Here is a 70,826-nt window from a genome sequence, read left to right on the forward strand (position 1 = left end):
TTACTTGTGGAGCATAAGGAATAACATGGAGGACATGGGAGATGGAGAGGAGAAGGGAGTTGGGGGAAATCGGAGGGGGAGATGAACCATAAGAGACTGTGAACTTGAGAAACAAATTGAAGGTTTTGGAGGGGAGGGGGTCGGGAGGGTTGGATGAGCCTGGTGGTATTAAGGAGGGCATATATTGCATGGAGCACTGGGTGAGGTGCATAAACAATGAATTTTGGAACACTGAAAAAAAATAAAATAAAATAAAGTGGAGAAAATATTAATTTACAATTTCTGCAGGATATTTTCTCAATTCTGCAAAGAATTTATCAAATTTTTCCATATTGGAGTTTTTCTTAAAAAATAATTTCACATACTGCACTCTCTATATGCTAGTCATATTGGACCTTCAGTTCCTGCAATGCCCTCTACTCCTTCTTGCTTCAACACATATGCACTTGCATGTTCCCCACCCCAAATCTCTCCCGCTCTGCCCACCTTACTCTTAGGCATTATTCAGATCTCAAAAACAGAAACAAAAGCATTTCAACTTCAATGGCACCTTCTCTTTTCTCAGGACCAAGTCAGATCATTTATTTAGTATCCTTCAGTTTTTCTTTCACAACTCCACAAATAAAATTGTCTAAGTTATTATTTGCTATTTATTTGCTTTTCTACTAGAATATCTTGTTCCTTATGCTGGCCTCTTGTTCAGTACTATAGCTTCATCCCTTAACAGAGTTAGTGTTCAAAAACTATTTGAATGAATTAAGCACTTATATTTAGAAATCTTCTAGACCTCAGGTCATAGTATAAGATCAATGCACTTCTGCAAGTGACCAAAATAAGTTACGTGGTTCACATTCTGGATTAAGCATAAATATTCCCTTCTAAAATCAGCATTTGAGATACATCTGTGAGTGCAAGTTTGTGTGTATGAACTTAAATACATGTAAGAGCTTGAAGCAGAACATCTCCTAATTCATACTGATTCATCCCGGGTTCAATCTTGTGTCCCTCAGCATAACTCAGGGACCATGTTGAGTCTTTTGTATCTGTACCTCTAGCAGAAGTTTTGCTCAGCTCCAGTTGGTTCGTGATTCTGCTTCATCTCCAGTCAGTGGGTTTGAAATATAAAGACTCCTTCATCAGGGCTCTAATGCCCTGACCCCCATGTAGGCTGTGCTTCCTAGCTCCTTCTTACCGAGCACCTACTACTATCTCTATCCCATCAAACACATCCAGTTCCACACAAATTAAGATTTAAACAGTGAGAGTAAAAGTGATCTTTTAAATAATTAAAATTGCACACTCAAAACAGACACGTCTGTCTCTGACTCTTATATCCATGTTCTAAATATCAAGGCTGATTATGATTCCCTTTGTCTTGCTTTCTGTTTCTACGGATCTTCTTGGTGAAAGGCTCTCAGTGGTTCAGGGAAGTCGGGCAAAGCACAGTGCAAACTCTTGTTTTAGGTGCTTATTCTCACCATCATAAACTTAACAGTGAAAATAGTCTCCAAGCTGGTTTTCCTCCAGGAGGCGTGTGGGAAGAAGACATCACAGGGTCGGAAAGGTGACAAAGCCACCGAATCATCACTTGAAGAGTAAAATTTCCTAGAATGTAGTCAAGATAATTATGGACGATTTTAGCGAGGTTCAATAACACAGTTACGGTCAATGCAAGTGTGTGTGGTGCAAGTAAAACAGGTCTACAGGGGCTTCGTCTCTAGATTATTCTCCTAGAACATCCATTTGCCCCCACGCGGGTCTGTGCAGCTGTGAGCCATGTCCTGGCCTCATAGCACTTGCATCTCTGCAGGGCCCTCAAAGAGGCTCGCTTCAGCTTGCTGTTTCCTAGAATTAGGATAAGGGAGTGACCCCAGGGATAGATGGCTGCGGTCGTCATGCCAAAAATAAACAGTAGTCTGTTTTCTGGCATATTGAAACATACTATCTCTATGACAATGCCTATAAAATACAAGATGAAGAGGAAGATAAAAGATATTAAAACTTTCATTGCTTTCACGTGTGCTTCTGTACTGGGGTCTCGGGGTCCAGTGATCTTCATTTGCATGCGCCTGTTGTGTCTCCAGAGGGAAACGATTAACAAGAAACATGTAACCAGGCAGAGTGTAAAGAGAAGAATGACTCCTAGGTTGACCAAAATCTGCTTAGTAAAGAACATACTTTTTGGCATGTTGAAGTCCCAGGTTGTATTTCCACTCCTCATTCTGTTATCATTAATAATCCTCACAATTTGTGGAAAAGTAAATAACCATGAAATAAACAAGGATCCCATCAGAAGGTGAAGAACCCTATTGATCCTACCCTTCAGCCAGAGAAAAATACGGTGGGAAAAATTTGCTATCTTCAGGAAATAGAAGATACTGAGGCTGGTGGCAAACCAGATACTTGATTGATTGATAATTATCCATGAGTAACTAATAAAATCAATTAGTTTGCCAGAGTAATACATATCTGGAGAGAATAGCTTTATAAGTCCATCTGTAATTATTAACAATATCAGAAAAACTCTGGAAGTAGCTAAGCCAGTGAGAATAAAGCCAATCATCGAAAACTTTTTGTTCTTCACATAGTCTACACAGTTGACAAGTCCAATAAATCCATTCCCTAGAACTCCCAGTACCGCTTCACTAACTGCTATAAAAATGAGAAGGCCTTCCAGTATGCTTATCATATCTGCCAATTCCTAGTATTGCTTCTGTTACATTACATTTATGTTACCTGCTGCAGAATGAGACGAATGTTAGCTGCTTGATGGAAGAATTTTTTTCTTCTATTTCATTACATAAATACTTAAAAATACCCCTAAAATGCCTTGTGATGGAATCGGAAATGTCTTCATGGAGACCACCTCAGTTTCATTGATAACTTAGCGAGTCTGAGGAACATGTGTTCAGACTGAATGCCTATGTACGATTTGTGAAGATGCAAATGAAAGTTTCTGTTTCATGGATTTCACTTATCCTCCTGTGAGACTATTTTGCATCTGTTAACCTGACTTGTGGAGTAGGAGTGTCAAATGTATACCCACAAGAAACATAACAGAAACAAAAATTTGACTTCGTCCTTTTAAATATCAACTACAACTTCATCATTTGGGTTGTATTTATGACCGTTTAAACATATATACATGAAAAACAGTTTATAGAGGTGGCAAATGAATCTAGCCAATGTAGACACTTACTTTGAATAAGTAGAGGCATAAACACATTTTTGTTATTTTCCTGATAATTCAGGCAAAACACATTTTAAGTTTCAATATAAAGAGGACAATAGATTATGACTCAATTATATAGAAACACTGAGCAATTGCCACTTTGCGATAGAAATGGACTGATCCCAGCGAGCATAAAATCAGTAAGGACATAGCTGGATTCAATAGGATGTAATTGACATCTATAGACTACTTCCTCCAACAACAGCAGATTATACATTCTTCTCACGCTCACCTGGAACATTCTTAAAAATAGACCGCCTTCTGCGCCACACGGTACACCTTAACAAGTTTAAAGAGTAGAAATTATACAGCATCTGCTTTCAGACCAGAATGGAATTAACAATCAATAACAGAAAGGAACAGGAAAATCCCCAAATACAGGGAGAACAAACAACACATTTCTAAAGAATATGTGGGTCAAAGAAATAATCCCAAGAGAAATTTAAAATATTTTGAACTAAAGAAAATGAAAACACAACTTATCAAATCTGGGAGATTCAGGGGAAGCAGAGCTTAGAGGGAAATACATAGCATTGAATGCATATATTAGACAAGAAGAAAGATCTATAATCATCATCTAAGCCTCCACCTTAGGAAACTAGAAAAAGAAAAGCAAATTCAACCCAGTAAGCAGAAGAAAAGAAATAAGAATTTGAGCAGAAAACAATGAAACTGAAAGCAGGAAATCAATGGACAAAATCAATTTTAAAAATGCCACTTCCTTGAAAGGTAAATAAAATTGATAAACTTCTTAGGTTAACAAAGAAAAAAAAGAGAAGACAAATTACTAATACCAGAAATGAAAGGGAACATCACCAGTAATGGCATAAAGATTTTTTGTAAAAATCGAAATGAAATCTGGAGAGTAAAGAATTTGTTTTTGGTTAGCATTACTAAAAGTTATGATTTGACTTTTATATGAATTAGAGTACCTGCAGTTAAGACACATCGACTCAAACTCATTATACACACATTCTGCCACAGATAAAGATTTTTTTAATTGACTTTGAGCTACCAGGAAAATTTCCAAGGCAGTTCATCTTCATTTGACACATTTGATATGAAAACCATTATTCTATTGACAAACATTTATAACTGCTCTGACATTATCAGATGCTATTTGGGGATGCTCTTAGAACTAGGGTGAACTCATTCTGAGAGCAGGTTCAATGTGTGGAGAAAGTTTGTTCCCCATACCACCAACAAGAAACACTCCAGACATCGAGAGTTCTACAATTCAATTCAATTCTCACACTATTTACTAGGAGATGTCGTCAGATTCCAGAAGGTCAGGGCTTGGTCCTATACGACTACCTCCCTCTGCCCCCACTTCAGACACCAGTCACTAGCCCAGGCTGTTACCTGGGGCTCTGAACTAACTCTAAATCAGAGAGATTCCCATAACCTCCTCCTTGGATTTTGATTAACTTACTAGAGCAGCTCACAGAACATGGAGAAACATTTTTCTTACTATATTACTGATTTATTTAAAAAGATATGACCCAGAAACAGCTAGATGGAAGAGATGCATAGGGCAAGGTTTATGGAAAGGGTGCAGGGCTCCTGGGACCTTTCCAAGAGGGCCACTGAACCCCCAGGCGTTTACCAAATGCTGAATCCTATCCTTTGGAACTGGAAAATAGTGATTAACACATGGGAGAGTTTCTTACATTATTAGGAAAGATAATGTTTATTAATAAACACTTTTTTAATAGGTAATTAAGAATATTAATAGATTCAAGTGACCTTGATGATGAGACACTTCTTGGAAGGTAAATAAAAATTCCATTCAAACATTATTTTCAATTATATTATTGATATAATATATTATATATTTAATATATAATATATATTAAATAATATACAAATATATCATTATATATTATTTAATATATATCATATATTATAATTACATATAATATATATGTAATAAATGTAATATATATGTATATATGTAATAATATATATTATAATTACATATAATAATATATAATATATAATAATATAATATAATAATATATGTAATAATATATATTATTTATATATTTATATATTATATATGTAATATATGTAATAATATATATTATTAAATATATCATATATTATAATACATATACATATATTATATGTAATTATAATATATGATATATATTTAATATATATATTATATATAATATATATGTATTTAATATATGATATATATTTAATATATTTAATATTATATATAATATATTATATATTTAATATATTTAATAATATATATAATTTCATATATTATAATTACATATAATTGTATATAATATATTATATAATTTATATATATTTATATAATATAATATATTTTATATTATATAATATAATTTTATATTATATATAATATAATTACATATAATTATAATATATTTCATATATTATAATTATATTATAATTACATATAATTTTATATAAAATTATATAATTTTATGTACTTATAATATATTATATACAACTGTATGTAATTATAATATATGAAATAATATATATTATTAAATATATATCATATATACATATATATTAATATATATATTAAATATATAATATATACATATATAATATATGTAATTATAATATATGATATAATATATTTATTATTTCATATATTATAGTTACATATAATTGTATATAATATATTATATAATATATTATATAATTTATATATTATATATTTTTACATTATATAATATATTTTATATTATATAATATAATTTTATATTATATATAATATAATTACATATAACTATATGTAATTATAATACATATATTATAAAATTATATGTAATTATAATATATAATATATATTAAATAATATATATTATTTTATATAATTTAATATATATTAAATGATACATAATAAATTATATATAAAATATGATACATAATAAATTATATATAAAATATTATATATTATGTATATATAATATAATATAAGTCCTCTGAAATTTTATAATATTAATAATAACAAGAATTCTATGGACTATGTCAGAAATACTTGCTTTGATCAGATGCCCAAATTCTTTGATAAGATGTGAAATGTATCATACTACTATGCCTATATATTTTTTTCTACTAAGTGTGTGGGAGAAGAGGAGCATGTAATTATTTCATTTAGTTTTCTTATTGATATGTTGGAAAATAAAAATACATTTGATTGAGTCTGTATAAGGAAACACTAGATACACAAAACAATTAAAATAATTATTTCTGGAGTTGGGCTTCAGGGGTTTCAGTTTGGGTTTATTTGAATTTACACTGAAGATGGACTTTCAAAAATACAAAAATACTGTAATATTATAATTTAAAATAAACATATATTTTTGTCTCCTACCCATGGTGCCTGGTTCACAGTTCCCAAAACCCTTGGAATTTCCTAAGTGATAATTATGAACAGTGGAAGCATCTTACATTATAATACATAGTTTTTTTCCTCAGTTCACTTCAGAGCCATAAAGGTGAAATGAGTGTCCTGTTTTAATAAGCCCCTTTCAGCTGCAACTGAGTTTATGTTAAGGAACTGACTTTTGGAAAGCTGGTGAGGATAGAAGTTGGTTGCAGGGAAATCAACCAGAATTAGAGGGTGGAAACTTTCAGTCCCCTCCCCTGATTTCTGGGGCAGGGGGATTAGAGATGGAGGTGAAGTCAATCACCAACAACCAATCATTTAATCAATCTTGCCAATATAGTGAAGCCTCCATAAAACACCAAAAAGGATGGGGCTTGGAGAGCTCCAGGCTGGTGAATCACAATGCTTCCAAGTGCCACTGTGCGGGGTCCCACGTTACACAAGGACAGAAGCTCCTTGCTCAGGACCTCATTCTGCCTATCTCCCCCATATGACTTTTGATTTGTAATCCTCTAATGTCTTTTGTAATAAACCGGTAATCTGCTGAGGAAACTGGTTTCCTGAGTTCTGATGAGCCATTCTAGCAGATTAACAGACCCGGAGAAGGGGGTGTGGAAACCCCTGATTTATAACCAGTTGGGTCAAAGCACAAGTAACAACATGAGCCTGGGATTAGCATCTGACTGGCAGTCTGTCTGGTGGTACTGAGCCCTTAGCCTATGGGACCTGATGCTATCTCTGGGTAGAGAGTGACAGAACTGAGTGAAGAGCTGGGTGGTACAGGTGGTATAGGAAACCTCTCTCCCTATTCCCCCCACCCCCCAACACCTGGAACTGGGTGTCAGAATCAGTAAACACATACGCACAAGATTTCTCATAGCAGCATTGTGTGTCATTGCAAAATATTGGAAACAAAATAAACATAAGAACGTTGCTGAATCCATTCTGGTACTATGAAGCCATGAAAAAGAATAAGAAATAATTTTACAAATGGATGAAGCAGTCTCTTACATATTATAGAATAAAAAAAAGAAAGTGCAAACTATCATTCGTATAAGAAATGGGGAAAAGGTAATATGTATGTATCTTTTTTTTTTCTTTAAATTTTTATTTTAAGTAAACTCTTTTCTATACATGGGGCTTGAGCTCACAACCGGGAGATCAAGAGTCACATGATCTATAGACCAAGCCAGTCAGAGGCTCCAAAGTTGTTTACTTTTTCAAAAACACAAATAGGAGGGGCAGTCCCTACAACCCAGCAGCGACCTGAGGAGGTGTCACCTGGTGGTAGGACAGCCCCGTCGCCTCTCCCAGCACCGAAGCCCCAACTGCGCCCCCCACTCCGCTCATCCCAGACGGCGACCCGCCCTCCTCCCCCCACCCCCAACGCCCCCAATCCCCATCTCCCATCACTGCAAGACAACGATACACACATCTCAGACCCCTGCCCTCCATCCCGGGACCACTTCCATTCACCCAAGCAGACAGCCCACACACCCCTGTCCCCTGCTCCTGGCCCTGGCAGAGGTGATGCCCAGGAGAGCCCCCGAGGTTTGCCTGGGGCACGCCTGGGGCAGACAGCTTGAGCTCAGCTCCCTTCCTGTTGATCTTGGGGGCACACTGAAAACCTGTCCACCTCCTTAAAGCCTGGTTTCCTGCCCCTTCTCTCCACTGCTGAAATCACCCCCAAGCCCAGTGATTGTGGACCACCTTGGAAAGATCAGGAATTCTCCAAAGTTGGTGCAACATTTAAATCAATTTATGAGTCACCATGGTCATTCCTGCCATTCATTGGTGAACCGCTGAACTGAGTGAGGATGAAGAAGCAAAAGTTATTCTTTGATTTTCACGCAGTTTGGGGCTCTGTGCTTTTCCAAAGCATTTTAAGCAGCATAATTAAAATAAACAGTGAATTTTGGAACACTGAGAAAAAATTAAATTAAATTTAAAAAAAAAGAAACTGATACCCTCCTATAAACAAAAAGAGTGAGAAAAACAAACAAAATACAAATAGGAAGAAGAAACCAGAAATAAGTGAAATTGATTACCTATAGGGAGTGATTTAAAATGAAATGGAAGTTATGGAAGAGGGATTACACTATTATCAGTATGCCTTTTGTTTAGTTTTGAGTCTTGATGATAATGTTTTAGATAATAAAGCAAGGGATGAAGAAAAAAACCTAAAGCAAAATGCAATTAAAATACAGCCTTTACTTCTTCAAATTAATAGTCAGAAGGGGAAAAAGAAGAGAACCAACCAAAATAACTTTTTTCCAAAATAACCTTTGAACAGATTTTTTTACTGTATGTCCTCATATAGGCATTCATGAACAATAAAGAAGTATTGAGATGTAGTTAGTACTCTTTCTTTCTACAAGTGGTATGTCTTAGCAAATCTGAAACTACTTTCAGTGTATTTTATGATTAAACAAATGAATGTGTAGACTGAAAAAAAAATGAGAGCCATGTTTTTCATTGTGAAAGAGGATATACAACATGGAAAGAATAGTCTGTAATTTTTAATTGGGTTAGAGATACCAGTGTATTTTCATCATATATATATATATATATATATATATATATATATATATATATATGGAGAGAATAATGGATGTGTATGTATGTATGCTACCAAATCCTGATTTTTAAGTACACTTCTACACTAAAAGAAATCAGGACTCCTTGGAGAAATAGTAAATACAGGGCAAAATTAGAAGAAATACAAAATGAGCCTAAAATATTTTGCTGTGCAAGAATGTAAGGAAACACTAAAAGCATTATGGAGACATGTCAAAAGAATACAAAACTCAACTAGAAGTGGTTTTTACTTGACAAATCTAGACCCATGTAGGCATTAAAATAAATCATGATAGTAATAGGTAATAACCCATTGAATAAAATATGAACCTGCATTATACAATATGTCTGCTGAATAAAATATGAATCATCCATATATTTTAAATATAAATATATATTTATTCGTATAAGCAAATGAATAAATAAGTGATTTCAAGTAAGTGTACTTTGTCAGACAAAAGAAGTGTTCTACTTGTTTATTAAGTGTGTGTGACAGGATACCTGGCTGGCTGGCTCAGTCGGCAGAGAACATGACTCTTGGTCTCAGGATCATTAGTTCAAAGCCCCACACTGGGTATAGAGCTTACTTTATTTTTTTTTAAAGATTTTATTTATTTATTTGACAGAGAGAGATCACAAATAGGCAGAGAGGCAGGCAGAGAGAGAGGGGAAAGCAGGCTCCCCACTGAGCAGAGAGTCCAATGCGGGGGCTTGATCCCAGGATGCTGAGATCATGAGGTGAGCCGAAGGCAGAGTCTTAACCCACTGCGCCACCCAGGTGCCCCTAGAGCTTATTTTAAACAATAAAATATACCTTGATTTTTTTTTAAGAGTATAAATCAAAAGACCATTAAATATAATGTCTCCCTTATTCAGGTTAAGAGTATATTTAGAAGACTACTAGTTAACTTGATCCTGGTATATTTTAAGAAATAGAGTCTCTTCTCTTCTCTCTCTCTCTTTTTCATTCTCAAAATCCATAATAAAGTCTTAGCTTTACACAGCCAGCCCTTTGTTTCCCTCTGTGTGGGAAGCCCTTAGCTCTTGAGTGATGTGCAGGCGGCTCCTGGAGAATAAAATCTTCAACATAAAATGAAGATTTCTACTAACTGCTATCTTCTTGACTCTGAGATTTATAGCACCATCTGAAAGTAATCAGAAATCTTACCATTTTGGGGCTCCTGGGTGGCTTAGTCAGTTAAGCGTCTGCCTTCGGCTCAGGTCATAATCCCAGAATCCTGGAACTGAGTCCCACATTGGGCTCCTTGTTCAGCAGGGAGCCCACTCTCCCTCTGCCTGCTCCTCCCCCTGCTTGTGTTCTCTCTCTGTGTCAAATAAATAAAGAAAATCTTTTTTAAAAAGAAAGAAAGAAATCTTACCATTTTTCAATTATGTCCTTATCTTCGGAGGATGGCTTAAGAAAGTGGTGAAGTCTGTATTTTTGTGTATAATGTAGTGGTCTTCTCTGTATTAACAACATTGTTCCATTTTTATTGGAGGATTCCTCCTTAAGGATCAACTATCAGGTAGGATTGTGCATTGTGAATATATAGGTATGGTAAAAAAAAAAAATCGAAACACTTTTTCATACTTTTACCTTTCTAGGCATAACTTATAAAACAAGTATTTCCAAGAAATTGTTTTATTGGCCTCTTACTATATTTTCCCTCTTTCATATCTGTGTTTTATGCCAACAAAAGACTAAGATGTAAACAAAGAGCATTTCTCTTCATTTTCTTTTTTTTTTTATTGTTTAATTTTTTATAAACATATATTTTTATCCCCCGGGGTACAGGTCTGTGAATCGCCAGGTTTACACACTTCACAGCACTCACCAAAGCACATACCCTCCCCAATGTCCATAACCCCACCCCCCTTCTCCCAACCCCCCTACCCCCAGCAGCCCTCAGTTTGTTTTGTGAGATTAAGAGTCATTTATGGTTTGTCTCCCTCCCAATCCCATCTTGTTTCATTTATTCTTCTCCTACCCACTTAAGTCCCCATGTTGCATCACCACTTCCCCATATCAGGAAGATCATATGATAGTTGTCTTTCTCTGCTTGACTTATTTCGCTAAGCATGATACACTCTAGTTCCATCCACGTTGTCGCAAATGGCAAGATTTCATTTCTTTTGATGGCTGCATAGTATTCCATTGTGTATATATACCACATCTTCTTGATCCATTCATCTGTTGATGGACATCTAGGTTCTTTCCATAGTTTGGCTATTGTAGTCATTGCTGCTGTAAACATTTGGGTGCACGTGCCCCTTCGGATCACTACGTTTGTATCTTTAGGGTAAATACCCAGTAGTGCAATTGCTGGGTCATAGGACAGTTCTATTTTCAACATTTTGAGGAACCTCCATGCTGTTTTCCAGAGTGGCTGCACCAGCTTGCATTCCCACCAACAGTGTAGGAGGGTTCCCCTTTCTCCGCATCCTCGCCAGCATCTGTCATTTCCTGACTTGTTTATTTTAGCCATTCTGACTGGTGTGAGGTGATATCTCATTGTGGTTTTGATTTGTATTTCCCTGATCCCGAGTGATATGGAGCACTTTTTCATGAGTCTGTTGGCCATCTGGATGTCTTCTTTGCAGAAATGTCTGTTCATGTCCTCTGCCCATTTCTTGATTGGATTATTTGTTCTTTGGGTGTTGAGTTTGCTAAGTTCTTCATAGATTTTGGACACTAGTCCTTTTTTTTTTCTCTTCATTTTCTATTTAACTTTTTGTTATGAAAAATTTCAAGCATAAACAAAGGCAGAGAGGACGATTCAATAAGTCCTATGTACTAATCATCTGCTTTCAGCAGTTACCAATATATGACCACTCTACCCTTACCTATCCTACTCCCTGTGCATTATTTTGATATGTATTCCAGATAGGATAGCCCCACATCCCTCAGGATGTACAATACACTAGTATAATAACATTTCTGGCATTAGTTACCAGATGATAGGAAAGGAGTTTAACAACCTCAATGAATTTTAAACTATTTGTTTTCTGCAGTTACATCAGTACAGAAATACTCTCAAATACAGTTTATGGCAAAAGATTACCAAAACAGGAATTAAATGGCTAAATCTGGATTATTCCAGAAACCAGGTGGTGATTTAGAGGAATTAAATAGCTTTAGGTAAAAGCACATTAATATGACATTAATATCCCTGAATGACCATTCATATCACAGATCCATACTTGCCTCCTAACATTTGTGAATGACTCAGTGTTAATGACAGCGATTTTCAATTGGCCTTGGAATTTTTTCTTCTATTTAGCTTTGTCTCTCTGCCATATCTTACTATACCCACCTGTTCAATTTTGATTACTTGTGTTTGATTTTTAACAACATCTTTCTTCTCTAGGTCTGCATGAGTGGAAGGTGACTTATACATACATACACAGAAGTTCTAACAGTTCAGAGAGGTGATAGTTCCTATTTATTTATTTATTTATTTATTATTTTTTCATCTGGTTATTGCTTAGAGGTCTGTCCAGATCTAGGAAGAATTTAAATGACACTCAGTGAGATAGCACATATACAAAAGGAAGAATCCAGTGAAACAAGGAAGATTACATAGACTTCTCATTGACTTCTCTCATAAGCCAATGTAGCTGAAAATGCCCTCCCTTTAAGATTTTACTCATTTGGCTGTTTCCAAAAGTCACAACTTATGTGTGACCTGAAAGATAGGGAATTCTTATCATACCACCAAACATCCAAACCAAGCCAGCTTGTTCTGTAGCAAAAAAAATGTCCCCCAAATTTGAAAAAGGCAAACGGATATAGCACAAAGAACACAAGAAAGAGAAAATTAGGTTTGCCTCTCTGAAATGGGCCTTCATACTGGGGTCTCTAGAATCGCTGATGAGCTCAATGTGCTTCCATGTGTGTTTCCACAAAAAAAAAAAAAAAAAAAAAAAAAAAAGGAGGAACAGAGAAAAAGAAAATCAAGGGGATACAGGAGTGAGGAAACTGAAGGGGCCAAAGGCAGGCCACTCCCACAATGTGCCACTTTGGCATACTGATTATTTTAAATAAAAGTTACTTAAGAAACCAGTGCAAAAACACTTGGACCCTCCTCCATTCCCCTGAAAGCAGAAATGAATCTCTTAAATAAAAAAATATCCCCTCTGCGATAAAGTAAAAAGACATCCTTATCACCGGAGATAGGGACTTGAAAGCTGAGAAAGCTGTAGAAACAAACATCTTTGCCTTTTTTTCACTCCTTTACAACTTCAGCCCAAATTCTGTTTAGAATTCCTTACTAATTAAAACTCCCAAACACCTATTTCCCTTGTCCTGTAAATTCTTCACAAATTTATTTTTTCTTTGTCTAAAATGTATTAAAAAACTGCCTGCTTTGGTAATTTCTTTAGGTCTCAATTTCATTGTTGGGTTTAATAAGGGGAAAAAAAAAAGCTTTTTTTTTTTTTTTCCTCCTCTTAATCCCTCTCACATAAATCTAATTCTTAGTCCAGCTGGGAGACATTGCAGATAAAGAATTCTGCCTTCCGACAGACCCAGTAGTAAAGATAATCATAGAATTTAAATTTTTATTTTTATTCACATTGAATATCCCAGTTATATTTCTCTCTCTCCCTCTTTCACTTCCTCTTTGTTGGTGTTTTAGGGAATGATATTAGAAACATCAAAACTATATGGCAAAGGAAAGCTTATGAACAGGAAGTTCACAGATACCAGCAGAAGGATGAAAACTGCCTCATTAATTCTCCATTCTAGCCAAAGGGAAAGTGAATAGAGAAATTGGCGACCTTCAGGATTAAAACAAAAAGGCAGTGAGATAGATAGCTAACCAAGTGCTCAAGTGGCTGGCCAATATCCAAACACTAGTTTAGGATATGGTTATTTCCCATAGGAACAGGGATTTTCTGGTACTACAACACTGAAAACAAATCAATGATTGTTAACCACAATTGACTAATTCTGTCAAAGGCTAAACTAATAAGAATAAAGCCAATCAAGCATAATTTTTTACTTCTAATCCAAGCAATGCAATTTGTGAGTTTAATGAATCCATTCCTTAAAATAGCTATTTTAAATTTCTCATGTGTTACAACCATGAGAACTTTCTCCAATGTATTCGATATCGTTGCAAAGAAAAAACTGATCTTCAGTTTGTTGACTAATCTCCTTACGATTTACTAGATTAGGATATAGGTTTTGTTTAATTATGCAATAATATCTACTTTTCTTTTTTATTATGGCTCTTCTTCTTAGCTATGAATCCCAGTCATCTCCAACAGGCATTGAATATTTCCAACCAGCTCTGCTAAGATTTCCAGTCTTGGTCCAGATGTCAGCTAGAAATTGTAACATCCTATGTAAAGAGATGGTTGAAAGACTAGACCCTCATTTGCTAATATGTAAATAAAGGCACAGATTAATTTTCATTCTTTTGAATAAAAATTCCTCTCTCCTCTCAAGGAACTGCTTCATTTGATTTACAAATCTCAATTGTGAAATAGGTACCTCTGTTAAATAACAAAAAGTCAACTGAGTTAAATTTTAAGATCCCATTGGCTTTATTAATCAGTTCATGAATCAAACAACATCCTATGTAACAAGTAGAGGGGAGCTCCAAAGGGCTACAGAAAAAGAAAAGTATTTAAAGGTAGAGAGGGAGCAGAAAATAGGGAATTACTAACAAAGAATCTATTATTTTAGGCAAGGTCACACTCCTAAGGTGACTGAAAGGGGTCTATCAGTAAATTTGCTGGTGCTGGCCAGGAAATTCCCATGTTGATCTCTCTCTCTCAAATTAATAACTTAAATCTCTGAAAAATGTTTTACTATATTTAAAATTACCTACAGGGTATATTTCTGCTTAAAATACAAAATGCCTGAGGGATATCTGTTCTGATCATTTGAAATAAATTAGAAAAATATTTTGATTTATTGATGTCTTCAGTGCAGTTGAATCAATAGTAATTAGATGTCACTCTCATCCCTACCTTTCCGACTTGGTCTTTCAAGAGAATTAGTAGTGAAAAGATTCAAATAATGACATAACTAGCCCAAGGGAAGAGATCCTGTGAGATTATGATGTTCTAGAAGCAGATCATGTTAAGGTAGTCCTGCAACAAGCAGCTAGTTAGTTAGCTGGTTTGCTAGTTAGATGATGCTTTGGGACTAATTAAACCTTGCCACTTCAACCTCTACGAACAAACAAATCTATCATAAAGGAGGGCCCATCAACAATCTAGACATGATCCAAGGACAGTTTGATCATCACGTTTGTTGCTAGCAAAATACAGCAAATAGAGGAGCAAAATAGCAAAATAGCAAAATAGAGGAGAGATACACAGACCTTAATCACTTCATGCCCTAAGGACTAGAGATCGTGTAAGAGAAGAGGGGTCGGATGACACCCCTTTTTGCCCTCCACTTTCCAGTATATCCAAAATAAATCTTTCTTTTATATTGTCCAGTGTTGATTTAATCATTCCATAGACTAGAGAGAATTCTCAAAGACTAGTTCTTAATTTCTCAAACAAATCCAGAAATTATAGCTCTAAATCCTTTGTAGGTCATCTATTCACAGAAGCCAGAAATCTGTGCCAGTCTGATTTTACTTTTACTCACTACCAAATCCAGTAATTTTTACGATCTTAAAAGCTCTCAAATCTATCCCCTTGTCACCAGGTCTATGACTACTACCTTGATTCAGACCCTCATCATTTTGGCACGGACTACAAGACCAGTCTCATTACTATTTACTTAGAGTCTTATCCTTTTGTAGAAGTTCTTTCCATTATGTATGTAGAGGTTCTGCTTTGGTGAAAATGCTGTCATTCCTTTCAGGATGAATGCATCCCTACTTTCATGCTTTATTCCTGGCGCTCATCTCCTTTCTGATTCCCACAGACATAGTTTGGATGCAATTTCTTCTGGAAAAATGTCCCTCATCATCTGAACTTGGATTTGGTGTCCTTTTTCATCATCCTGTGTCTCTCTAATTATAGCATTTTTTTGTGATCTATTATGACTACTCTCCGGACTGTAATTTTTTGGAAGGAAGAAAAAATTCTAATGTTTCACTGTCAAAATCCTCTTAGTAAATGCAAAACCTGACAAATAGTAAACATTTCATAAATATTTGCTGGATTGAAAAAAGTACAATCATAGAAAGTTCTAGAAGTATATAAAAATTTCAGGCACCTGGGTGGCTTAGTTGGTTAAGCTTCTGCCTTCACCCAGGTCATGATCTCAGGGTCATGGGATCCAGCCCCACACAGGGCTCTCTGCTCAGAGGGGAATCTGCTTCTCCCTCTGCCTGCCGCTCCCCCGCTTATGTGCTCGCTCTCTCTCTCTCTATCAAATAAATAAAATCTTTTTTAAAAAAGTAGGTAAAAATTAAAATACCAATAATGTATTAATATTTATACTGATTTTCTTCCAGTATTTTAATATTTAACTATTCCTTACTTATCATTACACATAGTTATAATCATACTATTTTTGTAATGTTGAGGTCTAATTTTGATTCACTAGCTTTAGAAGATAAGGCCTTTTGTAAATTTTGTAAACTCTCCACAACAATTATTCTGATTATAGCTTCATAACATTACATCAAAGGCATATAATATTTTTATTTCAAGTAATCCCTTATTGAGAGTACTTTTATCTCTTTTTCTACTTTATTTTTTCACAATATGACAATGATTACCCAAGTACCTGTAATTATTTCTCTACTTAGATGAAACTTCAGTAAGTGAGATTATGAGTTTAAATGTGTAAGTATTTTGGGGTTTTCCAATGCATATTTTTCAACCCAAATTGTTATCAGCCTATGCAAAGCATTACCATTAATTAATAAAAAATATTTAATTGAAAAGTGGAACATGGTGTTTTCCATCATGATATATCGGCATACTTTCTGTTTTCTGTATCAATTAATCAATCTCAGTTGCTACTTGCTTTTTAAATTTAGAAGCTAAAATAGAAGTCGTTAATTTATAATTTAAAATGTACACCAAATGGAATATTGAACAACTGTACTCTTCTCCTTCCAGAAAAACTCTTTAATATCTCTTTACTTACAAAGTCGTTACCCCCATGATTTCCACTGTTGTAACAAGGTGGAACTTAGTTCCGGGTTATGACTCTTAACTTTCTATACAAGTTCATCAAACTGCACAGGCCTTTTAACAACATGTCTCTAAACAGAAGTTTTATTTTTCTCATCTCAAACGTAAGACAAAAAATATATTTAAAATTAGTTGGGAAACTAAAATGGATTTAGGAATAAAGTCAATAGAAAAAAGCATAATACCTAAGGGAAAGAATAATTATGAAATGTTATTGAATAACCTTAGAGAAGGCGTAAGGAAACTAATTTGTAAGTTATATGCTTTAAAGGGAATACATTACGTTTTAGAGAAATCTTTAAGTTCACTGAGAGTCTAGTCAAAATCCCAATAGTGTATTTTATGGGATTTGAGAAGTTGATTCTGAAAATCCTCTACAAGAGTAAATGTTACACAGTAGCTAAGAAATTGAAAAAGACAGTAAGAGGCCACAAACTGGCAGACTGATCTGACAGTAACTGTTTAAAACATAAATTTGAACATAATTACGAGGAGCTCATTCATAGGTTCATCACAATTAGCTCTACTATCAAAATGCTCACACATTTATAGACATTCCTGGCTCCTGTGGACTATAGAGTTTGCTACCACTACATAAAGATATTTTATTTATCCTAAGACCCTGCAATTACACTACTGGGCATTTACTCCAAAGATACAGATGGAGTGAAAAAGAAGGGCCATATGTAGCCCAGTGTTCATAGCAGCAAAGCCACAGTCACCAAACTGTAGAAAGAGCCAAGATGTCCTTCAAAAGACGAATGGATAAAGGAGATATGGTCCAGATATATAATGGAGTATTACACCTCCATCAGAAAGGATGAATACCCAATTTTTTTTAAAGATTTTATTTATTTATTTGACAGACAGAGAGATCACAAGTAGGCAGAGAGGAGGCAGAGAGAGAGGGAGAATCAGGCTCTCTGCCGAGCAGAGACCCCAATGCGGGGCTTGATCCCAGGACCCTGAGATCATGCCCTCATCCGAAGGCAGACGCTTAACCCAGTGAGCCACCCAGGTCCCCCCCCCCCAATTTTTGTATCAATATGGATGGAACTGGAGAAAATTTTGCTGAGTGAAATAAGTCAAACAGAGAGAGTCAATTATCATATGGTTTCACTTACTCATGGAGCATAAGGAATAACAGAGGACACTGGGAAATGGAGAAGAGAAGTGAGTTGGGGGAAATCAGAGGGGGAGACAAACCATGAGAGACTGTGCACTCTGAGAAACAAACTGAGGATTTTGGAGGGGTGGGAGGTGGTGGTTGGGTGAGCCTGGTGGTGGGTATTAAGGAGGGCACATATTGCATGGAGCACTGGGTGTGGTGCATAAACAATGAATCTTGGAACACTGAAAAAAAGTTAAATTTAATTAAAAAAATAATAATAAAATAAAGGTATTTTACTTTAAACAGTTTATTGATCATCTATTCAAATTAGTCAGATTCCCTACCTCACAAAATATACAAAATTAAAAATGAGTTTGATTAAAGATGTAATTGTGCCAAAACTTGCATATAAAAAAGCTAACAAAAAAACAAAACTAAACAAAAAAAGAAAGGGGGAAATGTTTCTTAAAAATTGAATATGAAATTCTTCCTAAGAGTTCAGTTCAAAATTGTAGAAAGGGGGAGATGGGTGGAGGATGCGTGAAATGAAGAAAACGAAGAGTGCTCTTATTAAGATGAACACTGAGTAATGTACAGAAATACTGAATCATTAAATTGTATACCTGAAACTAATAGAACATTATATATTAATTACACTTCAATTTAAAAAGTGAGGAAAAAAAAGAACAAAATCCCAGAACCATAAAAGAGGTGAAAATTTTTGTACATACAATAGTAAAATAATTCTATAAAAATTAATACCATATGTAAAACTTTTAAAAAGAAATAATTTATTGGGAAATATTGCAATATTTGAAACACACAAAGAGATAATAGTCATAATTCATAAAGGGATCTGAAGAATAATAAGAAAAAGTCAAATAGTCCTGTTAAAAAAAGGGATAAAGTTCATGACAAGACAAACAACTAAATTAAGAAAAAATAGTGCAGTCCTCAGGTTCTTTCAAGGTGTAAAGGATGCCATGTTTTCAAAAACAAGCAGTCCATTTATCTTAAGAAAATTCTGCAGTCATTTCTTCATGCTTTTGTCTAACATATTTACCAAACCCAGGGTTTCCTAACCATGATGCTCTAGTTTTTAGGCAACTGGTGACTTTCACTTGGACAGAGAAAACTGACTTGTTCCCTCTACTTATTAAGGCATATCCTTGAGTAAGGTCATAAAATCAAATTCCTATAACTGCTGGATGGAAACATGAAGGTGTGTTGTACACACATATGGATATTAGAGATTAATATTGAGGAAAATCAAAACAAGAGAAATGCTAAATTGAAAAAACAAATGAACTAACCTTCAAGAAAGTGCAGAAAATGCAGAGGTCATAGAATATTAAATCAATATTAAATAAAGAACAATTGGTGGATCCATAGGATAATATGTCTACATATTATTATTTAAAAATAGGGGCACCAGGGTGGCTCAGTAGATTAAAGCCTCTGCCTTCGGCTCAGGTCATGATCTCAGGGTCCTGGGATCAAGCCCCGCATTGGGCTCTCTGCTCAGCAGGGAGCCTGCTTCCTCCTCTCTCTCTGCCTGCTTCTCTGTCTACTTGCGATCTCTGTCAAATAAATAAATAAATCTTTAAAAAAATAGAAGAGAAAAGATAAATGACAAGAAATAATCAGGGCGCCTGGGTGGCTCAGTGGGTTAAGCCGCTGCCTTCGGCTCAGGTCATGATCTCAGGGTCCTGGGATCGAGTCCCGCATCGGGCTCTCTGCTCAGCAGGGAGCCTGCTTCCTCCTCTCTCTCTCTCTCTGCCTGCCTCTCTGCCTATTTGTGATCTCTCTCTGTCAAATAAATAAATAAATAATCTTTAAAAAAAAAAAAAAAAAAAGAAAGAATCACATAATAGGAAAAAGTTCCTAGCCAAATAAAACTCTGGATTGAGAGGGTAGTCCAAGTGCTAAAGTGAGGACATTCTTGAGGCTTTAATAGAAGGAGAATACTCATCATTATAATAAAACAAAAATTTTAGAAAGCAAATAAGCAAACTCCACACCTAGATATATCTTGGAGAAATTTATAAATTGCAACAATAAAGATCGATGCTTCAAATTTTCAGGAAGAAGGTCATTAGCTCACTAAAATGCTGTTTAATCCATATAACACAGGAGAATTTTCAATTTTCATAACAAGAATCCTAATTTAGGTTGCTATGAAAGAGAGCCACAGTCTCTCACCCAGTTTGCAGCTACTTTTCAGGCATTATATCTGTATTGGAGTAAATTAACAGAGCACAAGCAATCGTTGATCTGTCTCCCCGCCCCCACGACTGTCACTATTACAGCCCTTCTGAGTTCCCTGAGTATTTTTGTGATTCATCAAACATGAGGGTGGCCTTGGGGATCCCAGACATAGATACCTACAGAAGAATGAATCTGCATTAAAATATCTGATATGATTGACAACTTTCCTTAGCCAAAAGAGAGCTATAGGGGACACTAGCTATCCAACTCTTAGAATCATAAAGAAACTAAAAGCAGCAGGAATACTGGGGAGAAGAACAAGACTCAACAATGACACAAGCTTTCCTATGTCAGGTTTTCAAGCTTGAGTAGGATCTGAAAAAGGTGAGTGAGAGAAGTTTGATATTAAATGACAGATGTAAGTTTTGGTTTTAGTCTCGATTGGACTTAATGTATGGCCTTTAAAACAACATATTTCTGAAAAATAAATACTCTTTTTCTCATATACCAATGGAAAGTCAAACAGTAAACCCAAATCCTCTTGCTTAAAAAATAAAACACCAAGAGAGAGAAAAGTGAAATAAATAAAATAGTTTATTGGGGAATAAACTTTACTGGGGCGGCGGGGAAAGCAAGTGACCTCTGTCAATACATGAGATTCCTGATAACCCAGCACTAACGAGTAATGCTTAGTACCAAAACTGGTACCATACTTGAGGAATGAGAAAAATGTAAAACTATTTTGCATTGTATTTTCTGTGTTTTTTACCCAACAAAATAACTTCTACTGTACCCTCTACTTTGAGTTTTGTACCTTTTTTTTGGGGGGGGGGATACCAAATTACTTTATTTGAAGGAATGGTACAAATGAAAGAAGTTAAAAACATATGGAATGCTTCACGAATTGGCGTGTTATCCTTGCACAGGGCAATGCTAGTCTCTATATCATCCCAATTTTGTGCTGCCATGTGAGCACACCTTGTATTTTCTAAGTCATGTGTTTTCTCTCTTATTCATTTACTTGTTTGAGACCACCTTTGGTATATATTTAAGAAATAGTAGGGTTCTCATGGGTTCTGTAACTGGACTTCCAGGAGCATATTTTAGATAATAGCCGAAAATTTGTCATACCAGTTCATTCCATGTTCATTCTTTCCCAAATACAATTTTAAGTCATGGTTAGCCATCAGCCACAGGTAATAAGTTGTTAGAATTATGAAATATTCATTTCATGATTTGGGGGTTTTTTCTGTCTCTGAGACTTGCTACACTTAATTTTTTTACAGTTGTAATCTAAGCACAAGTAAATTACTGTCTTCTCAAAGTCTATTTGTGTCTCTCATCAAATCCCCACTGTCTTGGTGATATATTCTAATTTTACTATTAATTATACCAAGATTATTCTGATGGAAACACAGCAAACTCTTCTTTCTTTTAACTTCTTCCAGACAGATATTTCCAATAAGGTTCAGGGACCTACCACAGAACAGTATAAAAGAAGTTGAAGGAAATGAAAGAAAGGTACATGGAGTTCTATTCACGATCTTCATTCTTCAGAAAATCACAGTCATTTCAGGCATGCTTTATGGGTTTGCAGATTTCCTTACATTCCTGCACCACCTCAGCTTCCTCAGGACACAGAGAGAAGCCTGTTTCAATTTGCTGTTCCATAAAATCAGAAGGAATGGATGGCCAGATGGATAGGAAAATACGAACATGTAAGCAAACATTTTTGTCACCAAACTGTCTAGCATGACATAGGCCAAATATATTATAATATTGCTCAACCAGTACATAAAGAAGAAGAGTAGGAATGAAATCATAGACTTCATGGCTCGCACATGGGCCTTGGTGATAAGATCCCCAGAACCTGTGCCCTTCATCCGGCTGGTGTGTTTCCATAAGGAATGGATCAAAAGGACAAAGGAAGCCAGAGACACTCCAAAGGGGATGATGAACATTATGTTCAGGACTATATTAGAAGTTAATAAATCATATTTTCTTACTGTGAAGTTCAATGTCTGATTGCTGTCAGTGTTTACCCAGGTTTTGATCAGGTTCTTAAATACTGTATCCTTAAAAAGCAGGGACAAACAGAAAGAGAGGACCGCTCCAAGGACGATAATGAGAAGCAGTCTGTGAGTTCTCTGTTTTATCCAGAAGAAAATGGGATTGGAAAAGTTGGCTATCTTAAGCAAATAGAAGACACTGAGACAAGCGGTACAGGTTATGCAGAAATAATTCGATCCTGTCCAGAGGATTTCAAAAGTCATCAGTTGATTGTCATTGTAGCATATTTCCTCACAAATTATATCTATACCTATGCCTAGCATTATTATACACAGAAGAAGTATTCTGGAAATAGCTAAGCAGGTAAGAATAAAGTCAATCAAGAAGAACTTCGAGCTCCTGATCCAATCAATACAGTTAACCAATATAATGAACCCATTTCCCAAAAGCCCCGCTATGAATTCTCCAGCAAAAATCATCGTAAATACATTCTTGAATGTGCTTGCCATGACTGCTGTCAGGAAATCTCTGTCTTCAGTACTTCACTGATCTGTAAATTAAGTAATTTGCAAATTACAGATTTGTGGATCCAAAACTTTAATGTTCAATACATTTCTTTTTCCTGGACCTTCATAACCACTGGCAAAGAAAAGAATGCCTCCAGTACACCCCCAAAGTCTTAGTTAACGTTGGGAAATCGTCTCTCAAGTTCCAGGCTAGTGATTTTCAAGGCAAATAACAGATTACCTGCTCCCATGACTCTGATTATAATTTCTATGTAAAGCTATTCATTAGGATTTGAATCCTGGTTTGTAAAAACACAAACCAGAGCTAGATTTTTACATATTTTTACAATGTCTTTTATTCTCTTTAAGAGTTAGACATTTTTTTGATTCATTGACCTTTGATTTGTTGACCTTTTTTTTAAGAGTTAGACATTTTGGGGGGCACCTGGGTGGCTCAGTGGGTTAAAGCCTCTGCCTTCGGCTCAGGTCATGGTCTAGGTGTCCTGGGATCGAGCCCCGATTCGGGCTCTCTGCTCAGCAGGGAACCTGCTTCCTCCTCTCTCTCTCTGCCTGACTCTCTGCCTACTTGTGATCTCTCTCTGTCAAATAAATAAATAAAATCTTTAAAATTAAAAAAAAAAGAGTTAGACATTTTTTGATTCGTTATAAGCTAGACAGAAAGCACCAATCTAGAAAACAGAGTGACTCGGTCTTCTGTTCTGAGAAATAAGCAAATGAGCAGGGGAAAGGCTTGCATGGAAAATCAAGAAGGGAGCAAGAGAGGGCTGAGGGAGATGTTATAGGCTACATTAAGTCTGAGTCCTGTGGAGGGAGAGGGAAGTCAAGAAGGTAGGTCTTGGTCGCAGAGCAGTCCTAAGAGAGTCTCAAGAAGTCCAGTGGGACTTGGCAAGCCCACAGAGCCCATCAGAGGTGTCCCAAGCCTCGTGGGAGTGACCCTGCCATTGACTCTCTGCCCAGCTCAGTCACTGGCGGGTGAGCTGCTCATAGAAGGGTCGCAGAGCATAGGAACATGGGCTGGCCAGCTGTTAAAGCAAAAAAGCAAAATCTCCTGCCAAACCCCAAAAACCTCTCCAGGAAGGGTAGTAGAAAAAGAAAACCACTTTATTAAACCAGAATCGGATACACCTCATGGAAACTTAAAAAAGCAGAAAGAAGTCTCACCCTTTTATAGAGTGCAACAGATACTGTCCGTATGTTCTCAAGGTAAACAATAACTAGTCCTCAAGTAAGGAGACTTGGCATTGTGGTTTAATACAGGTAATTTAGTCTCAGTTTACCTGGGTTGACCATCTATGTTAGCTAATTGGCTCTCTACAAAGGAAAAATTAGTGTTTATATTATGACAAGAGGTAGTTTTGCCACTTGGAGTCAGGAACTCGCTGAAGTGAGGCTCCTACCCTCCCATAGACACTGGGAGATATTGAAAACCCTAAGGAGTGATTGTGGAAGCAGCCTACAGGTCAGCAGCATTCCTGTTCTCAGACTTTGGAACACAGGCTTTGGGCCTGGTAGAAGTAGGATCCCACAGACCCAAGGGGCAGGGCATGAGTTAGGAGCTATGGAAGGATGTGACCCTCAGTCCCCACCCCGTTTCTGCACCTAGCGACTGGAGCCCCAACACCCCACTCCTCCCTTACCCCATGACTGACGCCCTGCGTGCCTACCCATAGGGGAGAGGGCAAGCCTGCTTCAGTATATTTGCCATCCCTTTGTACTCCTCTCCCATGCTGGGAAGCATCTGCCCTTGCTTTCCTCATAAAAAAAAGCAAAAAAAAAAAAAAAAAAAAACAATTAAAAAAAAACAAAAAAACCCATGAAAGCCAAGTGCAGGCTTCAGCGGCTGCTGCTCTCCCTTGCAGAGGCAGCCCTGCAAGGCTGCTCAGATTGGTGTTGGAGAACTTTCTTTCAGGGCGCAATCACAATTAAACCTCTCATTTTAATTTGTATGTGCCCTTACGTAGCCAATGAGGATCCCTCAGGTCAGAGATTTATGGGCACGTTTTCCTCATCACCACAGACAGCAGGCACCTTATAAGTCAGATTGATTGCTCATTTGTTTTGTATTATAGATTCTAAGCGAAATCATAGAGTATTTGACTTTCTCTGTCTGACTTATTTCACTTAGCACAATATTCATAAGGTACATTCATGTTGTTGTAAATGACAAGATTTCATTCTTTTGTTTAATGGTAAAGCAGTAGCACATCTTGTGGTATATATACATGTACACATATATGATGGAATACGACTACATTCATTCACTAATGGACACTTAGACTACTTCCATAGGTCAGCTATTATAAATAAGGCTGCAAGGAACATTTGGTGCATACGTCTTTTCAAATTAGTGTTTTCATTTTCTTCAGATAAATACCCGAAAGTGGAATTGCTGGATTGTATGGTAGTTCTATCTATAATGTTTTGAAAAACCCCCATACTGTTTTCTAAAGTGGTTGCACCACTTCAGATTCCCACCAAAGGTGTCTGAGGATTCCCTTTTCTCCACATCCTTGCCAACATTTGTAACTTCTTGTCCTTTTAAATATAACCATTCTGACAGTTGTGAGGTGATATTTCATTGTGGTTTTCACTGACATTTCCCTGATGTTGAGTGATGTTGAGCATCTTTCATGTGTCTGTTGGCCATTGGGGTGTCTTCTTTGGAAAAAAGTCTGATCATATCCTCTGTCCTTTTATTCAGAGCATTGGACTGGGTTTTTGTTGTTGTTCTTATTATTGAGTTGTATGAGTTCTTTATGTATTTTGAATATTAACCCCTTATTGGAGACATGTTTTGCAAATAACTTCTCCCATTTGGTAGCATGGGTACTGTACATTTCCTTTATATTTTGGTGATGGTTTCTTTCATCGTACAGAAGATTTTTAGTCTGATGTAGTTTCATTTGTTTATTTTTGGTTTTGTTATCATTCCTTTTGGAGTCAAATCCACAAAGAAAATATCATTAAGAGCAACATCAAGGAGTTCATTACCCATATTTCCTTTTAAGAGTTTTATGCTTTCTGGTCTTAGATGCAAGTCTTTAATCCATTTTGAATTAATTTTTCTGTACAGGGTAAGATAGTGGTCCAGTTTCATTCTTTTGGAAGTGACTGTCCAGTTAGCTTAGCAAAATTTATTAAAAGATGTTCCTTTCCCTATTATATATTCTTGTCTTCTTGGTCATAAGTTAATTGACCATATGGGCCTGGGTTTATTTCTGCACTCTCTGTCCTGTTCCACTAATCTATATGTACATTTTTATGCCAATGCTATACCATTTTGAATACCATACTCTTGTAATATAAATGTGAAATCAGGGATCATGAAGCCTTCAGCTTTGGTCTTTCTCAAGATTTGTTGACTCTTTGGATCTTTTACAGCTACTTACAAATTTGGGGTTTTTTATTTCTATAAAAAATGCCATTGGAATTTTGATAAGGATTACCTTGGGTCTGTAGATTGTTCTGGGTAATATGAACAATTTAACAATATAAATTCTTCCAATCATGAGCATAGAATATGTGTATTCTGCCACTTTGGGATGAAACGTTTTGTATGTATCTGTAAGTCCATCTTGCTCTTTTATGGTAAGTCTGTCGGCAGCAAGTGCTCTTAGTTTTCTTCCATATAAGGAATTGATTTCCTCTTTAGTACTGAAGAATATTTTCACTGCATACAGCATCCTGGATTGACAGTTCTTTGCTTTTAATACTTTAAAAGTGCTCTGCCACTCCCTCTAGTCTTCATGGTTCCTAATGATACTTCCACTGATATTCAGATTGTTTTCCCCTATAAGTAATATATTATTTCTCCCCCACTGCTTTCAAGAATTTTTCTTCGTCTTTAATTATGAGAAATTTGACAATAATTTCCAGTGTAGATTTCCATAATATATATATATATATATTATGGAATATATATATATATATATATATATATATATATATATATCCTGGTTGGGGTTTGCTCAGCTTTATTAACCTGTAGGTGTATATCTATTGCCAAATTTGAAAAGTTTTCAGCCATTATTTCTTTGAGTAGATTTTCAGCTCCACTTTCTTTCTCCTCTTCTTCTGGGACTCAGATGACAAAATCATTAAGTCATTTGTTATGGTCCTTCATGTCCTTGAAGTTCTACTTGTTTTCTTTTCACTTATTGTACCTTGTGCTCTTCAGGTTATATGATTTCCATTAAGTCATACTCAAGAGCATGGACTCTTGTCTCTGTCACTTCCTTTCTGCTATTGATTAAACCTGTCATTTTTAAATTTCAGATTTATGTTTTTCAGTTCTAAAATTTAAATTTCATTCTTTTGTATAGGTTCTGTTTCTCCACTGAGAAAATATTTTCTGTCCATGTATTTGGAAAGTGTCTACTTTTACCCCATAGAGGATAATTGTAACAACTGTTCCGTGTTCTTTATCTGATCATTTCCATACCTAAATTATTTGAGAGTTAGCATTGTTTGATGGTTTTATTTCTTGAAAATTGCTCTTTTTTTAAATATACAAGGATTTGCTCTCTTTCTGATACCAAAAGTTTTATAAGGAAAATTTTGGACATCAGAGAATAAAGGCACTCACACTAACTCTTGATCTACCCACTGGCAGCAAATGGGAGGGGAGTTTGTCCCCCTGACACATTCTCCTTCTTGCAGTTTTCCTCTGAATGACTCTCTCTGGCACTTATGAGACAAAAGTATATGTACATAACATCCTACTATACATACAGATGAAAAGTAACAAAAAAAACCACACTGAGTAGTCCCAAAAGGTCCAACTTTTTTTAAGGCAATGTTTGTTCAAAACTTACCAGTCAAACCCAGTCAGCTCTTTTTTTCTTTTCCATAAGAACAGCAGAGTTAAAATATCTGCTTGTTCAGGGCTATGATAGGAGGTCCTGATATCTTCTGGCTGCAGATTTGTGGAATGCGAGAGAATGAGGCTAGGTTGAGAAGAATGGCTAGAGCATCCAGGGAGGCTCTTTTTCCTCTTGTCCTAATGTCTGCCTCCTTTTCAGTGCATCTCCCAGGGTCTGTAGATCTGCAGACTCAGGGTTTCTCTTTTTCTGTCCCTTCACACACCACTGTGGCTCCATCCTCTATTCCCCAGCACCAGTGTTTACTCCTGTGCCTGGCAGGTTTCCTTCCAGTCCCCCAGAACTGAGTAGAATGGGGATTTGAGCTCCTGTACTCAACAGCGCCATGAAAGTTTGCATTCTTACCCTTCTTGGCATTTTGAAACATATTTGGATGAGTTCATAAGGTCTTTGGAGCAGAGAAATCTCAACCTCAACCCAAATTCTTTAAGAAACAGAGGTCAGAGCTGAGGGGAAGAATGGATCAGAGATATCCAGATAAAATATCTCTGTGCCAGTAACAAAACACATTTACTTTTGAATTGAAACACTTCAGTGGCTGCTTATGGCTCAACTGAATAAATTTCCAACATTTTAGTTCTACCAAAAGGTCTGTACCAGATCTGGGGAATCCTTAATCCTCTATCTATAGCAGAGAGCAAAAACTAAAAGTGCCATTTGGGTGGGAGGCTTGTTTCAATACTACCAGCTCGCTCAACTATTAACCACTTCTCAATCTTACTCATTAATAAGCAACAAAATGGAAGATACTTTATTGACTAAATGGCTATGCAGTTTGGTTAATATGCCAGCTAATGATTCCTATGGACTTCCTCAAATACTATTAATCAGTCTGCAGAGCCCTTGAACTTCTCTCTGGAAGGCCATGTCTTTGCCACTGCCCCAACCTTATTGTCAAAATTATTGTAAGCTAATAAATTAGCCTGCCATTTGTAGTACAGAAGACATTAGACTATTTATTACTCAGAGAAGCATTAGCCAGAGGAACCTCACGGCACTGGATTCCCTAGTTTCAATCCTCTTAGGGAGGTAAGATGACAGCCAAATATCACATGTGTGTGCAATGAGGGGCAATGAGGGGCAATAACAGAAGAATCCTGAAATCAGGAAATTCTGATCTTATAAATTCTGACCACTGTGGATGATCTATCTTCCCTTCTGGGGGAAAGAAAGAGACCTTATCCTCACACTGGAATGTAAGCAAATTTCTCTCGGGAGAGAAGGAAACTATCTTTAAACAACTTGCCCTTTGACCAAGAGAGACACACCATTTTAAAATTCTAAGACTTTAGGCCAGCACCAGGTTTAGAAGGAAGCAAGAGAGGCACCTAGGGCATAAAATTTAAGGGGGTATTTAGTCAAGTGCTGAGCATACACTTGAGGGGCCGTGAGACCAAGCAGCTTGTTAATCTTTGCCTCCTAGTTGCCTTGCATACCTCCCTCTAGCCCTGACCCTGGTCTTGCTGTTTGCTAATCAAGCATGCTCTTTACTCAGAAAGGAAGACCACGGCCATGCAGAAATACAATAAATTCAGGGAGGTTTTTCTTCTAATGCCTGTCACCAAGATCAAGTTTACATAAGGTGCTCAAGATTGTGGATTCTACTGAATCACAGCATCTATCATGGCCTGTGACAATGACATCAAATTACCTATCCTCTGATCATCATACAGTCAATCTAGTCATATGGGTATTATGCCTATACCCATAATATTTCTAGTGCTAAGGAAGGAATATTAAATTTTTTACTTGGAGAAGAGGTGAGGCAGTTACACTTTCAGGATAATCCTGCTTAACTTCTGCCTCCTACATTGCATTGTTAGTCATTATTCAGTCTGGAAGAGACTGCTCACAAAATGTACAACTATTGAAGACATTGGGCAACAGCTGTCAACTGAGTCTTTCCATGTATTATCTAGAGTTAGAGATTATTTATTCTGAACATCCTTGCTAACAGGTATTTGTCAAGATTCTACTGGTTTCCTGGAGCAAATAATACATTATATGTTAATAAAAATAGTTAATAAAGTATTAAAAAAAGATTCTACTGGTTTCTCCATGAAGTGTCACAGCTTTGTCCTCTAGATTTCAAGGTCACTCGACCACTAATAGGAACTACCTGTATGATCCTTTGGGTGATTCCTTGTCATAAGTGAGTTACCTTGAAGGTCGACATAAAATAGTCCCCGATATTTTATGAAATACTCCAAGGAAGCATAGGAAGACTTATAGTGGCTGGAATAAGTTCTTTCTCTTCCAATATTCTGATTTTTTCCTTTACATGTCCAGTTTTCAACAGGACTGCTAATTACAGGTAGGGAATATTATTTTCAGCTAACTTTCCTTCTTCTTGGCATTATCTGTCCATCCAGTTATCCAAGATCCCAAGTTTAAGTCTACTTCCTCCCAAACTTGTTGTTAAGAGTACTATGAATTGTTAGCTACTTATAGCATAGATGTTGATGTTTTCATCCCAGTATCAAATTCTTATATTTTTGTCATTATTCTCTCTCTCTCTCTCTCTCTTTTTTTTTTGCCAGAAAGTAGCTTGTGATTATGATTTGTGGGTCTGAAAGGCAATCTGGCTGCTGCCATCAATCTATGTTAACACACAGGATTAAAATAACCAAAGCAGACTCATGCAAATCAAATAACTATCTCACCCCATGCCAACATTTACTAGTGACTAAAAGAAGCCAGCCAAGGGGCACCTAGGAGGCTCAGTTGGTTAAGCACCCAACTCTTGATTTCAGCTGAGGTCATGAGCTCAGAGTCCTGGGATCGAACCCTATGTCAGACCCTGTGTCAGGCTTCACTGTGCTGAGCATGGACCCTGCTTCAGATTCTCCTTTCCCTCTGCTCCCCACTGTTCTTGCTCTCTCCCTCTCAAAGAAGAAGAAAAAGAACAAGAACAAGGAGAGCCACAAGAGGAAGAAGACAGGCAAACACAGATGTAGCATTTCTTGCTGGAGGACCCTAATCTATCCAAAGTGGCTTTCAAAAAGTCTCTTTCTCTCATGTGAAGATGTGTTTTAGTTTGGATTGAGAGATGAATTCAAAGTGGAAAGTGGGGACAGGAGGAGGTCTGTAATGAAGTAACACTTACCCAACTCAGCCACTCAGGTGCCCTAATTTTTAAAGATTTTATTTATTTATTTGAAACAGAATGAACAAGAGAGAGAGCATGTGTGGGATGGAGGAGCAGAGGGGAAGTGAGAAGCAATCTTCTTGCTGAACAGGGAGACTGACAGTGGGCCTCGACCCCAGGATTCTGGGACCATGACCCTCGCTGAAGACAGCCACTTAACCAACTGAGCTATTTAGGTGCTGCCAGGGGAAACTGATTTTAAATAAACATATTCTAAAATGAACTGCTGGAAAGTCTCAAACTCTGGGCTATATACATAATACTAACCCCAAAGACCCCTCCATGCACTTGGCCTGAAGTACATTAAAAACATGGGAGAAAATATGTGAATCTCACTTTAAGACTTTGTCAATATGTAATTTTCAAAATAGTAAGCAAAATAATTTTTAAGGTGTCATCACTATTGAAAGAGAAATATATAAACTAATAAAAGGAAACAACAGTACACAAGAGATAATGATTAGGGGTATGAGCGCTTTTAAAAATGTAGTACCAAGTTGAACGAATCCAATTTTTTAAAATGAACAAAATGTTGACTCACATTTCAGTAGTGAAGACCTTCACCTTAAAATATTATTTCGTTGATATCAGTGTGGCTCTACCAACTTGTGTTTGGTTGGTATATTGGTATGTTGGTACAGAACTCAGCTTCATATTATAAAGCTAAATAAATGAGTAAAATCATATTAGTGATTTAGCTAGAAGTTTATCAACTAACAAAACCCAAAGTTTTCGGTTTTAACATTTTGGTAAAAAGTAAAAAATTATTTTGGTTAAAAAAAATTAGTTTGCACACCAAGATGCACATAACAAATAGCATGGAGGACATGGGGAGATAGAGAGGAGAAGGGAGTTGGGGGAAATTGGAAGGGGAGGTGAACCATGAGAGACTATGGACTTTGAAAAACAATCTGATGGTTTTGAAGGGGCGGGGGGGTGGGAGGTCGGGGTACCAGGTGGTGGGTATTAGAGAGGGCACAGATTGCATGGAGCACTGGGTGTGGTACAAAAACAATGAATACTGTTATGCTGAAAATAAATTTTAAAAATTAGAAAAAAAAAGAAAAGATGCACAAGATAATATTAGGGTTTTGTCATTAACCAAGAAGGAAAGAATAAATACTGGAAAGCATCTAGCAATCCTTTGGCCATTGGCATTCTTATATCTTTATCCATGCATTTTCAACCATTTTTCATTTATTTCTTTTAGGTTTAACTCTTGCATAGGATAAAATATATAAAATTTATAAACATACAAAATATTTAAGATTTTATTTTATAAAATATCATATATACATACAGCTAACATGTTTGTTAATCTAAAATTTGGGTGTTTCATCACAAAAGCCAACACCAAAAATAATAATGATTATTATAAATAATCCAAAAAAGAAGTAAAATAATCATCATATGCAAATGACATCACTTTCTATCTGCAAAAGTCAAGAGAATGAGCCTTAAAAGAGCACATGTGATGGGGCGCCTGGGTGGCTCAGTGGGTTAAGCCGCTGCCTTCGGCTCAGGTCATGATCTCAGGGTCCTGGGATCGAGTCCCACATTGGGCTCTCTGCTCAGCGGGGAGCCTGCTTCCCTCTCTCTCTCTGCCTGCCTCTCTACCTACTTGTGATCTCTCTCTGTCAAATAAATAAATAAAATCTTAAAAAAAAAAAAAGAGCACATGTGACAATTTAGTAAGGCAAGTGGCTTCTAACTCAACAAACAAGCAAATAAATACAATGACCTTTTTGTAGACACATTAACCAGGTACTAAATATCACAGATAAAATTAAGAATTATTAATATAAGTACCAGATTTGCATATTTTTATATGCTTTTCCCACTAGATATCAGATGTAGCTATAAGCAGCCTGTCCCTGTTGATAATTTGACTGAGTTTGGGGAGGAGCCCCACTCTACTCGGGATCATGCTAGCTCTGTGCTTGCATCCTTATGCACCACGAGGCAAGTCATGAAATACCTCAGTAAGTCAGTTTCTTCTCATAAAAAACAGTATTATGCACGTGTGAAGTATTAACAAGTAATGAAGTGTGCAGGTTAACTGACACGTAAATATCATAACTTACTCTTTTTAGTGGCTACCTGTTACATATGCTCACTTTTTGTTTTATTTTGAAGCTAATGTTTTTTATTAAAATGTCTCCAAAATGCACATAGAAAAGATGTCTGGCATATATTTATTCAATAAGTAGATGAATGAATGAATGATCCTCATCAAGAGGACAAGAAAATCTATTTCAAATACAACTTTGAAGAGATTTCTTTGTGAATGTAAGCCATGGGTCAAGAATTTTTTATTTGTGGGGTGCCTGGGTGGCTCAGTCATTAAGTCATTAAGTCATTGACCTGCCTTTGGCTCAGGTCATGATCCTAGGGCCCTGGGTTTGAGCCCCGCGTTAGGTTCCCTGCTCGGCGGGAAGCTTGCTTCTCTTTCTCCCATCCTCTCTGCTTTTGTTCCCTCTCTCGTTATGCTTCTTACTGTCAAATAAATAAAATATTTTTTTAAAGAATTTTTCATTTGTAAAATAAACCAGATCCTGTCATACTCAAGATTTCACAATATTGAACACAGGGCACGTGACCATGATTGTCTCTCTTTACTCTGCCCCTTGAACTTAATTTATTCTAAATTTTTTACCTATGTAGTTTTCATTGCTGTCATACAACCAATATTGATTAACATATTAACAGATTCAAATTTCATGCTAATCATTTGTTACTCAGGAGTTACTCTAAATTTCTGTACTATAATCTGTTGTTTCCCATTCACCAGCAAAATAGAGGTACTTGATAAAATATAACAAAAATACCAATCTCCCAGAAAGTTATACACAATTAAAAGACTATCATCAGGGACACCTGGGTGGCTTAGTTGGTTAAATGTCTGCCTTTAGGTCATGATCCCAGGGTCCTGGGTTTGAGTCCTACATCAGGATCCTTGCTCAGCAGGAAACCTGCTTCTCCATCTGCCTGCTGCTCCCCCTGCTTGTGCTTTCTAGTGCACTCACTCTCTCTCTCTCTCTCTGACAAATAAATAAATAAAATCTTAAAAAAAAAAAAGACTATCATTAGCCAATCAGCCAAGATTTGGTAATCTTACACATTAAAATTAAAATGTACTGTGTTACATATTTAAAAGCTACGTTGGCAAATACAATTTTTATCAAAATATAAATTATATATTCTTAATAATGGTAAATGCAATTCAAGAATTCTCGACTGTGAAACTAATAATATAGGAAGAATAATTAGAATTAAGCAGCTTCATGATTCTGAGAAATTTCTTAAAATTTTTTATTAATTCAAAAAAAAAATTTTTTTATTAATTCATCTGCTTGAAAAACAAAATGACAAGAACACAATGTTAAACCAAGCATGAAGCCCCTCTAATGAGAAGCCCTGTGCCACTGAGCAAGGCATACATTCAAAAAGCCGCCATGACTTGAGGGCGTGAGTACATGTACTCCACACAAGGGTGGACTGCATGGAACACAAGCCTGTGTGCTTTCTCAGATTCCCTTCACTGCCTCCTCTTCTTTTGGTCAGCACCATGCTGGAGCCAGATTATCCTTCCATTTTTGGATTTGAAAGCAACACTACACTGTGGGCTATGAAATGTGGCCTTCAAAATGACCACCAAGGGGCAAGGTGAGCCAAGGTGTTAATCCCACTTTGGTAAACCCTGGCCCATGGAAAATAGAAGACAAGAATGAGCTGATTAGATACATTCCCCTCTCCTCTCTCTCTTCCGTGGACTAATGCTACATGTGGTTCCTCCTTGGAACCTCTTGGAAAAATTGTGTGCCATGTGCATCCATATGCAGACTACCATATTGTCTCTTGACACATTGTAAGAGTCTAGCTGCCAGAGTGACACAACACAGCACAACCTTCTACATCTTCTCTTGTCTCATTTCCATATGTTCTCCCTATTACTGTCCCAGACTCAACCTTCCAAAATAAATGTCATCATTTTGAGCCCTGATCATTTTGAGCCCTGACTTTGATTGGATTTTAGAGGCCACAGGATAAGATAGTCAATGAGATATACAATCATTATTTACTTACTTTATGTGAGTTTATTCAATAAAAATTGTATTTGGAAAGGGTATAGAAAATGTTATGTCAAAAATAACATTTTACTAAGGCAGCTGAGTTAGTAAAACAGCTACTAACTCAGTTTTAATAAATCAAATACAATTTTTGTGTATCCAATACCCAGCTAGAAAAAAATCATGTAAAAAGATAACATTTGCAGTAAAGAAAATACAAATGTACAAAATCTTTTATATGCTTTTTAAAAATTATTGTGATAGATGTCTAACAGACATTGTACCTTGTTTCCACTTCACACATATGGAATAGTCATGCCAAGGCAATATTCTAGTGATATTTTCCCTAGGAAATATGGGATAGCCAGTCTTCTGCTCTAAGAAATGTAGATATGAAACCAGAGCTGAGAATGCATGGCATCTGAAGGTTTTATGACACATTTTATTTTCATTGGTTTCCCAGTTTTCAAAAAGTTCACACATTCATTCATTAACTTGTTCATTAAAAAAATCATTTTTTAAAGATTTATTTATTTATTTTTGAGAGATACAGAGAGGGAGACAGACAGGAGCAGGGGGGATGGGGAGGGAGGAACAGGCTCCTGGTGGAGCAAGGAGCCAGATGATGCTGGGCTCCCTCCCAGGACCCCGAGATCATGACATGAGCGGAAGGCAATGCTTAAGTCAGTGAGCCACCCAGGCATCCCTAAAAAATCATTTTTGATCAACACTTTTTTTTAAATCTTTTTTTTAAATTTTATTTTTATTTTCAGCATAACAGTATTCATTATTTTTGCACCACACCCAGTGCTCCATGCAATCGGTGCCCTCTATAATACCCACCACCTGGTACCCCGACCTCCCACCCCCGCCCCTTCAAAACCATCAGATTGTTTTTCAGAGTCCATAGTCTCTCATGGTTCACCTCCCCTTCCAATTTCCCCCAACTCCCTTCTCTTCTCTAACTCCCCCTTGATCAACACTTTTATGACTGGCTTGTAAGTTTTAAGAGTCAGCACTAGATAAGATCTTCCCTTTTTCAAAGTGTATGTTATACTAGGTGAGACAGATAATAAACAGATACAGCAGATGTGAAGATGATTTATCTTAAGATGTAGAAAATTGTTACAATGCCTAACACCAAGAAATAACGGTCATGCAGATTTCAGTTGTTGAGCAACTTTACATATTTCTTTACTACAGTAGAACTCTCCATCACTGAATATGCCAACACACACTCTCATTTCATCATTTTCAAAGATCATAATATAACATCTCTTTAAGAAACCCTCTTTAATTTTTTTTTAAAGATTTTATTTATTTGTCAGAGGGGGGGGGAGAGAGCGAGCACAGGCAGACAGAATGGCAGGCAGAGGCAGAGGGAGAAGCAGGCTCCCTGCTGAGCAAGGAGCCCGATGTGGGACTCGATCCCAGGAGGCTGGGATCATGACCCAAGCCGAAGGCAGTCACTTAACCAACTGAGCCACCCAGGCGTCCCAACCCCCTTTAATTTTTACATGGACTTAACAGGTGCCACTTAATGTATGCAAAAATGTATATTGAATTATAGTCCATAATTTCTTTACTATTCTTATAGTATTTTTTTGATGGGGAGTATTTAAGTCTTTACTGAAGTTTTAAAAGAATCTTAAAAACGGAAGGTGTTTGAGTTGTTTGACGATTCGAGACCCAGAGGTGGTTTAAGAGAAAACTGAAATATTTGAAATCAGATCTCAACTTTAAATATGGTCTGTCTTCATTCAAAAACTAGAAGAAATGGCTTTTCTCACTGCATATGGAAACTCATAACAGCATTAAAAAGAGGTCATGAGCAAGATACAGCATCCGTTCCTGATTAAAATGCTTCAAAGTATAGGGATAGAGGGAACATTCCTCAACTTCATAAAATCTATCTATGAAAAACTGCAAATATCATCCCCAATGAGGAAAAGCTGACAGCCTTCCCTTTGAGATCAGGAACACAACAAGGATACCCACTCTCACCACTCTTGTTCAACATAGTATTAGAAGTCCTAGCAACAGCAATCAGACAACAAAGAGAAATAAAAGGTATTTTATACAAAATCAATGAACAGAAATCAGTTGCTTTCTTATACACTAACAATGAAAATACAGAAGGGGAAATTAGAGAATCAATTCCATTTAGTATAGCACCAAGAAACATAAGATACCTGGGAATAAACCTAACCAAAGAGGTAAAGGATCTGTACGCAAGGAACTACAGAACATTCATGAAAGAAATTGAAAAGACACAAAAAGATGGAAGACAATTCCATGTTCATGGATCAGAAGAATAAACATTGTTAAAATGTCTATACTGCCTAGAGCAATCTATACTTTCAATGCCATTCTGATCAAAATTCTACCGGCATTTTTCAAAAAGCTGGAGCAAACAATCCTAAAATTTGTATGGAATCAGAAGAGACCCCAAATTGCTAAGGAAATGTTGAAAAAGAAAAACAAAACTGAGGGCATCACGTTGCCTGATTTCAAACTTTATTACAAAGCTGTGATCACCAAGACAGCATGGTACCGGCACAAAAAAAGACACATAGACCAGTGGAACAGAGTAGAGAGCCCGGATATGGACGCTCAACTTTATGGTCAAAATGTATTCAACAAACTAGGAAAAAATATCTAGTGGAAAAAAGACAGTCTCTTCAATAAATAGTGCTGGGAAAATTGGACAGCTATGTGTAGAAGAATGAAACTTGACCATCTTCTTACACCATACACAAAGATAAACTTGAAATGGGTAAAAGACCTCAACGTGAGGCAGGAATCCATCAGAATCCTAGAGAACATAGGGAGTAACCTCTTCAACATCAGCCACAGCAACTTCTTTCAAGATATGTCTCCAAAGGCAAAGGAAACAAAAGCAAAAATGAACTTTGGGGACTTCATCAAGAACAAAAGCTTCTGCACAGCAAAGGAAACAGTCAACAAAACAAAGAGACAACTCACGTAATGGGAGAAGATATCTGCAAATCACACTACAGACAAAGGGCTGATATCCAAGATCTATAAAGAACTCCTCAAACTCAACACACACAAACAGGCAATCATGTCAAAAAATGGGCAGAAGATATGAGCAGATACTTCTCCAAAGAAGGCATACAAATGGCTAACAGACACATGAAAAATGTTTATTGTCATTAGCCATCAGGGAGATTCAAATCAAAGCCACATTGAGATACCACCTTACACCAGTTAGAATGGCCAAAATTAACAAGACAGTAAACAACAAGTGTTGGAGAGGATGTGGAGAAAGGGGAACCCTCCTACACTGTTGGTGGGAATACATGTTGATGCAGCCACTTTGGAAAACAGTGTGGAGATTCCTCAAGAAATTAAAAATAGAGCTTCCCTATGACCCTGCAATTTCACTACTGGGTATTTACCCCAAAGATACAGATGGAGTGAAAAGAAGAGCCATCTGTACCCCAATGTTCATACTAGAAATGACCACAGTCACCAAACTGTGGAAAGAACAAAGATACTCTTCAACGGATGACTGGATAAAGAAGAATATTATGCCTCCATCAGAAAGGATGAATACCCAACTTTTGTATCAATACGGACAGGACTGGTAGAGATTATGCTGAGTGAAATAAGCCAAGCAGAGAGAGTCAATTATCATATAGTTTCACTTATTTATGGAGCATAAGGAATAACACAGAGGACATGGGGAGATGGAGAAGAGAAGGGAGTTGGGGGAAATTGGAGGGGGGAGATGAACCATGAAAGACTGTGGACTCTGAGAAACAAACTGAGGGTTTTAGAGGGGAGGGGAGTGGGAGGTTGGGTGAGCCAGGTGGTGGGTATTATGGAGGGCACGTATTGCATGGAACACTGGGTGTGGTGCATAAACAATGAATTCTGGAACACTAAAAAGAAATTTAAAAAATAAAAAAAATTTTTAAAAGATGTCATGAGCATGTTTCCTTCATATTATCTCTGTTGTAGAACTCAGTTCTTCCTAAGCTTTTCATCTTTTTTTTAAACTTTTTATTTTTTATAAACATATATTTTTATCCCCAGGGGTATAGGTCTGTGAATCGCCAGGTTTACACACTTCACAGCACTCACCAAAGCACACACCCTCCCCAATGTCCACAACCCCACCCCCCTTCTCCCAACCCCCTTCCCCCCAGCAACCCTTCAGTAGAGTTTATTATACACATATATAAAATTTACTTGCAATATGTTTACTTGCAATATTTGTACAACTTTCTTAATCACAGCCCTAACTGCTCTTTATTAACCATGAAATAAGAATTTAGGGTTGAATAATATCAACCCCAAACATTCACCTCACTGCGTGATTTAGAATTGAATATTCTTACCATGCAAAAGACTGGATATTCAAACAATGAAATCTAAACACACAGTGATAGAAATTACAATGAAAAAGAGCAATGACATCCCAGATAACTTGTCAGTCATGAAAAATGCATAATCTTCATTCATTTCATCATACCTTTGTGAATGTATTTGAAATACACATGGCTTCATAATTCTCTGGAATTTCTTATAATAATATGCATAATTAGATTGTTTACCTGAAAAAAATTGGCAAGGGTATATTATTTCCAATCTTTCTTACATTTTTCATACATACACATATATACTTTCAAGTGATAAGCTTAAGTAAGACTTTTCTAAGTAAAACTCTGAAAATTACTCAATTACATACACTATGGAAAAACCAGTAGGAGGTATAAAGTGCTAACAACCTTCAGAATATACACAATGCCACTTCTTACTGGTCTATGGAGTTGAGAGTTTCTGTTCTTTCAGCCAGTACTTCCCCTGATACAAAATAGACAGAAAGACCTGTTTTAGCTTCTTGTTTCCCCAGATCAGGATAAATGAGTGGCTTGAAGGATATACAAATCCAACAGTTTGGCAAAACATGTAGAACAGTTTGGTCGGCAGCCAGTCAGAACTCCAGACAGTGACAATTAGAGTCAGGAAGTGACCAGCTAATAGCAAGAGAAAGGAGATCACAGTCTGCATGGCTCTTATGTGGACCTTGGTGCTGGGATCTTGGCATCTTTTACCACCAGATTGCATCTTCTTGAGATGTTTCCACAGGGAAAAGATTAACAGCAGAAAAGATGTCAGGGATATAACAAAGGGCACAAAGTTTGCTAATGTGAATACAGTCATATTTGAAAGGCGTGCATTGTTCACCAATCTGGATTGTCTAGTGATGTTTCCTTCATATTCCTTCGTCAGCTCATATATGCTTACCACCGCAACATGAAAAACCAAAAAGAACGAAGACACCAACAGTATCACAAGAATTACACTTTTAACTCTCCACTTGAGGCGAAGAAAAATAAAGCTAGAGAAATTGGCTATTTTGAACAAATAAAATACGCTGAGGCAAGTAGCAAGCCAGACACTAAAATGATTGCTTGCAGTCCACGCAATATGAACCAGAAGTCTTGTTTCCAATCTAAATAAATCTGGATTCAACACAGTTCCATACCAATTTATTAACATTACGCAGAGCAAACTGATTCTGGAGATCGCCAGAGCAGTGAGAATTTGATCAGCTGAAGACATCTTTTGTCTCTTGACCCAGTCAATGCAGTTCACCACCACTATGAAACTATTGGCAAAATTTCCTAGAACAAATTCTGTTATTATGAGGATTTCTAAAATGTTCAGTAGAAAAGTTACCATGTCTAGAAAGAAGAACAAACCAAAAGTCAAGTCTAATGTTACTGGTTGTAGTTCCTTGAATATTCTGACCTTATGTTCTATAGGCTGCTGATCTCTGAGTGTCCAGGAAAGTTCTTGTTTCTTTTAAATTCTGTGATCAATGTCAAGAAGAAAGCACCAGGGTATGCTAATAGATGAGCTCGATGCTGTCTAGATGAAAAACCATAGTTATTCCTCAAACAGCTCAAATTAACTTCTATCCATACACCTTATGTCTTTGCTATAGGCTGGAAAACTCATAATGGATGCTAAAATGAAAGCTGAATTCTCATTTGCTAACATGCAAATAAAGCCGTATTGTCTTTCAGTGTTTTGCCATTTTTTTCTTGTTTAACCTCTTCATAATTTGTGTTCATCGACTCTATTTGTTGTATAGTAAAACTGAAAAACCCAAAACACAATATACAGCATCTTAATTGTTAGATAAAGCTCTATGCCCAATGTGAGGCTCAAACTCACAACCCTGAGATCAAGAGTCACATGTTTTACTGAGTTAGCCAGCCAGACATTTCGTGTCCTATAATTTTCAAAATGGAAAATGAATTTCAGGGAGATCATCCAGGTTTAAATCCATCTTTTCTCTCATTCAGGCTTTTTAGTCCAGTATTTGTAGTTACTAAACATATCTCCCATGGTTAAGTCTTTGATTAAGTTTCTCTCTTGAGTCTATTTAATATTTAAGTATTATTTAATTAAAACATTCAGAAATTTTCTAACTATCCCTTGGAAACTTCAAAAGAACATGGCTTTCCACTGTTGATTCTAGACTTCTCTATTTATAAATATTCATCAAAATAGTGTGATACTCACAGAATAATAGACTTATATGAATCAGTGAAACACAACTGAAGTTCGGAAATCAGCCCTAATATTCATGGTTAACTGATTTCAAAAAAACTATCATGTCAATTCAATGGGAGAGATGATGTCTCATTTTTCTAACAAATGATGCTGGGAAAATTGGATATCCACATGAATAAAATTCATTTTAGGCCCATCTTTTTTCTTTCTTTCTTTCTTTCTTTTTTTTTTTTTTTTTAGATTTTACTTATTTATTTGACAAAGAAAGAGAGAACAAGAAAGGGAACACAAGCAGAGGGAGGGAGAGAAAGAGAAACATGCTCCCTGCTGAGCAGGGAACCCGCTATGGGGCTTGATCCTAGGACCCTGGGATCATGACCGAGCTGAAGGCCAGACTCGTAAGGACTGAGCGACCCAGGTGCCCCTAGACTCTTATTTCATACAATGTGCAAAAATTAACTTAAAATTGGTGTAAGATATAAAACTTCTGCAATAAAGACTAGGAGGGGTCCTGGGTGGCTCAGTAGGTGAAGCATCTGCCTTTCAGCTCTGGTCCAGTCCAAATCGGTCTCCAGGCTCCACAGGGAGCCTGCCTCTGCCTCTCTCTCTCTGTTTCTCATGAATAAATGAATAAAATCTTAAATAAATAAGTAAAACATAGGAGGAAACTTTTATAAACTTCTTTTGAGCAGACCTTTTAGATACAATACCAAAAGCATGATGCATAAAACTTAGAAATTGAAGTATATCAGAACCAAAAACATTTGCTCTACAAATACAAGTCTGATTTCATGATTATGGAGCTACAGTAATTAAGTCAGTATGATATTGTGTTTTGCTTATACAAGTAGATCAGTAGATTACAAAACAGTATCTAATGATAAACCCACACACATATGGTCAGTTCATTTTGACAAAGGAACCAAACAATTCCATAAGAAATCAAATTCTCTTTAACAAATGATGCTGGGAAACTGAATAATGGTGTAGTGAAAAACTGAACTTCAATTTTTACCTCAGGCCACATAAAAATTATTTTGAGGTGATCTTAGATTTAAGTATAAAAGATAAAACAATAATGCTTCTAGAAAATAATTGGATTATGTTTCTGGGATAAGCCAAGATTTCTTAGCAAGAACATATACATGCATACTTGCATGCACACACACATACAAAAAGCTAAACGAAAAAGAAAAAAAGTGATGAATTATATTTCATGAAAAGACACTTTTAAGAAAATTACAGGGGTGCCTGGATGGCTCAGTCTGTTAAGCATCTTCCTTCAGCTCAGATCATGAACCCAGCGCCCTAGGATCGGGGCCCACGTAGGGCTCTCTGTTCAATGGGGAACCTGCTTCTCCCTCTCCCTCTGCTTGTGCTCTCTCTCTCTGTCAAGCAAATAAATAATATCTTTAAAAAATTACAATGTTTACCATGTATATGTACATATATAAGTATATATAAATATGTAAGCATAACTATAATATATATATTGCCAAGGACTGTTTTATAAATATATGTGTAAATACTAAATAGTCTTTCAACTCAATACAAAGAAAACATCGCAATTTAAGGAAAACAAGCAAAAGATTTCAAAAGACCTTTAACAAAAGAAGATGCAATAAACCAAAAAAAGTTGCTTGACATCATTACACATAAGGGAAGTGCAAATGTAAACATCTTCGAATCCACAAGAATGCTGAAATTAAAGAAACTGATCGTGCTAGATTGTGACTGTGATCTAAAGCAACTAGAATTCTTATATATTTCTGTTGAGTATAAAATAAACCAACCACTTTGGAAGACTGATTGACAGTTTTGTTTTTTTTTAAAGATTTTATTTATTTATTTGACAGAGACAGAGATCACAAGTAGGAAGAGAGGCAGGCAGAGAGAGAGGAGGAAGCAGTCTCCCCGCTGAGCAGAGAGCTGGACTCAGGGCTCAATCTTGGGACCCTGGGAACAGGACCTGAGCCTAAGGCAGAGGCTTTAACCCACTGAGCCACCCAGGCACCCCATGAGTGACAGTTTCTAATAAAGTTATACATATATATTGCCAACAATTCAGCTCTCCCACTCATATATTTATTTAATCAAAATAAATAAAATCATATGTCCACAAAAACACCTTAGCAAGAATGTTAATACCAACTTTACTCATTAGAGTCCATTACTGCTGGAAATAGCTTAAATATACACCAGCATGGAGATGAATTAACAAATTATGGACTATCCATAAAATAAAATACCACTTAGCAATAAAAGAAATAAACTCAGCAATGTGAATTAGTCTCAAAAAACTATGATGTTTTTTGGACTGGGCAAAAAAAGAATACATACAGTATGATTTATAAAACAAGCAAAACTAAGAAAGGAACAAAAGTAGTTTCTGGAATCTGATCACAAAAGAACAGAATAACTTTGAAGGTGGTGAAATTGTTCTATACATTTTCATGGTCATTGTTTTAAGGAGGAAAACAATAGAGCTCATCAAATTACATACATAAAATGGGCATATTATACTATATGTAAGTTACACCTCACTAAAGTTAATATTAAAAATAAATAAGTAGGGGCACTATGCGGCCCAAAAGAAGTGTGTGAAGGGCTCTGCAGGCCCAGACATGGGCATGTCTTGTCCAGGCTCTAAGTAAGGCCCACATGGCAATAGAATTGGATTTTCACCCACTCTATGTTTCTCTTTTCTTCCTGAATCTGTGTTTTGTTTTGTTTTATTTTTTTAAAGATTTTATTTATTTATTTGACAGACAGAGATCACAAGTAGGCAGAGAGGCAGGCAGAGAGAGAGAGAGAGGAGGAAGTAGGCTCCCTGCTGAGCAGAGAGCTGGATGTGGGAGCTGGATCTTAGAAGCCTGGGATCATGACCCGAGCCAAAGGCAGAGGACCTAACCCACTGATCCACCCAGGTGCCCCTGAATTTGTGTTTTTATTTATGATTCTGAATGCTGAGCGAGTTTGGTTCTGGTTCTAATTTGTGCACTGCTAATAAACTATTTCTTATTTGTGGCCTCTGTGGTGTACAGACCCTACCATGTTCCCCATGATTCCCACACCCTAATGTTCACACCCTGCCTAATTCCCTCCTTTTAAGTGTGGCTTTAAGTGTGTGACTTATTTCTAGCCTGCAGAATATGGCCAGCATGAAGAGGTGGTTGCTGATACTTAAGATCCTGAAATCAACTAATTTCAAGATCATTGAAAAGGACACTCACCTACATGGCCCTGATGTAATCAGATTTAGCTTCAAAAGATTGGCTGGGCCTCTCCTGAGTGTGAGACTCTTGCTGGCCCTAAAGAAGGAAGCAGTGGTGGAATTAAGTGCCTGTGGAAAGGGCCACAAGAAAACCAACTCTGCCAACAACCACATGAACTGGGAGGTGGATTCTTCTCCAGTCAGGCCTGCAGATGAGAATGCTACACCATCAAAGTGTTGATTTTTAGCTTGTTGAGATCCTGAGGAAGCTAAGTCTTGCCCAGATTTCTGACCCTACAAAACTTTGACAAAATGAATTTTGCTTTTTTTTTTAAGCCACTGAATTTCTGGCAATCTGTCGCACAGCAATAACAAGTGGATATAGTGACAGTGATTCAGAATTTAGTGTTTTGGTCTATTTCGTAGAGAAGAGCTCTCTTCCATCAGGTGGGAAATGCTCCCCAGCTGCTTGGTTAGTTAGTTAGTTTGTTTTTTTAATCTGTTTGTGCAAGAATATATCTTGCTTCAAGGGGTGCTTCGGTGGCTCAGTCATTAAGTGTCTGTCTTCAGCTCGGGTCATGATCCCAGGGTCCTGGAATCGAGCCCTGCATTGGGTTCCCTGCTCATCAGGAAGCCGGCTTCTACCTCTCCCACTTCCCTTGCTTGTGTTCCCTCTCTTGCTGTGTCGCTCTCTGTCAAATAAATACACAAAATCATATATATATATATATATGATTTTGTAGACACACACACACACACACATATATATATAATACACACATATATATATGTCTTGCTTCTTCTGGAAAGAAGAAGTTTGTATTAGTGAATTTTACAACAGTACAGTGAATTTTTGTGTTCTAGATTTATTCTGTCCTGGGGCTGATGTTATACAAAAAAGCAAGCCTTCTGTGTTTCTGTTTGCAATAGACATAAAGCCTTTGCCTGTTACTATGAGTAAGAAATTTTTGCCTATAGAACAGATTACAAAGTCTCTTATATGAAGTGGCTGCAGCAGAGAGGAATGCTGTTTGGAGGTTTTGCCAGACCCCTATAGGAGGATCACAGTGTAGGCCCTTAGGATTTTGGAGCAAAGCCCTGCCCTCTTCCACAGCTCACTACTCTCCTTTTGGGAAACAGTTTTTGGTCTGCTACCGGGCCTTAGTAGAGACCGAATGCTTAACTATGGTAACCAAGTTATCATGTGACTGAGCTTTCCATCACATATTGGTACTATCTGACCCTCTAAACCATAAATTTGGCCAAGGACAGTGATATTCATCATCAAATGGAAGTGATACATATGTGATTGGATCTGAGCAGGCCCTAAAGGCACAAGTAAGTTACACAAAGAAGTGCCAAATATCCGTGCCCCCCACCCCTACTCTGCTGCACTGCTTCTCTCTCCCAGTCTGCACCTATGGCCTCACAGGGAGTTGTCTTTGATCAGTTGCCAGAGGAAGAAAGGACTTGGACCTGGTTTACAGACAGTTCTATCCAATATGCAGATATCACCCCAAAGTGGACAACTGTGGCACTACAACCCCTTTCTAGAACATCCCTGAAGGACTACAGTGAAAAGAAATCCTTCCAGTGGGCAGAATTCCAAACAATGTATTGTATATACCTTTGTATATATTGTATATACCTTTGCTTGGGAGGAGAAATGGACAGATATTCAATTATATACTCATTCATGCATTTTGGCCAGGGGTTTGGCTGGGTAGTCAAGAGCTTGAAAGGAGCATGATTAGAAAACTAATGACAAGAAGATATGGGGAAGATGTGTATGGACAGACTTCTCTGAATAGGCACAGAATGTGAAGGTATTTGTGTCCCATGTGAAAGTCCATCAAAGGGTGACCTGAAAGAGGAGGATTTTAAGAATTAAGTGGATAAGATGACACGGTCTATGAATATATCAGTCTCTTTTCTCAGCCACTCTGTTCTTGCCCAATGAGCTCATGAACAATGTGGCCATGGTAGCAGGAGTGGAGATTATACATGGGCTCAGTAACAGGAACTTCTGCTCACAACGGCCACTGTTTAATGTCCAATCTACCAGCAAGAGAGATCAACACTCAGTCCTAGACATGGCATTATTCCCCAGAGTGATCTCCAGAGTAATGCCAGTTATCTGGTGGCATTTTGATTATATTGGACTGCTTCCAGCAAGGAAGAGACAATGTCTTGCTCTTACTGGAATAGACAGCTACTCTGGATATGGATTTGCCTTCACTGTACACAATACTTCTGTCAAAACTATGATCTACGCACTTACAGAATGTCTTTTCTACCATCAAGTTATTCCACACTGCATTTCTTCTGATAAAAGAAGTTGCATTTATGAAAGGCTTGCATTCATCAATCCCACAGGAACGTAGCAAACAAAGAAGCTGTTGTTAACTGGGTGCACAACCACCTCCTGTGGCCATCCTCCCTGAGCTTTGCACAGAAGGGACAGGCAAAAAACTCATCTCCTAGTGATTCCCTAAGAGGTTTAATTGCATACTTTCCCAGCTGCTGCCTGATAGGTCAGCCTTTTTTTTTTTTTAGGATTTTATTTGTCTGTCAGAGAGAGAGAGCACAAGCAGGGGAGCAGCAGGCAGAGGGAGAGGGAGAAGCAGGCTTCCTGCTGATCGAGAAGGATCCCAGGGCTCTGGATCATGACCTGAGCCGAAGGCAGACACCTAACCGACTGAGCCACCCAGGCGTCCCTGATAGGTCAGCTTCTGTGGTATCTAGAAGGTATCTAGCTACCTATCTAGTATCTAGGTCCTGAGTGGGATCATCCCAGGAGACCAAAAGAGCTGGTGATATTTCCCTGGCATTCCCCCCTGGCTAGCTCCAACAATAAAAATAAATGGCCAAATTCTCCCTGGAAGGAGTTTGTATACACATCTAGATCTGCAACTTTCACAACTGCCATCTAAGGGGTTAGCCCTCAAATCATTTAGCTCTGAGAACTAAAGGCACCCAGAATTCATGAGTCCCCCAGGACTGCACAAAACACAGAGATGGATATATTTGGGTGCACAGTCACTCATAGTAATCATTCCTCTGGTTCAGCACAGAGTGAGTAGGCAAAAACACCTGGCTTGCAGTTTCTCCCTGATCAGAGTTGGACTGCATATCTCATGTCCTGATGTTCACAGCTGCACATAAAAGTTGGGTTTCCAATTAGCCTGTATTAGGGAGCTAAAGGGGCAAACAATTAGCACTCACCTGGGAACCTAAACAGCCATATGGATATTTCTCAAGCTTTTGGGACACTGGCAAGTGTTGACACACCCTCATCTACGGGGAGCCACTCTAAAGAAAAGCAACAGCTTGGGCAATCAGACAGGTTTGAGAGGCAAAGAGGTTCTCATGCCAGACTGAGCAGGAGTTTCATCTCCTACATGAGGTTCGTCTGTCAAAAGTAGGAGAGGTGGCTGTTCTAGCTCCTGTGTAAAAACCAACACAGTCAAAGAAAATGGAGAAACAGAGAGTATGTTTCGAAGAAAAGAACAAGATAAATCTTCAGAAACTAACTTTAATGAAATGGAGATAAGTGATTTACTACACAGAGAGTTCAAACTCATATTTGTAAAGAGGTTTACTGAGGTCAGGAGCACAATGCAAAAAATAAGAATTAGAACAAAGAGATAGAAAATAATAAAAAGTGCCAAAGAGAAATTTAGGAGCAGAAGAATAAAAATCATTGAACTAGGGGCGCCTGGGTGGCTCAGTGGGTTAAAGCCTCTGCCTTCGGCTCAGGTCATGATCCCAGGGTCCTGGGATCAAGCGCCGGCATCGGGCTCTCTGCTCAGCAGGGAGCCTGCTTCCTCCTCTCTCTGACTGCCTCTCTGCCTACTTGTAATCTCTGTCTGTAAAATAAATAAATAAAAATTTTTAAAAAATCATTGAACTAAAAACTTCAAATAGTTCAGTAAGACAAGTAAAGAGAAAGAAAGAGTAGTGAACTCAAACTTCAACAGAGCAGTTGAATCATTCAATCAGAAAAGCAAAGAGAGGGCACCTGGGTGGCTCAGTTGGTTAAGCAACTGCCTTTGGCTCAGGTCATGATTCTGCTGTCCCGGGATCTAGTCCTGCATGGGGGCATCGGGCTCCCAGCTCCACAGGGAGTCTGCTTCTCCCTTTGCCCTTCTCCCCTCTCATGCTCTCTCTTACTATCTCTTTATCTCAAATAAATAAATAAAATATTTTTTTAAAAAAAGAAAAGAGAAAATGAAAAAGTGAAGATAGATGAAGAATCTTCAAGCAAACATAAGACTAGACAAAGAAGATCATTATATATTGATAAAGATGTAAATTCCATAAGAAGAAATAACAGTAAATACATCTGCACTAAACATCAAAGCATCCAGTTCATCACACACCTAGCTAACACAACACATTGTATGTCTCAAACTTATACAATGCCATATGTCAGTTATATCTCAATTTTTAAAAAAGGATCATACACCATGAAGTATAAATCCTCAGATGCAAGGGTGGTTCAACATTTGCAAATCAATAAATGTGACATACTACACTAAAAGAATGAAAGATAAAAATCATATTATCATCCCATTAGGTGCAAAAATGGCATTTGACAAAAAGAAACATTCCTTCACATTAAAAATTCTCAACAAATTAAGTATAAAAGGCACAGATCTCAAAATAATAAAGGCCATATATGATAAACCTGTAGTTAATGTCATGTCCAGTGGCAGTTAAAAGCTTTTCCTCTAAGATCAAGAATAAGCCAAGAGTGCCCACTCTTACCAGTCATATTCAAAATTATACTAGAAGCCCCCACCAGAACAATTATGCAAGAAAGAAATTTTAAAACATCCAAATAAGAAAGAAAGAAGTAAAATTTTCCTGTTTGCAAATGACATAATATATGGAGAAAATAATAAATAATTCACAAAAAAAGATAGAGCTAATAAATTCAGTAAAAATGCAGGAGACCTGGGAGAAGTAGCAGGCTGAGACTACTTCAGCTAGCAGGAGATCAGCTAGATAGCTTATCTAAAGATTGCAAACACCTGCAAATCCAACGGCAGATGGAAGAGAAGAAGAACAGCAATTCTAGAAACAGAAAATCAACCACTTTCTGAAAGGTAGGACTAGCAGAGAAGTGAATCTAAAGCATGGGGAAGGTAGACCGCAGGGGGAGGGGCCAGCTCCCGGCAAGTGGCGGAGCAATGGAGCACAAAATTAGGACTTTTAAAAGTCTGTTCCCCTGAGGGACATGGCTCCAGAGGCTAAACCAGGGTGAAGCCCATACGGGGTCAGCGTGGCCTCAGGTCCCACAGGGTCACAGAAGGATCGGGGGTGTCTGAGTGTTGTAGAGCTTACAGGTATTAGAATGGGGAAGCCGGCTACAGAGACAGAGGCAAGGAGTGAGCTCTCAGCTCAGGGTTACCTTAAACCAGTCGCAGGCTTGGTGAGCTTGGAGCGCTGCCGGAGGCCAGGGAGACAGTAGTAATTGGGCGCTGTTCTCTGGAGGCGCACTGAGGAGTGGTGCCCCAAGCTTTCAGCTTCTCCGGCCAGAGACCAGGAGGCCTCCATTTTCATTCCCGTCCTCCGGAACTCTACGGAAAGCGCTCAGGGGACAAAAGCTCCTGAAAACAAACCCAAGCCGATTACTCAGCCCGGCCCCTGGTAAGGGTGGAGCAATTCCACCTGGGGCAAAGACGCTTGAGAATCACTACAACAGACCCCTTTTCCAGAAGATCAACAAGAAATCCAGCCAGGACCAAGTCCACCTGCCAAGGAGTGCAGGTTCAATACAAAGGAGAGCAGCGGAATTCCAGAGGAGGAGAAAGCAAAGCACGGAACTCATGGCTTTCTCCCCATGATTCTTTAGTCTTGCAGTTAATTTAATTTTTTTCTTTTCTTTTTCAATTTTTTTCTTCTGCTGCTAATTTTTTTAACTTTTACCCTTTTCTTTTTTTAACATTTTTAACTAGTTTATCATATATATTTTTTTTCTCTTCTATATATATTTTTTCTTTTTTTAATTGTTTCTTTTTTTTTTTCTAAACCTCTTTTTATCCCCCTTTCTCCCCTCCACAATTTGGGATCTCTTCTGATTTGGTTAAAGCATATTTTCCTGGGGTCTTTGCCACCCTTTTAGTATTTTACTTGCTCCTTCATATACTCTTATCTAGACAAAAAGACAAGGTGGAAAAATTCACCACAAAAAAAGAACAAGAAGCAGTACTGAAGGCTAGGGACCTAATCAATAGAGACATTGGTAATATGTCAGATCTAGAGTTCAGAATGACGATTCTCAAGGTTCTAGCCGGGCTCGAAAAAGGCATGGAAGATATTAAAGAAAACATCTTGGGAGAAATAAAAGCCCTTTCTGGAGAAATAAAAGAACTAAAATCTAACCAAGTTGAAATCAAAAAAGGTATTAATGAGGTGCAATAAAAAATGGAGGCTCTCACTGCTAGGATAAATGAGGCAGAAGAAAGAATTAGTGATATAGAAGACCAAATGACAGAGAATAAAGAAGCTGAGCAAAAAAGGGACAAAGAGCTACTGGACCACGAGGGGAGAATTTGAGAGATAAGTGACACCATAAGACAAAACAACATTAGAATAATTGGGATTCCAGAAGAAGAAGAAAGAGAGAGGGGAGCAGAAGGTATACTGGAGAGAATTATTGGAGAGAATTTCCCCAATATGGCAAAGGGAACAAGCATCAAAATCCAGGAGGTGCAGAGACACCCCCCCCCCAAAATCAATAACAATAGGTCCACACCCTGTCACTTAATAGTAAAATTTACAAGTCTTAGTGACAAAGAGAAAATCCTGAAAGCATCCCGGGAAAAGAAGTCTGTAACATACAATGGTAAAAATATTAGATTGGCAGCAGACTTATCCACAGAGACCTGGCAGGCCAGAAAGAGCTGGCATGATATATTCAGAGCACTAAACGAGAAAAACATGCAGCCAAGAATACTATATCCAGCTAGGTTATCATTGAAAATAGAAGGAGAGATAAAAAGCTTCCAGGACAAATGAAAACTGAAAGAATTTGCAAACACCAAACCAGCTCTACAGGAAATATTGAAAGGGGTCCTCTAAGCAAAGATAGAGCCTAAAAGTAGTAGATTAGAAAGGAAAAGAGACAATAGACAGTAACAGTCACCTTACAGGCAATACAATGGCACTAAATTCATATCTCTCAGTAGTTACCCTGAATTTTAATGGGCTAAAGGCCCCAATCAAAAGACACAGGGTATCAGAATGGATAAAAAAACAAAACCCATCTATATGTTGCCTACAAGAAACCCATTTTATTTATTTTTTTTTAAGACTTTATTTATTCATTTGACAGAGAGAGGTCACAAGTAGGCAGAGAGGCAGGCAGAGAGAGAGGAAGGGAAGCAGGTCCCCTGCTGAGCAGAGAGCCCGATGCGGGACACGATCCCAGGGCCCTGAGATCATGACCTGAGCCAAAGGCAGCAATTTAACCCACTGAGCCACCCAGGTGCCCAAGAAACCCATTTTGAACTGAAAAGGTGAAGACACCTCCAGATTTAAAATGAGGGGGTGGAAAACAATTTACCATGCTAATGGACATCAGAAGAAAGCAGGAGTGGCAATCCTTATATCAGATCAATTAGATTTTAAGCCAAAGACTATAATAAGAGATGAGGAAGGACACTATATCATACTCAAAGGATCTGTCCAACAAGAAGATCTAACAATTTTAAATATCTATGCCCCTAACGTGGGAGCAGCCAACTATATAAACCAACTAATAACAAAATCAAAGAAACACATCAACAAAAATACAATATTAGTAGGGGACTTTAACACTCCCCTCAGTGAAATGGACAGATCATCCAACAAAAGATAAACAAGGAAATAAAGGCCTTAAATGACACACTGTACCAGATGGACATCACAGATATATTCAGAACATTTCATTCCAAAGCAACAGAATACACATTTTTCTCCAGTGCACATGGAGCATTCTCCAGAATAGATCACATCCTGCGTCCTAAAAAGGTCTCAACCAGTATCAAAAGATTGGGATCATTCCCTGGATATTTTCAGACCACAATGCTCTGAAGCTAGAACTCAATCACAAGAGGAAATTTGGAAAGAACCCAAATACATGGAGACTAAACAGTATCCTTCTAAAGAATGAATGAGTCAAACAGGAAATTAAAGAAGAATTGAAAAAATTCATGGAAACAAATGATAATGAAAACACAACAGTTCAAAATCTGTGGGACACAACAAAGGCAGTCCTGAGAGGAAAAAATATATAGTGATACAAGCCTTTCTTAAGAAACAAGAAAGGTAAAAAAAAAAAAAAAAAGAAAGAAAGAAACAAGAAAGGTCTCAGGTACACAACTTAACCCTACACCTAAAGGAGCTGGAGAAAGAACAAGAAAGAAACCCTAAACCCAGCGGGGGAAGAGAAATCATAAAGATCAGAGCAGAAATCAATGAAATAGAAACCAAAAAAACAATAAAACAAATCAACGAAACTAGGAGATGGTTCTTTGAAAGAATTAATAAGATTGATAAACCCCTGGCCAGACTTATCCAAAAGAAAAGAGAAAGGACCCAAATAAATGAAATCATGAATGATAGAGGAGAGATCACAACTAACACCAAAGAAATACAGACAATTATAAGAACATACTATGAGCAGCTCTAGGCCAACAAATTTGATAATCTGGAAGAAATGGATGCATTCCTAGAGACAAATAAACTACCACAACTGAACCAGGAAGAAATAGAAAACCTGAACAGGCCCATAACCAGTAAGAAGATTGAAACAGTCATCAAAAATCTCCAAACAAACAAAAGCCCAGGGCCAGACAGCTTCCCGGGGGAATTCTACCAAACATTTAAGGAAGAACTAATTCCTATTCTCCTGAAACTTTTCCAAAAAATGGAAATGGAAGGAAAACTTCCAACCTTATTTTATGAGGCCAGCATCACCTTGATCCCAAAACCAGACAAAGATCCCACCATAAAAAAGAATTACAGACCAATATCCTTGATGAACACAGATGTGAAAATTCTCGCCAAAATACTAGCCAATAGGATTCAACAGTACATTAAAAGGATTATTCACCATGACCAAGTGGGATTTTTTCCAGGGCTGCAAGTTTGGTTCAACATCCACAAATCAATCAATGTGATACAACACATTAATAAAAGAAAGAACAAGAACCATATGATACTCTCAATAGATGCTGAAAAAACATTTGACAAAGTACAGCATCCCTTCCTGATCAAAACTCTTCAAAGTTTAGGGAAAGAGGGCACATACCTCAATATTATCAAAGCCATCTATGAAAAACCCACAGCAAATATCATTCTCAATGGAGAAAAACTGAAAGCTTTTCCGCTAAGGTCAGGAACACGGCAGAGATGTCCATTATCACCACTGCTATTCAACATAGTACTAGAAGTCCTAGCCTCGGCAATCAGACAACAAAAGGAAATCAAAGGCATCCAAATCGGCAAAGAAGAAGTCCAACTATCACTCTTTGCAGATGATATGATACTCTATGTGGAAAAACCAAAAGACTCCACTCCAAAACTGTTAGAACTTGTACAGGAATTCAGTAAATTGTCAGGATATAAAGTCAATGCACAGAAATCAGTTGCATTTCTCTACACCAACAGCAAGACAGAAGAAAGAGGAATTAAGGAGTCAATCCCATTTACAATTGCACCCAAAACTATAAGATACCTAGGAATAAACGTAACCAAGGAGGCTAAGAATCCATACTCAGAAAACTATAAAGTACTCATGAAAGAAATTGAGGAAGACACAAAGAAATGGAAAAATGTTCCATGCTCCTATTGGAAGAATAAATATTGTGAAAATGTCTATGCTACCTAAAGCAATCTACACATTTAATGCAACTCCTATCAAAATACCATCCATTTTTTCCAAAGAAATGGAACAAATAATCCTAAAATTTATATGGAACCAGAAAAGACCTTGAATAGCCAAAGGGATATTGAAAAAGAAAGCCAAAGTTGGTGGCATCACAATTCCTGATTTCAAACTCTATTACAAAGCTGTCATCATCAAGACAGAATGGTCCTAGCACAAAAACAGACACATAGATCAATGGAACAGAATAGAGAGCCCAGAAATAGACCCTCAACTCTATGGTCAACTAATCTTCAACAAAGCAGGAAAGAATGTCCAATGAAAAAAAGACAGCCTCTTCAATAAATGGTGTTGGGAAAACTGGACAGCCACATGCAGAAAAATGAAATTGGACCATTTTCTTACACCACACACGAAAATAGACTCAAAATGGATGAAGGACCTCAATGTGAGAAAGGAATCCATCAAAATCCTTGAGGAGAACACAGGCAGCAACCTCTTCGACCTCAGCCACAGCAACATCTTCCTAGGAACATCGCCAAAGGCAAGGGAAGCAAGGGCAAAAATGAACTATTGGGATTTCATCAAGATCAAAAGCTTCTGCACAGCAAAGGAAACAGTTAACAAAACTAAAAGACAACTGACAGAATGGGAGAAGATATTTGCAAATGACATATCAGAGAAATGGCTAGGGTCCAAAATCTATAAAGAACTTAGCAAACTCAAGACCCAAAGAAAAAATAATCCAATCAAGAAATGGGCAGAAGACATAAACAGACATTTCTGCAAAGAAGATATCCAGCTGGCCAACAGACACATGAAAAAGTGCTCCACATCACTCAGCATCAGGGAAATACAAATCAAAACCACAATGAGATATCACCTCACGCCAGTCAGGATGGCTAAAATTAACAAGTCAGGAAATGACAGATGCTGGCAAGGATGCGGAGAAAGGGGAACCCTCCTACACGGTTGGTGGGAATGCAAGCTGGTGCAACCACTCTGGAAAACAGCATGGAGGTTCCTCAAAATGTTGAAAATAGAACTACCCTATGACCCAGCAATTTCACTACTGGGTATTTACCGTAAAGATACAAACATAGTGATCCAAAGGGGCACGTGCACCTGAATGTTTATAGCAGCAATGTCTACAATAGCCGAACTATGGAAAGAACCTAGATGTCCATCCACAGATGAATGGATAAAGAAGAGGTGGTATATATACACAATGGAATACTATGCAGCCATCAAAAGAAATGAAATCTTGCCATTTGCGAAGACGTGGATGGGACTAGAGGGTATCATGATTAGCGAAATAAGTCAATCAGAGAAAGACAACTATCATATGATCTCCCTGATATGAGGAAGTGATGATGCAACATGGGGGGTTAAGGGGGTAGGAGAATATGATGTGAGTAGCTTTTCTTTGATGGCAGCTTATCTATTGCTGGATCAACTCCAGAGGCTCTCATTATGGGGAAATTCAAGGAGCAGAACTTGGACCTCCAGATTCCACTCAAATGCAAAATATAATGCATCATCAGAGAGACACCATCCTATTCCAAGACTTAATTTTTTAATAGTCCCTTTACTTCTAGTGTTAGAAATAGGTCTCTGTGTATTTACTTTGTGGTTCTAAAATCAACTGTAAATAATTTGCTCAGGTGAAACACTTAAAGAACACCCAGTTTATACATGTATTCAGCTTGATTTCAACTTTGCTATTTACTAAAGTAAGTTACCCACAATGATCTTTAGGAAATGACTTAGATATCATCCAACTTACATGTGTAAACATTTCACATATTAAGTCATTAAATGAGATATATAATGATGGTGTTGGTTGTGTTGATGGTGGCAGTGGTAGTGGTAGGGGTGGTTGAATGGGAGAATTCTGACAGGTGTTTCTTTATCCAGTTTTCTAAGTGGCAGAGTTCACCATGATAGGAAAATGCTACCAGTCTTCTCCATGGCCTTATGATACTTACATCATTCTCAAAATCAAGCCTTGTTTGAAAAAAAATCTTACCTACTCCTTAATCAAGAGTAACTTAAAACCAACATATTTGTGGTAATTTACTTGCTAGGTTTTCCTTTCCTTTTAAAAAAAAATTATGGCAAAAAGACTTCATGTAAAACAAACATTGCATTTCCTATGGAGATGTATATAGCTTCTTTATAATAATAGAGAATCTTTCCTTCATAGTTTTCTAAAGATGTTTATTTATTTATTTATTTATTTATTGGGGCGGGGCGTGAGCTGACAGAGGGGTGGGGGTAGAAGGGAGAGGGAAAAGGAGAAGCAGACTCTGGCTGAGCAGGAAGCCCAACTCAGGGCTTGGTCCCAAGATCATGACCTGAGCAGAAGGCAGAGGACGTTTAACCGGCTGAGCCACCCAGACTCCCCCCCTTCATATTTTGACAGCATGATTAGCAAACAAAATTCTCCCACCTGCTTATTTGCATTTCTAGCTACTGTGATTAAATCTGGGTTATTGTGTTACAGTAGTCAAAGTCAAAGCACTATATATACACACACATATGCAAACACTACACTGAATATGTATTATGCTTTACAAATTTACCTTTCCATATCCATATCTTTTTTCTCCGACAAAGAAGAAAAAAGAATTATAGATTCAATTTGTACATTTTCATCATTTCATAGTATTCAGTTATATCAGGATGCCATAATCTGTTTGTCCACTTTATCATAATGGACATTTGTATGACTTCTCAATTTCAACTATTAAGAAAAGTAGTAATATGCACATTTTTTGCATATATATACCAGTGCCCAAGTACCAATATACTCTCTAGTGAATATAAATAGGATTGCAATGAATATGTCTCAGGATACGCATCTTCACCTTCATTACAAAATGCCATACTGTTGCACAAAGTTGTTTTTCCAGGTTTTAATCCTAGGAGTATCCTATGAAAAATCCCATTGCTTCAGATCCTTGCCAAAATTAGTAACATCAGACTGTTTACACCTTTATATTTATTAAACTGTTATTACACATAATATAATCCTTTTTTATTGTAATTGTGAATTTATCTTAAGTTGGAAAGAATTTTGTTATTCTTTTCCCTTCCTGTATGATGACTACAATATTTCTTCATATTGTATTTTATATTTATACATTTACTATTATTCTACTGTATAGTTTTCTGTCCTTTCTTCTTCATGTCTCAAATAATCTGCTGCTGTCAGCAAGTGTTAGCATAGAGAGAGAGTTCCTTTTTTAGGCACCCATTCTATCAGGTCACTTTGAGGACATTGATTAGGTAACAGCATGGGGTAAGGGAAATTTCAGAGCTGTTCAACACCTAAAAGGAACTGATGAAAGGAATGTTGAAATTGAGAATGAACCTAAAAGGTCTTCTGTTAAGGTATTTCCCCTTAGAATATAGAAACTTCTGTCAAATTCTATCTATGAAGCTAAATGTATTTGTTTTCTCAGAGAAAATTTAAGCAGCTACAGTAGTCTCAGGTAGTCCTCCCATCTTGCTGTTTTCCAAAACTAGAGAGTGGCCTGAGTGAAAGGTAACTGAACTCACCATGACAAACATCTTAGCCTGATTGTTATCTCTGTACCTTAAGGAAGATCCAACTTGCTATTGGAGTGGAAATAAGTAAATGGTGAAGAGGAGGAGGAAGGCTGTCACCATTTTCATGGCTCTTGTATGGGTCTCTACTGAAGTCTCTCAAGCCCATCAGGTTGAGCTGCAAATTCCTGGTGTCTCACCAAGAACAGAAACAAAAAGAGCAAAGTGGTCAGGGACAGGAGAAAAAGGGAATACATAGGTCAAGGTAGGAAGTAGAAGACCTTTTAAGACCAAAAAGTTTACTTATGTCTAAATGCAAAGTCATGTGTCTCTCATGTACTCCATAGGTACTCCTCCACAAGTCACCTTCATTCAGAAGTTAACAGACAAAGGCCCCACGAAGAGCATGAGACCCATTCTGTTCTCTTTCTACTTTGGGCAGATGAAAAACAGGTGGGAGAACTTGGCTTTCTCAAGGAAGCAGAAACTGTTCGGCAGGTGGCAAGCCAGGGAGTCAGTGACTAGTTACTACCAATGAACAGTAACCACTTTTGCTATTCGTTTACCATTGGCATAGGGGTGTGGAGACAGTCCATCATAAATCAGTCAGTCAAATACTGTTGCCCACTGTTGAGTGACTCTGGCCATAGCCAAGCTGGTTAAGGATGAAATCAGTTGATGAGACTTTCCCATTCTTGACCTTTCAATGCAGTTTGCCAGTACAATGAACCCACTTCCCTACATTCCTGAGATGACTTCTCCTGCTGCCACTACCACAAAGAGATCTTCATTCCAGCTCACAGTTCCATGAAAATATTTCTGATGTGGTGTCTCACTGATGGCTCCATAGCTAAATAGTCGCAGGTTGACATCCACTTGGAGATGTTTGCGTCCTAATTCCAGAAAGGACAACCCAAATTCTGCTATGTCTCATATAGTCTCAGAGACCTTCACAAAAGAATAGTTCACTCTATTGATACTGTGATTCCAGGGCTAAACCAAACAGTTCTGGGAAGAGATAAGAAGCTTCATGAATACCCACCCCTCTTATGACTTTGTCAGCTACTACCTAATTTCCAGAGTAAATGCTAATCAATCCCCACTGATCCTAATCAATCCCCACTGAAAATGACCATTTGTGCTAATGATTCAAGGGATGAAGTCAGGTATGAAAACATGCAAATACGAGAGATTATTTCCCCCTAAGTTCTACTTTCATATTCCCTGAGTCATACATTCAAATGCAAATGTTTTAGAGTTTGAATAGAAATTGCTAGAAAAAATTTCATATAATTGTAGTTACTGTCACTCATTCTACCTATGAAGGATTTTTATTGATTCAATGTGACTTGTAGGAATAATTTAAATAGTTCAAAGAGCACACTCAAGTTCTGGAGCAAATAAGTATAAATAATTAGTTGCATAATATTGTAAGAGCTAAATCAGAAGTTATAAGCAACAGATGCTGGGAATATACATGAGGAAGCTACAGATGCTACAGTGCCGAATCAGCTACGCTTTTATGTGGATAGGAACGCTCAGGGGGAACTTGAGTTCTTTAGAGTTTATGAGGAAAGAGAAAAAAAAGCTGATATTCAAGACAGATACAGGGCTTGTATAATTTATCAAAGTGGCACAAACGAGCTAGACCATGCTTCTAAAGGCAGAAACTGTTTTACAATAACTTATTGGCTATTTTGACTGTAACGGTGTTAAGTGCTCTCCGACAGCCATGTCCTCGACTGCATCTTGTCTTTGTCTGGGCCGAGAGGCTGTACTTCCCAGCTTCCCTTACAGGTGGTTGTGGCCATGTGGCTGAAATCTGAAGAAGGACATATGAGTGAAAATGATGTGCATCATTTACAGGTCCATCCCCCGGAAAATCTCCCCATGAACGCTCCTCCATACTCCTTCTCCTTCACTGCTGGCAGGAATGGGTATGACCCCAAGTCAATCTTGGAAGCTACATGTTAAAGAGGGAATACATTCACTCAGACTGATTCCCAGGAACTGTATGGAGAAGGCTCCTTGAACACTACAGTACTGTGAAAAAAGCACTTCCAGTCTATGTTATGTATGAGTCATTTTATGTTTTGGAGCCTATTTGTGACAACTTCTTGTCCACCCAGTCTAATGCCGAAATTGGAATTGAGCGTATGCGGCTTTGTGTAGGTGCACTTGAATAGTGAAGAAACAGAACAAAGAATCCATGCAACATGCTGATTTTGTGATGGGTTTTGTTTTCAATGGTTTTTCAGCCAAAATATAGTTTATTTCTTTAGTCAATAGCATATTATTTAGACTAACTATTCCATGGGCTCGCTCTATGTCCTGAGGAGTCAGCAGGAAGCAACATAGACAGGATCTCCATATTACATTGTTTATATTCTGCTTGGGCAGACAGAGGATTAAAAACAAATGAATGAATCCGATGTAGGAATAACTTACCTAAGGCTTCAGTAATGTTAAAATGTCATAATGTAAAGAATTAACATAGATACATAAATTCAGTTGTTGAACCAGGTAACACATTTCTTTCTTAAAATAGAATTTGTTATTAATAATACATCAACACACTATATCATTATTTTCACAAGATTATAATAAAACAGATGATGAAGACATTCCTTATAATCATTATATAAACTTAATTTTAATGTGAATAAAGGTACTATTTTAATGTGAAGAAAGGTCATTATGTACCATAATTTTTCTAAAGATTTTATTTATTTATTTGGGAGAGAGAGAGCACACAAGCAGGGGGAGAAGCAGTGTCCCCACTGAGCAGGGAGCTGAATGCAGGGCTCAATCCCAGGACCCTGGGATCGTGACCTGAAACAAAGGCAGATGTTTAACTGACTGAGTTATCCAGGCATCCCAGTACCATAAATTTTTACTATTTTTACAATGAATATATTTTTAAGACAAAGAAGATCTGAGTCTTGTTATCTGATTAAAAGAAACTTTCGGGGACACCTGGGTGGCTCAGTTGGTTAAGCAGCTGCCTTCGGCTCAGGTCGTGATCCCAGCGTCCTGGGATCGAGTCCCACATCGGGCTCCTTGCTCGGCAGGGAGCCTGCTTCTCCCTCCGCCTCTGCCCGCCTCTTTGTCTGCCTGTGCTCACTCGCTCTCTCTCCCTCTGTCTGTGACAAATAAATAAATAAAATCTTTAAAAAAAAAAAAGAAAGAAAAAAAAAAGAAACTTTCGGTAGCAAGAGAGAAAAAATGATGGACAATTCAGAGGTTCAAAGATGAGAATGTTTTAAACAATTTGACTTCAGATCTCAACTTCTGAAAAGGTCTTCTTTCTTCAAAAACTGTAAGAAATGACTCTCCTAGCTGCATACGGGAACATAGAAGCATTGAAAGCAAGTCATGCTCATTTTTTTCTTCCTTATTCGTATCATAGAACTTGATTTTTTTATCCAAGATTTTACCTATTTGTATTAAATCTCATATTCTTTAGCACTGTTTATTGTACACACACATTAAATGTCTTCTAAATATATTTGTCGCTCTTGAATTTTACTATGTGCATTTTTTCTTTTTCTTTTTTTTTTTTTTAAGATTTTATGTATTTATTTGACAGAGATCACAAGTAGACAGAGAGGCAGGCCAAGAGAGGAAGAAGCAGGATCCCTGCCGAGCAGAGAGCCCAATGCGGAGCTTGATTCCAGGACCCTGGGATCATGACCTGAGCCGAAGGCAGAGACTTTAACCCACTGAGCCACCCAGGCGCCCCATCTTTCTCTTTTTTAAAAATTTCATTTAATTTAATTTTTTTCAGTGTTCCAAAAATCATTATTTATGTACCACACCCATGGCTCTCTGTTAACCAAGAAGAATTCATGTTGGAATAATATCTACCCAAAACATTCGTCCTCAATGTGTGATTTACAATTGAATATCATTACCACCCAAAAGTTTGAAGATACAAACAATAAAATCTAAATAATGTGGTATGTATGTGTGGTACTGATTACAATGGGAAATAGCAATGATTTCCTGAGATGAAGTTGTCAGTTCTGAAAAATGCATAAATATAGATCATAAATTTGGAAGACAATACATAGAATGTGTATATGAAATATACACTGCTTCATAATCATGAGGCATCTCTTACAATATTTTGTATAATTACATTCTTACCTGCAAAAGGTAGGATCTACAGTGCTATGGACTTATTATTACCTTTTTAAGGTACAATCTTTCTTATATTTTTCATAAATACACACACATATACTTTTTGTGACACGCCTAGGTAAAAGACTTTTCTAGATAAAACTTTGGAAATTACGGGGTGCCTAGGTGGCTCAGTGGGTTAAAGCCTCTGCTTTCAGCTCGGGTCATGATCCCAGAGTCCTGGGATCGAGCCCCGCATTGGGCTCTCTGCTCAGCAGGGAGCCTGCTTTCCTTCCTCTCTCTCTGCCTGCCTCTCTGTCTACTTGTGATCTCTGTCAAATAAATTGAAAAAAAAATAAAAAAAAAAACTTTGGAAATTACTCAATTATATACTCATTAGAAAGAGAGGTAGGAAGTATTAAATGTTATAGATGCCATCAGCTTGTTTTCTCCTGGAAGACATGATGCTCCTCTTACATCCTTTCTTTCAGCCAGTACCTCAGCAGCCACAGAAATGACAGAAAGGCCTCTCTCAGCTTCTTGTTTCCCCAAATCAGGATAAATGAGTGGCTTGAAGGATACAAGATTCCAATAGCCTTGCTAAACAGGAGGACTGACTTGTTCGGCAGCCACTTAGAAGTCCAGATTGTGACAGTTAGAGTCAGGAAGTAACCTACTAATAACAAGAGAAAGGAGATCACAGTCTGCATGGCTCTTATGTGGACCTTGGTGCTGGGATCTTGGCATCTTTTACCACTGGATTGCATCTTCTGGAGATGTTTCCACAGGGAAAAGATTAACAGCAGAAAAGATGCCAGCGATATAGCAAAGGGCACAAAGTTTGCTAACGTGAATACAGTCATATTTGAAAGGCGTGCAATGTTCACCAATCTGGATTGTCTAGTGATGTTTCCTTCATATTCCTTCGTCAGCTCATATATGCTTACCACCGCAACATGAAAAACCAAAAAGAACGAAGACACCAACAGTATCACAAGAATTACACTTTTAACTCTCCACTTGAGGCGAAGAAAAATAAAGCTAGAGAAATTGGCTATTTTGAACAAATAAAATACGCTGAGGCAAGTAGCAAACCAGACGCTAAAATGATTGCTTGCCGTCCACGCAATATGAACCAGAAGTTTTGTTTCCAATCTAAATAAATCTGGATTCAATAAAGCTACATACCAATTTATTAACAATACGCAGAGCAAACTGATTCTGGAGATCGCCAGAGCGGTGAGAATTTGATCAGCTGAGGACATCTTTTGTCTCTTGACCCAGTCAATGCAGTTCACCACCACTATGAAGCCATTGGCAAAATTTCCTAGAATAAATTCTGTTATTACAAAGATGGAGAAAATGTCAGGTAGCAAAGTTACCATGTCTGGAAAGGAAAACAAGCCAAAAGGCCACCGGTTGTGGTTCCTTGAATATTCTGACCTTATATTCTATAGGCTGCTGATTTCTGAATGTGCAGGAAAGTTCTTGTTTCTTTTAAATTATGTGACCAATGTCAAGCAGGAAAGCACCAAGATATGCTAATGGATGAGCTCAATGCTGTCTTGATGAAAACCATTTTTATTCCCAAATGGCTAAATTGACGCCCACTCATATACTCTGTGTCCTTGCCATGTGCTGGATTATTTCATAACCGGTGTGGAAGTGAAAGCTGGGGTTACATTTGCTAACATGCAAATAAGGACATACTGTTTTGCAATTTTTTTCCTTGTTTAACCTTTCCATAATTTGTGTTCTCCAACTTTAAGTTGTGAGGAGTAAAATTTTTTAAAACCCAATATGTAAACAAACAGTAGAATGTCCAAAGTATTTCATGAAGCTTGGTCATAGCTAGGATCTATAATGCTATGGACTTATTATTATTTTCTTAATGCCAGATTTACATAGGAAGAATTTTCCTTTTTCTTTCAAAACATCCAGAAAAAGACAATTCTCTCTAAAAGCTAGCTGCTGATAACTAATACTTAAAAGTTCATTTATTTACAAGCTCATAAACACACACACACACACACACACACACACAAACTCACACAAATACATATGCATCTCATGGATGGAATTACTGTCCTATAATTTCCAAAATGTAAAATCAGTGTTAGGAGATCATCCCAGTTTAAATCCTACCTTTCTCCCCTACAGGCTTCTCAAGCCATTATTAATGGTTACCAGATGTAGCTCTCATGCTTAGGCCCTTGATAAAGTTCTTTTCTGAGTCTATTTTATACTTAAATATTGATATATAAATAAAATAGTCAAGATTTTTATAAACATTTTTGGGCGTTTCAAAAGAACATTGCCAATTCTAGTATTTTCCATATATGAATATTTAGTTTTATTTTCTGTTTAATTCATTTTTGGTAACTTCTTTATTAAGATTAATAGATGTTAAAATCAACCTTTAACCTTGAATTGAATTCAGATTCGGTTTTTGTAGTTATTCAGTTTTGTAGTAACTCAGAGGATCTTGAGTGGGAGGGCCAGGATGAGAACCCTAGATTATTCGCTTCACGTATCTCTGATCTTTGATGTTGTTCTGAAACTCTTCTCTTCCTCAGTATGATCGTCAGTAAAATGCGGAGAGTAATGATATCCTTTTCCCAGTGTCTTTGTGAGGAGTTTGTGCACTCTCCTCAGAGAGTGGCTTCTTGCTTGTCTGGTACAGAAAGGGCAGGGAATGTTGTTCCTTAGTCATTTGATCTGATGCTATTTAATACATTTCCACTAAAGTTAATCTACCATACTTCCATTTAGGAGTAGAATGTAGCAAATTGAAAAAGGAAAGATTCCCTTCTGTAACATGCAGGATAAGGAGAATAAATTTCCAAACTCATATTTTAAATTCATCATAAACTGTGCAAGAACGGAGGACCACCTGAACTAAAATCTGGAATAAAGAGTCTTTTCAGGTAAAGAGATGATCTATATATTCAGTGCAAAATCCCAGCAGGCGTTATTTGCAGAAAGTGAAAAACTATGTCTAAAATATATATGGAAATGCAAAACACCCAGAATAGTCAAAAGGATTTTTTTTTTAAAAAAGAATAAATAGGGCGCCTGGGTGGCTCAGTGGGTTAAGCCGCTGCCTTCGGCTCAGGTCATGATCTCAGGGTCCTGGGATCGAGTCCCGCATTGGGCTCTCTGCTCAGCAGGGAGCCTGCTTCCTCCTCTCTCTCTCTGCCTCTCTGCCTACTTGTAATCTCTCTCTGTCAAATAAATAAATAAAATCTTAAAAAAAATAAATAAATAAATAAATAAATAAATAAATTTGAAAAAAAAGTAAAAAGATCTCAGTTTCCTGGTGTCAAAGCTTGCTAGTAAGCTATATTTTTTTAATTTATTTTTTATTTTCAGCATAACAGTATTCATTATTTTTGCACCACACCCAGTGCTCCATGCAATCCGTGCCCTCTATAATACCCACCACCTGGTACCCCGACCTCCCACCTCCCACCCCTTCAAAACCCTCAGATTGTTTTTCACAGTCCATAGTCTCTCATGGTTCACCTCCCCTTCCAGTTTCCCCCAACTCCCTTCTCCTCTAAGCTATATTAAGATAGTGCAGTATTGGGGCGCCTGGGTGGCTCAGTCAGTTAAATTTCTGCCTTCATCTCAGGTCATGAACCCAGAGTTTTGGGATCAAGCCTTGAATCATGCTTCCTGCTCAGCAGAAAGCCTGCTTCTCTCTTTCTCGATCCCTCTGCTACTCCCCCCCCGCCCCCGCTTGTGTGATCACTCTCTCTCTCTCTCTCTCTCTCCTGTCAAATAAATAAATGAAATCTTAAAAAAAAAAAAAGTGTGGTATTCTCATGCAGATAGACATATATATTCATGAAACACAATTGAGAGTCCAGACTTATATTTATATTCGTGGTCAATTTATTACCAAACCCAGGTTGGGCTGCCTGTCACTCAAAAGGCCATAACTCAAGAGATGAGATTTGTTTTGTTCTGCTTTGTTTTCTAAGGTTTGTATTTATTTATTTAAGAGAGAGGGAGAGAAAGCACACATGCAAGTGAAGCAGAAAGGGGCAGAGGGAGAGGGAGAGGGAGAGAGGGAATCTCAAGCAGACTGCCTGCTGAGCGTGGAGCCCAATGCAGAGCCCGATCTCAAGACCTTGAGCTCATGATCTGAGCTGACATCAGAAGTCGGATGCTTAAACAACTGAGCCACCCAGGTGCCCCTCAAAAGAGAAATTTTTGATTGGAAAGAAACGTGAGCTTTATTCAGGAGGCTGGCAACCTAGGGAGAAGGCAGACTCTTGTTCGAAACCAACTCAGAGAATTCTGCCTGGACCAGGGATTTTTAAAGGAGTTTGGGTAGTTACTCCACAAAAGGAGTGCAGTGGCTGGCAACGTTTCTTGATTATGTGCAGATTCCATAATGCTGGCTACACGTGTTGTCTCCGTTCGAGGGGGCTGTGAGGGGTTGTGCTGGTTCTCGTGTCATGATAGGTAAGAGGACTTTGTTCTTTCTCAGAGGAGGACAAGGTCTCCAGATACACAAAAGAAGTTCAGTAAAATAATTTGCATGACCTAAAAAGAAGAAAAACATTTTGCTAAAAAAAAAAAAAAAAAAAAAATGCTAGGTTAATCAGGAAGCCTAGACAGCTTCAAACAGACTTGCTGGCTGCTGTGAGCTGGGGAAGTTCTGGTCCTCAACTCCTCAAGGCCAGTGGCCCACCAATCTCAAGAAAAGTAAAGTAGTCCTTTCACAGATCAAGGGCCTTAAGTCAGTAAGGAAGGAAGGTGTGAACCCTGAAGACCAGCTAGAATGCTGTTACAAATGAATTCAAAATGTATCAAGGCAGTCAAGGGGGAAATGATCCTTCTTTAGTAACCAGAAATGAAGTTGGGACAATTAAATACCCACTTTTGTAGAGATAAATTTAGACCCTTATTTCATGCCATACACAAAATTAACTCAAAATTAATCATAGATCAACTGATCATAGAACCTAAATGTAAGAAGAACAACTATAAACTTTAGTAAAGAACAAGAGAAAATTTTGTAAATGTCTGTAAAATTTTGTAAACTTGAATTAGGCAGACTTCTTAGATACAACATCAAAAGCATAATTCATAAAATAAATAAGCTAATAAATTGGACTGTGACAAAATTCAAAATTTTTGTTCCCCATGATGTTCATACCCTGTAAAATTCCCTCCCTGCCCTTAAGCATGGGCAGGACTTGTGACTTATTTCTAGCCTGCAGAATATGGCCAGCATGAAGGAATGTTGTAGATACTTAAGATCCCCAACCCCTAATTCTGAGATAATTAAAAAGGAGATTATCTTTCAGGGGCTTGAGGTGATCAGGTAAATCTTCAGAAGAGTGGCTGGGCCTCCACTGAGTGAGATGCTCTTGCTGGCCTTAAAGAAATAAGCAGCCATGCAATTAAGTGTCTATGGAAAGGGCTACAAGAAAATGAATTCTACCAACAACCTGGGTGAACTTGGGAATGGATTCTTCTTGTCAAGCCTGCAGATGAGGACACTATATCATCAAAATGATGACTTCAACTAGGTGAGATCCTGAAGTTCAAAACATAGCTTGCCCAGACTCCTGACCCAAAAAAGCTATGAGATAATAAATGTGTGTTTGCATGCACCCCAATGTTTATAGCACAATATCCACAATATTCACAATATTGTCAATGTCCACAATAGTCCACAATAGTCAAACTATGGAAGGAGCCCAGATGTCTGTCGACAGATGAATGGATAAAAAAGATGTGATACACACACACACACACACACACACACACACACACACACACACATTGGAATATTACTCAGCCATCAGAAAGAATGAAACCTTGCCATTTAAAATGACAGAATTAGAGGGTATTATGCTAAGTGAAATAAGTCAGTCACAGAAAGACACATTTCATATTATTTCACTGATATGTGGAACTTAAGAAACAAAACAGATGGAAATAGAGAAAGGGAAGCAAAAGTAAAATAAGATGAAATCAGAGAGGGAGACAAACCATAAGAGACTCTTAACTGTAGGAAACAAACTGAGGTTTGCTGGCGGGGAGGTAGGAGGATGGGTTGGTTGGGGGAGAATCTCAGCTGTATATAACAATGAGCATCTCATTGTTTATACAATTGATAAATCACTAAATACTACCCAGAAATTAATAATATACTACAGGTTAACTAACTTGAATTTAAACAAAAGAAAATAAAGATATATTAGTAATCATTAGTTTTACAGTTTAGTCTCTAAGTTATAAATTATGGAGAAAATTATGAAAATAAGGGAAGAACTGGCATTGTCCAGAGATCAGGTATTTGTATCAGGATGAAACAAGAACCCATTTTTGGATCTTTGGTGGTTGGAAATAGGACCAACTGCTTTGACAGAGCTCACATAAATTGGTGGAGTGTAACTCCCCTGCCCTTCAATATGGGCCTCAGTGGTTTGCTTCAATAAATAGCGTGTCTAGGGATGCCTGGATGGCTCAGTGGGTTAAAGCCTCTGCCTTCAGCTCAGGTCATGATCCCAGAGTCCTGGGATTGAGCCCCACATCAGGCTCTCCGCTCTGCGGGGAGCCTGCTTTCTCCTATCTCTGCCTGCCTCTCTGCCTACTTGTGATCTCTGTCTCTCAAATAAATAAATAAAATCTTAAAAAAAGAAATAACGTGTCCAACTGACACTGGTTAACAAGCCAGGCAAGGTTTAAAAAGCCAGTCATCTTGGGACATCTGCCTTTGAAGCCTTGAGTCACGATGCTGGAGGCACCATGTGGAAAAAAACAAAGAGAAGCAGAATTGAGATGCCTGAGCTCTTCCAGGTTGCAGCTGATCAAGTCTTCCTAGTGCAGGTGCGTGGAAGAAGCCATCACGATGACTCCAGTAGCCTCATAAGAGACTCAGGGCCAGAACCATGAGCTGAGTCACTCCTGAATTCCTGACTCTTAGGAACCAAGAAGAGATAGCAATTATTGCTATTTTAAGCTACTAAGTCTCAAATGATCTGTAACGAAAAGTAGGCACCTAATACAGTGAAGGATAGCTTCTTTTGTGAGATGGGAGCAGAGATTTTTTTTGTCAATTTTAAATGTGGTAAATGGTAAATGTTGGAGAGCTGAGGAAGCCAACTACATTGAACAGCTGTCATTCTCTTCAGTCATCCAAAAACTGGATCCTATTATTGGTATCATGCCTTATTCTATCGATCTCTAATCTTAGAGAACTAAATGGAAATACTTTCCCAGACTCCCTTGAAAATATGAAAGCTACTGACATGGCTTTTTGATGTGCCAATTAGGCATTTTCTAGAATGTTCTTTCCAAAATGTTTATAGTGTCCTACAAGGGAGATTCTCTCAGGAAAGCTACTGGCAGGGGGAGGTCAACAGCCATCCATAGCACTGACACACCTCATTCCTGTCATTCATTCAGATGCTAGCCAAGGCACTTGGTCCTAGGAAAGGATTTTTCACTTATAATTAAGGTCTCAAATCAGTTGATTTTGAGTTCATCAGAGAGGAGGTTATCCAGGAGGGGCCTGACTTAATCCAATAGACTGGGCCATCCCGGAGGCTGAGACTCCAAGCAGCAGAACGAAAGCAAGCCTGTGAAATATTTCCACATTTGGAACATCAGCAGTGTGTCGTTGATGGTCTGCTGAGTCACCTCACGGACGTGAAATGGCAGCTGTGCCTGAAATTGTTCTCCCTTCCCTCTGGATCCCTTTTAGTTTCTATAATGTTTAGGTTACCATCCCCTAAACATTGATGAGCACTAAGAAAATAATGGTTTGCATTTCACACATATTCATCTTCCATGTTTTACTTGATTCTAAATTTAAAATAATAGGAATTATGTGGTCTATCACTGGAAGCTAAAAGGAAAAAAGAGCAAAGACCCCAGAAAAATACTATTAATTTTCCACTTCAACCAAAAAAAAAAAAAAAGACAGGAAAAAGTAGCTGTCTTCTGGAAATAGAAGATGCTGAGGCAAGTGTCAGACCAGACACACCAGTGGTTGGTCATTATGCAAAAAGAACACCAAATTTTTCAATTTGACCAGTGCTGTGTGGATGTACAGAGAGCACCAGTAGAAGTGAATCAGTCAGTATCATGATCAAGAAACACAGTCTGGTTATAGACAAGCTGTTGAGGATAAGACCGGTGAAGCTGATCTTCCTCTCTCTTTCCCACTTGATGCAGTTCATTATTCCAAGCAATCCATTTCTGCAAATACCTGTTAGGAATTC

General features: G+C 37.5%; 3 protein-coding genes and 2 pseudogenes across 3 annotated transcripts; all 5 read right to left on the minus strand.

Moving 5' to 3' along the window:
- Positions 1-1,717: 1,717 nt before the first annotated feature.
- LOC116592368 (taste receptor type 2 member 10-like) lies at positions 1,718-2,689 on the minus strand. Its single transcript, XM_032345606.1, has one exon. It carries the CDS (start codon positions 2,687-2,689, stop codon positions 1,718-1,720), a length of 972 nt encoding a protein of 323 aa, XP_032201497.1.
- Positions 2,690-21,503: 18,814 nt separating this feature from the next.
- LOC116594613 lies at positions 21,504-21,598 on the minus strand (annotated as a pseudogene).
- A 607-nt stretch (positions 21,599-22,205) lies between these two features.
- On the minus strand, positions 22,206-23,141 carry LOC116593485 (taste receptor type 2 member 8-like). Its single transcript, XM_032347759.1, has one exon. It carries the CDS (start codon positions 23,139-23,141, stop codon positions 22,206-22,208), a length of 936 nt encoding a protein of 311 aa, XP_032203650.1.
- Positions 23,142-40,048: 16,907 nt separating this feature from the next.
- On the minus strand, positions 40,049-40,972 carry LOC116592369 (taste receptor type 2 member 46-like). Its single transcript, XM_032345607.1, has one exon. The coding sequence runs from the start codon at positions 40,970-40,972 to the stop codon at positions 40,049-40,051; it is 924 nt and encodes a 307-aa protein (XP_032201498.1).
- A 21,656-nt stretch (positions 40,973-62,628) lies between these two features.
- On the minus strand, positions 62,629-63,962 carry LOC116593486 (annotated as a pseudogene).
- Positions 63,963-70,826: the final 6,864 nt, after the last annotated feature.

Source organism: Mustela erminea, chromosome 6 (assembly GCF_009829155.1).
Source record: "Mustela erminea isolate mMusErm1 chromosome 6, mMusErm1.Pri, whole genome shotgun sequence".
Lineage (NCBI taxonomy): Eukaryota > Metazoa > Chordata > Mammalia > Carnivora > Mustelidae > Mustela > Mustela erminea.

What these genes read in the sequence shown, in the direction of transcription:
- LOC116592369 (XM_032345607.1), bottom strand. Translation starts at nt 40,972, where the DNA reads ATGGTAACTTTTCTACTGAACATTTTAGAAATCCTCATAATAACAGAA.
- LOC116593485 (XM_032347759.1), bottom strand. Translation starts at nt 23,141, where the DNA reads ATGGCAAGCACATTCAAGAATGTATTTACGATGATTTTTGCTGGAGAA.
- LOC116592368 (XM_032345606.1), bottom strand. Translation starts at nt 2,689, where the DNA reads ATGATAAGCATACTGGAAGGCCTTCTCATTTTTATAGCAGTTAGTGAA.